Source organism: Eucyclogobius newberryi, unplaced genomic scaffold (genome assembly GCF_026437365.1).
Source record: "Eucyclogobius newberryi isolate DKJ021-1_F unplaced genomic scaffold, fEucNew1.0.hap1 SCAF_20, whole genome shotgun sequence".
Lineage (NCBI taxonomy): Eukaryota > Metazoa > Chordata > Actinopteri > Gobiiformes > Gobiidae > Eucyclogobius > Eucyclogobius newberryi.
This window is the reverse complement of record NW_027315835.1, coordinates 18,981,918-19,052,168: the sequence shown is the minus strand read 5'-3', so window position 1 is coordinate 19,052,168 and position 70,251 is coordinate 18,981,918. Positions and strand designations below refer to the sequence as shown.

Here is a 70,251-nt window from a genome sequence, read left to right as displayed (position 1 = left end):
TGCCTAAAGTGGTGTGAGGACAAGTGTGTAAAAACAGTCTGCCTAAAGTGGTGTGAGGACAAGTGTGTAAAAACAGTGTCTAAAGTGGTGTGATGACAAGTGTGTAAAAACAGTCTGTAGTGTGAAGACAAGTGTGTAAAAACAGTCTAAAGTAGTGTGAGGACAAGTGTGTAAAAACAGTCTAAAGTAGTGTGAGGACAAGTGTGTAAAAACAGTCTGCCTAAAGTAGTGTGAGGACAAGTGTGTAAAAACAGTCTGCCTAAAGTAGTGTGAGGACAAGTGTGTAAAAACAGTGTCTAAAGTGGTGTGAGACAAGTGTGTAAAAACAGTCTGTCTAAAGTAGTGTGAGGATAAGTGTGTAAAAACAGTCTGCCTAAAGTGGTGTGAGGACAAGTGTGTAAAAACAGTCTGCCTAAAGTGGTGTGAGGACAAGTGTGTAAAAACAGTGTCTAAAGTGGTGTGAGGACAATTGTGTAAAAACAGTCTGTAGTGTGAGGACAAGTGTGTAAAAACTGTCTAAAGTGGTGTGAGACAAGTGTGTAAAAACAGTCTGCCTAAAGTGGTGTGAGGACAAGTGTGTAAAAACAGTGTCTAAAGTGGTGTGAGGACAAGTGTGTAAAAACAGTCTGTAGGGTGAGGAACAGTGTGTAAAAACTGTCTAAAGTGGTGTGAGACAAGTGTGTAAAAACAGTCTGCCTAAAGTAGTGTGAGGACAAGTGTGTAAAAACAGTCTGCCTAAAGTGGTGTGAGGACAAGTGTGTAAAAACAGTGTCTAAAGTGGTGTGAGGACAAGTGTGTAAAATCAGTCTGTAGTGTGAGGACAAGTGTGTAAAAACAGTCTGTAGTGTGAGGACAAGTGTGTAAAAACAGTCTAAAGTAGTGTGAGGACAAGTGTGTAAAAACAGTCTGCCTAAAGTGGTGTGAGGAAAAGTGTGTAAAAACAGTGTCTAAAGTGGTGTGAGGACAAGTGTGTAAAAACAGTCTGTAGTGTGAGGACAAGTGTGTAAAAACAGTCTGCCTAAAGTAGTGTGAGGACAAGTGTGTAAAAACAGTCTGCCTAAAGTAGTGTGAGGACAAGTGTGTAAAAACAGTCTGCCTAAAGTAGTGTGAGGACAAGTGTGTAAAAACAGTCTGTAGTGTGAGGCCAAGTGTGTAAAAACAGTCTGCCTAAAGTAGTGTGAGGACAAGTGTGTAAAAACAGTGTCTAAAGTGATGTGAGGACAAGTGTGTAAAAACAGTCTAAAGTGGTGTGAGAACAAGTGTGTAAAAACAGTCTGCCTAAAGTGGTGTGAGGACAAGTGTGTAAAAACAGTCTGCCTAAAGTAGTGTGAGGAAAAGTGTGTAAAAACAGTGTCTAAAGTAGTGTGAGGACAAGTGTGTAAAAACAGTCTGCCTAAAGTGGTGTGAGGACAAGTGTGTAAAAACAGTCTGCCTAAAGTGGTGTGAGGACAAGTGTGTAAAAACTGTCTAAAGTGGTGTGAGGACATTTGTGTAAAAACAGTCTGTAGTGTGAGGACAAGTGTGTAAAAACTGTCTAAAGTGGTGTGAGGACAAGTGTGTAAAAACAGTCTGTAGTGTGAGGACAAGTGTGTAAAAACTGTCTAAAGTGGTGTGAAACAAGTGTGTAAAAACAGTCTGCCTAAAGTAGTGTGAGGACAAGTGTGTAAAAACAGTCTGCCTAAAGTGGTGTGAGGACAAGTGTGTAAAAACAGTCTGCCTAAAGTGGTGTGAGGACAAGTGTGTAAAAACAGTGTCTAAAGTGGTGTGATGACAAGTGTGTAAAAACAGTCTGTAGTGTGAAGACAAGTGTGTAAAAACAGTCTAAAGTAGTGTGAGGACAAGTGTGTAAAAACAGTCTAAAGTAGTGTGAGGACAAGTGTGTAAAAACAGTCTGCCTAAAGTAGTGTGAGGACAAGTGTGTAAAAAACAGTCTGCCTAAAGTAGTGTGAGGACAAGTGTGTAAAAACAGTGTCTAAAGTGGTGTGAGACAAGTGTGTAAAAACAGTCTGCCTAAAGTGGTGTGAGGAAAAGTGTGTAAAAACAGTGTCTAAAGTGGTGTGAGGACAAGTGTGTAAAAACAGTCTGTAGTGTGAGGACAAGTGTGTAAAAACAGTCTGCCTAAAGTAGTGTGAGGACAAGTGTGTAAAAACAGTCTGCCTAAAGTAGTGTGAGGACAAGTGTGTAAAAACAGTCTGCCTAAAGTAGTGTGAGGACAAGTGTGTAAAAACAGTCTGTAGTGTGAGGCCAAGTGTGTAAAAACAGTCTGCCTAAAGTAGTGTGAGGACAAGTGTGTAAAACAGTGTCTAAAGTGATGTGAGGACAAGTGTGTAAAAACAGTCTAAAGTGGTGTGAGAACAAGTGTGTAAAAACAGTCTGCCTAAAGTGGTGTGAGGACAAGTGTGTAAAAACAGTCTGCCTAAAGTAGTGTGAGGAAAAGTGTGTAAAAACAGTGTCTAAAGTAGTGTGAGGACAAGTGTGTAAAAACAGTCTGCCTAAAGTGGTGTGAGGACAAGTGTGTAAAAACAGTCTGCCTAAAGTGGTGTGAGGACAAGTGTGTAAAAACTGTCTAAAGTGGTGTGAGGACATTTGTGTAAAAACAGTCTGTAGTGTGAGGACAAGTGTGTAAAAACTGTCTAAAGTGGTGTGAGGACAAGTGTGTAAAAACAGTCTGTAGTGTGAGGACAAGTGTGTAAAAACTGTCTAAAGTGGTGTGAAACAAGTGTGTAAAAACAGTCTGCCTAAAGTAGTAGGAGGACAAGTGTGTAAAAACAGTCTGCCTAAAGTGGTGTGAGGACAAGTGTGTAAAAACAGTCTGCCTAAAGTGGTGTGAGGACAAGTGTGTAAAAACAGTGTCTAAAGTGGTGTGATGACAAGTGTGTAAAAACAGTCTGTAGTGTGAAGACAAGTGTGTAAAAACAGTCTAAAGTAGTGTGAGGACAAGTGTGTAAAAACAGTCTAAAGTAGTGTGAGGACAAGTGTGTAAAAACAGTCTGCCTAAAGTAGTGTGAGGACAAGTGTGTAAAAACAGTCTGCCTAAAGTAGTGTGAGGACAAGTGTGTAAAAACAGTGTCTAAAGTGGTGTGAGACAAGTGTGTAAAAACAGTCTGTCTAAAGTAGTGTGAGGATAAGTGTGTAAAAACAGTCTGCCTAAAGTGGTGTGAGGACAAGTGTGTAAAAACAGTCTGCCTAAAGTGGTGTGAGGACAAGTGTGTAAAAACAGTGTCTAAAGTGGTGTGAGGACAATTGTGTAAAAACAGTCTGTAGTGTGAGGACAAGTGTGTAAAAACTGTCTAAAGTGGTGTGAGACAAGTGTGTAAAAACAGTCTGCCTAAAGTGGTGTGAGGACAAGTGTGTAAAAACAGTGTCTAAAGTGGTGTGAGGACAAGTGTGTAAAAACAGTCTGTAGGGTGAGGAACAGTGTGTAAAAACTGTCTAAAGTGGTGTGAGACAAGTGTGTAAAAACAGTCTGCCTAAAGTAGTGTGAGGACAAGTGTGTAAAAACAGTCTGCCTAAAGTGGTGTGAGGACAAGTGTGTAAAAACAGTGTCTAAAGTGGTGTGAGGACAAGTGTGTAAAATCAGTCTGTAGTGTGAGGACAAGTGTGTAAAAACAGTCTGTAGTGTGAGGACAAGTGTGTAAAAACAGTCTAAAGTAGTGTGAGGACAAGTGTGTAAAAACAGTCTGCCTAAAGTGGTGTGAGGAAAAGTGTGTAAAAACAGTGTCTAAAGTGGTGTGAGGACAAGTGTGTAAAAACAGTCTGTAGTGTGAGGACAAGTGTGTAAAAACAGTCTGCCTAAAGTAGTGTGAGGACAAGTGTGTAAAAACAGTCTGCCTAAAGTAGTGTGAGGACAAGTGTGTAAAAACAGTCTGCCTAAAGTAGTGTGAGGACAAGTGTGTAAAAACAGTCTGTAGTGTGAGGCCAAGTGTGTAAAAACAGTCTGCCTAAAGTAGTGTGAGGACAAGTGTGTAAAAACAGTGTCTAAAGTGATGTGAGGACAAGTGTGTAAAAACAGTCTAAAGTGGTGTGAGAACAAGTGTGTAAAAACAGTCTGCCTAAAGTGGTGTGAGGACAAGTGTGTAAAAACAGTCTGCCTAAAGTAGTGTGAGGAAAAGTGTGTAAAAACAGTGTCTAAAGTAGTGTGAGGACAAGTGTGTAAAAACAGTCTGCCTAAAGTGGTGTGAGGACAAGTGTGTAAAAACAGTCTGCCTAAAGTGGTGTGAGGACAAGTGTGTAAAAACTGTCTAAAGTGGTGTGAGGACATTTGTGTAAAAACAGTCTGTAGTGTGAGGACAAGTGTGTAAAAACTGTCTAAAGTGGTGTGAGGACAAGTGTGTAAAAACAGTCTGTAGTGTGAGGACAAGTGTGTAAAAACTGTCTAAAGTGGTGTGAAACAAGTGTGTAAAAACAGTCTGCCTAAAGTAGTGTGAGGACAAGTGTGTAAAAACAGTCTGCCTAAAGTGGTGTGAGGACAAGTGTGTAAAAACAGTCTGCCTAAAGTGGTGTGAGGACAAGTGTGTAAAAACAGTGTCTAAAGTGGTGTGATGACAAGTGTGTAAAAACAGTCTGTAGTGTGAAGACAAGTGTGTAAAAACAGTCTAAAGTAGTGTGAGGACAAGTGTGTAAAAACAGTCTAAAGTAGTGTGAGGACAAGTGTGTAAAAACAGTCTGCCTAAAGTAGTGTGAGGACAAGTGTGTAAAAAACAGTCTGCCTAAAGTAGTGTGAGGACAAGTGTGTAAAAACAGTGTCTAAAGTGGTGTGAGACAAGTGTGTAAAAACAGTCTGCCTAAAGTGGTGTGAGGAAAAGTGTGTAAAAACAGTGTCTAAAGTGGTGTGAGGACAAGTGTGTAAAAACAGTCTGTAGTGTGAGGACAAGTGTGTAAAAACAGTCTGCCTAAAGTAGTGTGAGGACAAGTGTGTAAAAACAGTCTGCCTAAAGTAGTGTGAGGACAAGTGTGTAAAAACAGTCTGCCTAAAGTAGTGTGAGGACAAGTGTGTAAAAACAGTCTGTAGTGTGAGGCCAAGTGTGTAAAAACAGTCTGCCTAAAGTAGTGTGAGGACAAGTGTGTAAAACAGTGTCTAAAGTGATGTGAGGACAAGTGTGTAAAAACAGTCTAAAGTGGTGTGAGAACAAGTGTGTAAAAACAGTCTGCCTAAAGTGGTGTGAGGACAAGTGTGTAAAAACAGTCTGCCTAAAGTAGTGTGAGGAAAAGTGTGTAAAAACAGTGTCTAAAGTAGTGTGAGGACAAGTGTGTAAAAACAGTCTGCCTAAAGTGGTGTGAGGACAAGTGTGTAAAAACAGTCTGCCTAAAGTGGTGTGAGGACAAGTGTGTAAAAACTGTCTAAAGTGGTGTGAGGACATTTGTGTAAAAACAGTCTGTAGTGTGAGGACAAGTGTGTAAAAACTGTCTAAAGTGGTGTGAGGACAAGTGTGTAAAAACAGTCTGTAGTGTGAGGACAAGTGTGTAAAAACTGTCTAAAGTGGTGTGAAACAAGTGTGTAAAAACAGTCTGCCTAAAGTAGTAGGAGGACAAGTGTGTAAAAACAGTCTGCCTAAAGTGGTGTGAGGACAAGTGTGTAAAAACAGTCTGCCTAAAGTGGTGTGAGGACAAGTGTGTAAAAACAGTGTCTAAAGTGGTGTGATGACAAGTGTGTAAAAACAGTCTGTAGTGTGAAGACAAGTGTGTAAAAACAGTCTAAAGTAGTGTGAGGACAAGTGTGTAAAAACAGTCTAAAGTAGTGTGAGGACAAGTGTGTAAAAACAGTCTGCCTAAAGTAGTGTGAGGACAAGTGTGTAAAAACAGTCTGCCTAAAGTAGTGTGAGGACAAGTGTGTAAAAACAGTGTCTAAAGTGGTGTGAGACAAGTGTGTAAAAACAGTCTGTCTAAAGTAGTGTGAGGATAAGTGTGTAAAAACAGTCTGCCTAAAGTGGTGTGAGGACAAGTGTGTAAAAACAGTCTGCCTAAAGTGGTGTGAGGACAAGTGTGTAAAAACAGTGTCTAAAGTGGTGTGAGGACAATTGTGTAAAAACAGTCTGTAGTGTGAGGACAAGTGTGTAAAAACTGTCTAAAGTGGTGTGAGACAAGTGTGTAAAAACAGTCTGCCTAAAGTGGTGTGAGGACAAGTGTGTAAAAACAGTGTCTAAAGTGGTGTGAGGACAAGTGTGTAAAAACAGTCTGTAGGGTGAGGAACAGTGTGTAAAAACTGTCTAAAGTGGTGTGAGACAAGTGTGTAAAAACAGTCTGCCTAAAGTAGTGTGAGGACAAGTGTGTAAAAACAGTCTGCCTAAAGTGGTGTGAGGACAAGTGTGTAAAAACAGTGTCTAAAGTGGTGTGAGGACAAGTGTGTAAAATCAGTCTGTAGTGTGAGGACAAGTGTGTAAAAACAGTCTGTAGTGTGAGGACAAGTGTGTAAAAACAGTCTAAAGTAGTGTGAGGACAAGTGTGTAAAAACAGTCTGCCTAAAGTGGTGTGAGGAAAAGTGTGTAAAAACAGTGTCTAAAGTGGTGTGAGGACAAGTGTGTAAAAACAGTCTGTAGTGTGAGGACAAGTGTGTAAAAACAGTCTGCCTAAAGTAGTGTGAGGACAAGTGTGTAAAAACAGTCTGCCTAAAGTAGTGTGAGGACAAGTGTGTAAAAACAGTCTGCCTAAAGTAGTGTGAGGACAAGTGTGTAAAAACAGTCTGTAGTGTGAGGCCAAGTGTGTAAAAACAGTCTGCCTAAAGTAGTGTGAGGACAAGTGTGTAAAAACAGTGTCTAAAGTGATGTGAGGACAAGTGTGTAAAAACAGTCTAAAGTGGTGTGAGAACAAGTGTGTAAAAACAGTCTGCCTAAAGTGGTGTGAGGACAAGTGTGTAAAAACAGTCTGCCTAAAGTAGTGTGAGGAAAAGTGTGTAAAAACAGTGTCTAAAGTAGTGTGAGGACAAGTGTGTAAAAACAGTCTGCCTAAAGTGGTGTGAGGACAAGTGTGTAAAAACAGTCTGCCTAAAGTGGTGTGAGGACAAGTGTGTAAAAACTGTCTAAAGTGGTGTGAGGACATTTGTGTAAAAACAGTCTGTAGTGTGAGGACAAGTGTGTAAAAACTGTCTAAAGTGGTGTGAGGACAAGTGTGTAAAAACAGTCTGTAGTGTGAGGACAAGTGTGTAAAAACTGTCTAAAGTGGTGTGAAACAAGTGTGTAAAAACAGTCTGCCTAAAGTAGTGTGAGGACAAGTGTGTAAAAACAGTCTGCCTAAAGTGGTGTGAGGACAAGTGTGTAAAAACAGTCTGCCTAAAGTGGTGTGAGGACAAGTGTGTAAAAACAGTGTCTAAAGTGGTGTGATGACAAGTGTGTAAAAACAGTCTGTAGTGTGAAGACAAGTGTGTAAAAACAGTCTAAAGTAGTGTGAGGACAAGTGTGTAAAAACAGTCTAAAGTAGTGTGAGGACAAGTGTGTAAAAACAGTCTGCCTAAAGTAGTGTGAGGACAAGTGTGTAAAAAACAGTCTGCCTAAAGTAGTGTGAGGACAAGTGTGTAAAAACAGTGTCTAAAGTGGTGTGAGACAAGTGTGTAAAAACAGTCTGTCTAAAGTAGTGTGAGGACAAGTGTGTAAAAACAGTCTGCCTAAAGTGGTGTGAGGACAAGTGTGTAAAAACAGTCTGCCTAAAGTGGTGTGAGGACAAGTGTGTAAAAACAGTGTCTAAAGTGGTGTGAGGACAATTGTGTAAAAACAGTCTGTAGTGTGAGGACAAGTGTGTAAAAACTGTCTAAAGTGGTGTGAGACAAGTGTGTAAAAACAGTCTGCCTAAAGTGGTGTGAGGACAAGTGTGTAAAAACAGTGTCTAAAGTGGTGTGAGGACAAGTGTGTAAAAACAGTCTGTAGTGTGAGGACAAGTGTGTAAAACAGTCTGCCTAAAGTAGTGTGAGGACAAGTGTGTAAAAACAGTCTGCCTAAAGTGGTTTGAGGACAAGTGTGTAAAAACAGTGTCTAAAGTGGTGTGAGGACAAGTGTGTAAAAACAGTCTGTAGTGTGAGGACAAGTGTGTAAAAACAGTCTAAAGTAGTGTGAGGACAAGTGTGTAAAAACAGTCTGCCTAAAGTGGTGTGAGGACAAGTGTGTAAAAACAGTGTCTAAAGTGGTGTGAGGACAAGTGTGTAAAAACAGTCTGTAGTGTGAGGACAAGTGTGTAAAAACAGTCTGCCTAAAGTAGTGTGAGGACAAGTGTGTAAAAACAGTCTGCCTAAAGTGGTGTGAGGACAAGTGTGTAAAAACAGTCTAAAGTGGTGTGAGAACAAGTGTGTAAAAACAGTCTGCCTAAAGTGGTGTGAGGACAAGTGTGTAAAAACAGTGTCTAAAGTGGTGTGAGGACAAGTGTGTAAAAACAGTCTGTAGTGTGAGGAACAGTGTGTAAAAACAGTCTGTAGTGTGAGGAACAGTGTGTAAAAACTGTCTAAAGTGGTGTGAGACAAGTGTGTAAAAACAGTCTGCCTAAAGTAGTGTGAGGACAAGTGTGTAAAAACAGTCTGCCTAAAGTGGTGTGAGGACAAGTGTGTAAAAACAGTGTCTAAAGTGGTGTGAGGACAAGTGTGTAAAAACAGTCTGTAGTGTGAGGACAAGTGTGTAAAAACAGTCTGTAGTGTGAGGACAAGTGTGTAAAAACAGTCTAAAGTAGTGTGAGGACAAGTGTGTAAAAACAGTCTGCCTAAAGTGGTGTGAGGACAAGTGTGTAAAAACAGTGTCTAAAGTGGTGTGAGGACAAGTGTGTAAAAACAGTCTAAAGTGGTGTGAGAACAAGTGTGTAAAAACAGTCTGTCTAAAGTGGTGTGAGACAAGTGTGTAAAAACAGTCTGCCTAAAGTAGGGTGAGGACAAGTGTGTAAAAACAGTCTGCCTAAAGTGATGTGAGGACAAGTGTGTAAAAACAGTCTAAAGTGGTGTGATAACAAGTGTGTAAAAACAGTCTGTCTAAAGTGGTGTGAGGACAAGTGTGTAAAAACAGTCTGCCTAAAGTAGTGTGAGGACAAGTGTGTAAAAACAGTCTGCCTAAAGTGGTGTGAGGACAAGTGTGTAAAAACAGTCTGCCTAAAGTGGTGTGAGGACAAGTGTGTAAAAACAGTGTCTAAAGTGGTGTGAGGACAAGTGTGTAAAAACAGTCTGTAGTGTGAGGACAAGTGTGTAAAAACAGTCTAAAGTAGTGTGAGGACAAGTGTGTAAAAACAGTCTGCCTAAAGTGGTGTGAGGACAAGTGTGTAAAAACAGTGTCTAAAGTGGTGTGAGGACAAGTGTGTAAAAACAGTCTAAAGTGGTGTGAGAACAAGTGTGTAAAAACAGTCTGTCTAAAGTGGTGTGAGACAAGTGTGTAAAAACAGTCTGCCTAAAGTAGGGTGAGGACAAGTGTGTAAAAACAGTCTGCCTAAAGTGATGTGAGGACAAGTGTGTAAAAACAGTCTAAAGTGGTGTGAGAACAAGTGTGTAAAAACAGTCTGTCTAAAGTGGTGTGAGGACAAGTGTGTAAAAACAGTCTGCCTAAAGTAGTGTGAGGACAAGTGTGTAAAAACAGTCTGCCTAAAGTGGTGTGAGGACAAGTGTGTAAAAACAGTGTCTAAAGTGGTGTGAGGACAAGTGTGTAAAAACAGTCTGTAGTGTGAGGACAAGTGTGTAAAAACAGTCTAAAGTAGTGTGAGGACAAGTGTGTAAAAACAGTCTGCCTAAAGTGGTGTGAGGACAAGTGTGTAAAAACAGTGTCTAAAGTGGTGTGAGGACAAGTGTGTAAAAACAGTCTGCCTAAAGTGGTGTGAGGACAAGTGTGTAAAAACTGTCTAAAGTGGTGTGAGGACATTTGTGTAAAAACAGTCTGTAGTGTGAGGACAAGTGTGTAAAAACTGTCTAAAGTGGTGTGAGGACAAGTGTGTAAAAACAGTCTGTAGTGTGAGGACAAGTGTGTAAAAACTGTCTAAAGTGGTGTGAAACAAGTGTGTAAAAACAGTCTGCCTAAAGTAGTGTGAGGACAAGTGTGTAAAAACAGTCTGCCTAAAGTGGTGTGAGGACAAGTGTGTAAAAACAGTCTGCCTAAAGTGGTGTGAGGACAAGTGTGTAAAAACAGTGTCTAAAGTGGTGTGATGACAAGTGTGTAAAAACAGTCTGTAGTGTGAAGACAAGTGTGTAAAAACAGTCTAAAGTAGTGTGAGGACAAGTGTGTAAAAACAGTCTAAAGTAGTGTGAGGACAAGTGTGTAAAAACAGTCTGCCTAAAGTAGTGTGAGGACAAGTGTGTAAAAAACAGTCTGCCTAAAGTAGTGTGAGGACAAGTGTGTAAAAACAGTGTCTAAAGTGGTGTGAGACAAGTGTGTAAAAACAGTCTGTCTAAAGTAGTGTGAGGACAAGTGTGTAAAAACAGTCTGCCTAAAGTGGTGTGAGGACAAGTGTGTAAAAACAGTCTGCCTAAAGTGGTGTGAGGACAAGTGTGTAAAAACAGTGTCTAAAGTGGTGTGAGGACAATTGTGTAAAAACAGTCTGTAGTGTGAGGACAAGTGTGTAAAAACTGTCTAAAGTGGTGTGAGACAAGTGTGTAAAAACAGTCTGCCTAAAGTGGTGTGAGGACAAGTGTGTAAAAACAGTGTCTAAAGTGGTGTGAGGACAAGTGTGTAAAAACAGTCTGTAGTGTGAGGACAAGTGTGTAAAACAGTCTGCCTAAAGTAGTGTGAGGACAAGTGTGTAAAAACAGTCTGCCTAAAGTGGTTTGAGGACAAGTGTGTAAAAACAGTGTCTAAAGTGGTGTGAGGACAAGTGTGTAAAAACAGTCTGTAGTGTGAGGACAAGTGTGTAAAAACAGTCTAAAGTAGTGTGAGGACAAGTGTGTAAAAACAGTGTCTAAAGTGGTGTGAGGACAAGTGTGTAAAAACAGTCTGTAGTGTGAGGACAAGTGTGTAAAAACAGTCTGCCTAAAGTAGTGTGAGGACAAGTGTGTAAAAACAGTCTGCCTAAAGTAGTGTGAGGACAAGTGTGTAAAAACAGTCTGTCTAAAGTGGTGTGAGAACAAGTGTGTAAAAACAGTCTGCCTAAAGTGGTGTGAGGACAAGTGTGTAAAAACAGTCTGCCTAAAGTGGTGTGAGGACAAGTGTGTAAAAACAGTCTAAAGTGGTGTGAGAACAAGTGTGTAAAAACAGTCTGCCTAAAGTGGTGTGAGGACAAGTGTGTAAAAACAGTGTCTAAAGTGGTGTGAGGACAAGTGTGTAAAAACAGTCTGTAGTGTGAGGAACAGTGTGTAAAAACTGTCTAAAGTGGTGTGAGACAAGTGTGTAAAAACAGTCTGCCTAAAGTAGTGTGAGGACAAGTGTGTAAAAACAGTCTGCCTAAAGTGGTGTGAGGACAAGTGTGTAAAAACAGTCTGCCTAAAGTGGTGTGAGGACAAGTGTGTAAAAACAGTGTCTAAAGTGGTGTGAGGACAAGTGTGTAAAAACAGTCTGTAGTGTGAGGACAAGTGTGTAAAAACAGTCTAAAGTAGTGTGAGGACAAGTGTGTAAAAACAGTCTGCCTAAAGTGGTGTGAGGACAAGTGTGTAAAAACAGTGTCTAAAGTGGTGTGAGGACAAGTGTGTAAAAACAGTCTAAAGTGGTGTGAGAACAAGTGTGTAAAAACAGTCTGTCTAAAGTGGTGTGAGACAAGTGTGTAAAAACAGTCTGCCTAAAGTAGGGTGAGGACAAGTGTGTAAAAACAGTCTGCCTAAAGTGATGTGAGGACAAGTGTGTAAAAACAGTCTAAAGTGGTGTGATAACAAGTGTGTAAAAACAGTCTGTCTAAAGTGGTGTGAGGACAAGTGTGTAAAAACAGTCTGCCTAAAGTAGTGTGAGGACAAGTGTGTAAAAACAGTCTGCCTAAAGTGGTGTGAGGACAAGTGTGTAAAAACAGTCTGCCTAAAGTGGTGTGAGGACAAGTGTGTAAAAAACAGTGTCTAAAGTGGTGTGAGGACAAGTGTGTAAAAACAGTCTGTAGTGTGAGGACAAGTGTGTAAAAACAGTCTAAAGTAGTGTGAGGACAAGTGTGTAAAAACAGTCTGCCTAAAGTGGTGTGAGGACAAGTGTGTAAAAACAGTGTCTAAAGTGGTGTGAGGACAAGTGTGTAAAAACAGTCTAAAGTGGTGTGAGAACAAGTGTGTAAAAACAGTCTGTCTAAAGTGGTGTGAGACAAGTGTGTAAAAACAGTCTGCCTAAAGTAGGGTGAGGACAAGTGTGTAAAAACAGTCTGCCTAAAGTGATGTGAGGACAAGTGTGTAAAAACAGTCTAAAGTGGTGTGAGAACAAGTGTGTAAAAACAGTCTGTCTAAAGTGGTGTGAGGACAAGTGTGTAAAAACAGTCTGCCTAAAGTAGTGTGAGGACAAGTGTGTAAAAACAGTCTGCCTAAAGTGGTGTGAGGACAAGTGTGTAAAAACAGTGTCTAAAGTGGTGTGAGGACAAGTGTGTAAAAACAGTCTGTAGTGTGAGGACAAGTGTGTAAAAACAGTCTAAAGTAGTGTGAGGACAAGTGTGTAAAAACAGTCTGCCTAAAGTGGTGTGAGGACAAGTGTGTAAAAACAGTGTCTAAAGTGGTGTGAGGACAAGTGTGTAAAAACAGTCTAAAGTGGTGTGAGAACAAGTGTGTAAAAACAGTCTGTCTAAAGTGGTGTGAGACAAGTGTGTAAAAACAGTCTGCCTAAAGTAGGGTGAGGACAAGTGTGTAAAAACAGTCTGCCTAAAGTGATGTGAGGACAAGTGTGTAAAAACAGTCTAAAGTGGTGTGATAACAAGTGTGTAAAAACAGTCTGTCTAAAGTGGTGTGAGGACAAGTGTGTAAAAACAGTCTGCCTAAAGTAGTGTGAGGACAAGTGTGTAAAAACAGTCTGCCTAAAGTGGTGTGAGGACAAGTGTGTAAAAACAGTCTGCCTAAAGTGGTGTGAGGACAAGTGTGTAAAAACAGTGTCTAAAGTGGTGTGAGGACAAGTGTGTAAAAACAGTCTGTAGTGTGAGGACAAGTGTGTAAAAACAGTCTAAAGTAGTGTGAGGACAAGTGTGTAAAAACAGTCTGCCTAAAGTGGTGTGAGGACAAGTGTGTAAAAACAGTGTCTAAAGTGGTGTGAGGACAAGTGTGTAAAAACAGTCTAAAGTGGTGTGAGAACAAGTGTGTAAAAACAGTCTGTCTAAAGTGGTGTGAGACAAGTGTGTAAAAACAGTCTGCCTAAAGTAGGGTGAGGACAAGTGTGTAAAAACAGTCTGCCTAAAGTGATGTGAGGACAAGTGTGTAAAAACAGTCTAAAGTGGTGTGAGAACAAGTGTGTAAAAACAGTCTGTCTAAAGTGGTGTGAGGACAAGTGTGTAAAAACAGTCTGCCTAAAGTAGTGTGAGGACAAGTGTGTAAAAACAGTCTGCCTAAAGTGGTGTGAGGACAAGTGTGTAAAAACAGTGTCTAAAGTGGTGTGAGGACAAGTGTGTAAAAACAGTCTGTAGTGTGAGGACAAGTGTGTAAAAACAGTCTAAAGTAGTGTGAGGACAAGTGTGTAAAAACAGTCTGCCTAAAGTGGTGTGAGGACAAGTGTGTAAAAACAGTGTCTAAAGTGGTGTGAGGACAAGTGTGTAAAAACAGTCTAAAGTGGTGTGAGAACAAGTGTGTAAAAACAGTCTGTCTAAAGTGGTGTGAGACAAGTGTGTAAAAACAGTCTAAAGTAGTGTGAGGACAAGTGTGTAAAAACAGTCTAAAGTAGTGTGAGGACAAGTGTGTAAAAACAGTCTGCCTAAAGTAGTGTGAGGACAAGTGTGTAAAAAACAGTCTGCCTAAAGTAGTGTGAGGACAAGTGTGTAAAAACAGTGTCTAAAGTGGTGTGAGGACAAGTGTGTAAAAACAGTCTGCCTAAAGTGGTGTGAGGACAAGTGTGTAAAAACAGTCTGCCTAAAGTGGTGTGAGGACAAGTGTGTAAAAACAGTGTCTAAAGTGGTATGAGGACAATTGTGTAAAAACAGTCTGTAGTGTGAGGACAAGTGTGTAAAAACTGTCTAAAGTGGTGTGAGACAAGTGTGTAAAAACAGTCTGCCTAAAGTGGTGTGAGGACAAGTGTGTAAAAACAGTGTCTAAAGTGGTGTGAGGACAAGTGTGTAAAAACAGTCTGTAGTGTGAGGACAAGTGTGTAAAACAGTCTGCCTAAAGTAGTGTGAGGACAAGTGTGTAAAAACAGTCTGCCTAAAGTGGTTTGAGGACAAGTGTGTAAAAACAGTGTCTAAAGTGGTGTGAGGACAAGTGTGTAAAAACAGTCTGTAGTGTGAGGACAAGTGTGTAAAAACAGTCTAAAGTAGTGTGAGGACAAGTGTGTAAAAACAGTCTGCCTAAAGTGGTGTGAGGACAAGTGTGTAAAAACAGTGTCTAAAGTGGTGTGAGGACAAGTGTGTAAAAACAGTCTGTAGTGTGAGGACAAGTGTGTAAAAACAGTCTGCCTAAAGTAGTGTGAGGACAAGTGTGTAAAAACAGTCTGCCTAAAGTAGTGTGAGGACAAGTGTGTAAAAACAGTCTGTCTAAAGTGGTGTGAGAACAAGTGTGTAAAAACAGTCTGCCTAAAGTGGTGTGAGGACAAGTGTGTAAAAACAGTCTGCCTAAAGTGGTGTGAGGACAAGTGTGTAAAAACAGTCTAAAGTGGTGTGAGAACAAGTGTGTAAAAACAGTCTGCCTAAAGTGGTGTGAGGACAAGTGTGTAAAAACAGTGTCTAAAGTGGTGTGAGGACAAGTGTGTAAAAACAGTCTGTAGTGTGAGGAACAGTGTGTAAAAACTGTCTAAAGTGGTGTGAGACAAGTGTGTAAAAACAGTCTGCCTAAAGTAGTGTGAGGACAAGTGTGTAAAAACAGTCTGCCTAAAGTGGTGTGAGGACAAGTGTGTAAAAACAGTCTGCCTAAAGTGGTGTGAGGACAAGTGTGTAAAAACAGTGTCTAAAGTGGTGTGAGGACAAGTGTGTAAAAACAGTCTGTAGTGTGAGGACAAGTGTGTAAAAACAGTCTAAAGTAGTGTGAGGACAAGTGTGTAAAAACAGTCTGCCTAAAGTGGTGTGAGGACAAGTGTGTAAAAACAGTGTCTAAAGTGGTGTGAGGACAAGTGTGTAAAAACAGTCTAAAGTGGTGTGAGAACAAGTGTGTAAAAACAGTCTGTCTAAAGTGGTGTGAGACAAGTGTGTAAAAACAGTCTGCCTAAAGTAGGGTGAGGACAAGTGTGTAAAAACAGTCTGCCTAAAGTGATGTGAGGACAAGTGTGTAAAAACAGTCTAAAGTGGTGTGATAACAAGTGTGTAAAAACAGTCTGTCTAAAGTGGTGTGAGGACAAGTGTGTAAAAACAGTCTGCCTAAAGTAGTGTGAGGACAAGTGTGTAAAAACAGTCTGCCTAAAGTGGTGTGAGGACAAGTGTGTAAAAACAGTCTGCCTAAAGTGGTGTGAGGACAAGTGTGTAAAAACAGTGTCTAAAGTGGTGTGAGGACAAGTGTGTAAAAACAGTCTGTAGTGTGAGGACAAGTGTGTAAAAACAGTCTAAAGTAGTGTGAGGACAAGTGTGTAAAAACAGTCTGCCTAAAGTGGTGTGAGGACAAGTGTGTAAAAACAGTGTCTAAAGTGGTGTGAGGACAAGTGTGTAAAAACAGTCTAAAGTGGTGTGAGAACAAGTGTGTAAAAACAGTCTGTCTAAAGTGGTGTGAGACAAGTGTGTAAAAACAGTCTGCCTAAAGTAGGGTGAGGACAAGTGTGTAAAAACAGTCTGCCTAAAGTGATGTGAGGACAAGTGTGTAAAAACAGTCTAAAGTGGTGTGAGAACAAGTGTGTAAAAACAGTCTGTCTAAAGTGGTGTGAGGACAAGTGTGTAAAAACAGTCTGCCTAAAGTAGTGTGAGGACAAGTGTGTAAAAACAGTCTGCCTAAAGTGGTGTGAGGACAAGTGTGTAAAAACAGTGTCTAAAGTGGTGTGAGGACAAGTGTGTAAAAACAGTCTGTAGTGTGAGGACAAGTGTGTAAAAACAGTCTAAAGTAGTGTGAGGACAAGTGTGTAAAAACAGTCTGCCTAAAGTGGTGTGAGGACAAGTGTGTAAAAACAGTGTCTAAAGTGGTGTGAGGACAAGTGTGTAAAAACAGTCTAAAGTGGTGTGAGAACAAGTGTGTAAAAACAGTCTGTCTAAAGTGGTGTGAGACAAGTGTGTAAAAACAGTCTGCCTAAAGTAGGGTGAGGACAAGTGTGTAAAAACAGTCTGCCTAAAGTGGTGTGAGGACAAGTGTGTAAAAACAGTCTAAAGTGGTGTGAGAACAAGTGTGTAAAAACAGTCTGTCTAAAGTGGTGTGAGGTCAAGTGTGTAAAAACAGTCTGCCTAAAGTAGTGTGAGGACAAGTGTGTAAAAACAGTCTGCCTAAAGTGGTGTGAGGACAAGTGTGTAAAAACAGTGTCTAAAGTGGTGTGAGGACAAGTGTGTAAAATCAGTCTGTAGTGTGAGGACAAGTGTGTAAAAACAGTCTAAAGTAGTGTGAGGACAAGTGTGTAAAAACAGTCTGCCTAAAGTAGTGTGAGGAAAAGTGTGTAAAAACAGTGTCTAAAGTGGTGTGAGGACAAGTGTGTAAAAACAGTCTGTAGTGTGAGGACAAGTGTGTAAAACAGTCTGCCTAAAGTAGTGTGAGGACAAGTGTGTAAAAACAGTCTGCCTAAAGTGGTTTGAGGACAAGTGTGTAAAAACAGTGTCTAAAGTGGTGTGAGGACAAGTGTGTAAAAACAGTCTGTAGTGTGAGGACAAGTGTGTAAAAACAGTCTAAAGTAGTGTGAGGACAAGTGTGTAAAAACAGTCTGCCTAAAGTGGTGTGAGGACAAGTGTGTAAAAACAGTGTCTAAAGTGGTGTGAGGACAAGTGTGTAAAAACAGTCTGTAGTGTGAGGACAAGTGTGTAAAAACAGTCTGCCTAAAGTAGTGTGAGGACAAGTGTGTAAAAACAGTCTGCCTAAAGTAGTGTGAGGACAAGTGTGTAAAAACAGTCTGTCTAAAGTGGTGTGAGAACAAGTGTGTAAAAACAGTCTGCCTAAAGTGGTGTGAGGACAAGTGTGTAAAAACAGTCTGCCTAAAGTGGTGTGAGGACAAGTGTGTAAAAACAGTCTAAAGTGGTGTGAGAACAAGTGTGTAAAAACAGTCTGCCTAAAGTGGTGTGAGGACAAGTGTGTAAAAACAGTGTCTAAAGTGGTGTGAGGACAAGTGTGTAAAAACAGTCTGTAGTGTGAGGAACAGTGTGTAAAAACTGTCTAAAGTGGTGTGAGACAAGTGTGTAAAAACAGTCTGCCTAAAGTAGTGTGAGGACAAGTGTGTAAAAACAGTCTGCCTAAAGTGGTGTGAGGACAAGTGTGTAAAAACAGTCTGCCTAAAGTGGTGTGAGGACAAGTGTGTAAAAACAGTGTCTAAAGTGGTGTGAGGACAAGTGTGTAAAAACAGTCTGTAGTGTGAGGACAAGTGTGTAAAAACAGTCTAAAGTAGTGTGAGGACAAGTGTGTAAAAACAGTCTGCCTAAAGTGGTGTGAGGACAAGTGTGTAAAAACAGTGTCTAAAGTGGTGTGAGGACAAGTGTGTAAAAACAGTCTAAAGTGGTGTGAGAACAAGTGTGTAAAAACAGTCTGTCTAAAGTGGTGTGAGACAAGTGTGTAAAAACAGTCTGCCTAAAGTAGGGTGAGGACAAGTGTGTAAAAACAGTCTGCCTAAAGTGATGTGAGGACAAGTGTGTAAAAACAGTCTAAAGTGGTGTGATAACAAGTGTGTAAAAACAGTCTGTCTAAAGTGGTGTGAGGACAAGTGTGTAAAAACAGTCTGCCTAAAGTAGTGTGAGGACAAGTGTGTAAAAACAGTCTGCCTAAAGTGGTGTGAGGACAAGTGTGTAAAAACAGTGTCTAAAGTGGTGTGAGGACAAGTGTGTAAAAACAGTCTGTAGTGTGAGGACAAGTGTGTAAAAACAGTCTAAAGTAGTGTGAGGACAAGTGTGTAAAAACAGTCCGTCTAAAGTGGTGTGAGACAAGTGTGTAAAAACAGTCTGCCTAAAGTGGTGTGAGGACAAGTGTGTAAAAACAGTGTCTAAAGTGGTGTGAGGACAAGTGTGTAAAAACAGTCTAAAGTGGTGTGAGAACAAGTGTGTAAAAACAGTCTGTCTAAAGTGGTGTGAGACAAGTGTGTAAAAACAGTCTGCCTAAAGTAGGGTGAGGACAAGTGTGTAAAAACAGTCTGCCTAAAGTGGTGTGAGGACAAGTGTGTAAAAACAGTCTAAAGTGGTGTGAGAACAAGTGTGTAAAAACAGTCTGTCTAAAGTGGTGTGAGGACAAGTGTGTAAAAACAGTCTGCCTAAAGTAGTGTGAGGACAAGTGTGTAAAAACAGTCTGCCTAAAGTGGTGTGAGGACAAGTGTGTAAAATCAGTCTGTAGTGTGAGGACAAGTGTGTAAAAACAGTCTAAAGTAGTGTGAGGACAAGTGTGTAAAAACAGTCTGCCTAAAGTGGTGTGAGGAAAAGTGTGTAAAAACAGTGTCTAAAGTGGTGTGAGGACAAGTGTGTAAAAACAGTCTGTAGTGTGAGGACAAGTGTGTAAAACAGTCTGCCTAAAGTAGTGTGAGGACAAGTGTGTAAAAACAGTCTACCTAAAGTGGTTTGAGGACAAGTGTGTAAAAACAGTGTCTAAAGTGGTGTGAGGACAAGTGTGTAAAAACAGTCTGTAGTGTGAGGACAAGTGTGTAAAAACAGTCTAAAGTAGTGTGAGGACAAGTGTGTAAAAACAGTCTGCCTAAAGTGGTGTGAGGACAAGTGTGTAAAAACAGTGTCTAAAGTGGTGTGAGGACAAGTGTGTAAAAACAGTCTGTAGTGTGAGGACAAGTGTGTAAAAACAGTCTGCCTAAAGTAGTGTGAGGACAAGTGTGTAAAAACAGTCTGCCTAAAGTAGTGTGAGGACAAGTGTGTAAAACAGTCTGTCTAAAGTGGTGTGAGAACAAGTGTGTAAAAACAGTCTGCCTAAAGTGGTGTGAGGACAAGTGTGTAAAAACTGTGTCTAAAGTGGTGTGAGGACAAGTGTGTAAAAGCAGTCTGTAGTGTGAGGACAAGTGTGTAAAAACAGTCTAAAGTAGTGTGAGGACAAGTGTGTAAAAACAGTCTAAAGTAGTGTGAGGACAAGTGTGTAAAAACAGTCTGCCTAAAGTGGTGTGAGGACAAGTGTGTAAAAACAGTCTGCCTAAAGTAGTGTGAGGACAAGTGTGTAAAAACAGTGTCTAAAGTGATGTGAGGACAAGTGTGTAAAAACAGTCTGTAATGTGAGGACAAGTGTGTAAAAACTGTCTAAAGTGGTGTGGGACAAGTGTGTAAAAACAGTCTGCCTAAAGTAGTGTGAGGACAAGTGTGTAAAAACAGTCTGCCTAAAGTGGTGTGAGGACAAGTGTGTAAAAACAGTCTAAAGTGGTGTGAGAACAAGTGTGTAAAAACAGTCTGCCTAAAGTAGTGTGAGGACAAGTGTGTAAAAACAGTCTGCCTAAAGTGGTGTGAGGACAAGTGTGTAAAAACAGTGTCTGAAGTGGTGTGAGGACAATTGTGTAAAAACAGTCTGTAGGGTGAGGAACAGTGTGTAAAAACTGTCTAAAGTGGTGTGAGACAAGTGTGTAAAAACAGTCTGCCTAAAGTAGTGTGAGGACAAGTGTGTAAAAACAGTCTGCCTAAAGTGGTGTGAGGACAAGTGTGTAAAAACAGTGTCTAAAGTGGTGTGAGGACAAGTGTGTAAAATCAGTCTGTAGTGTGAGGACAAGTGTGTAAAAACAGTCTGTAGTGTGAGGACAAGTGTGTAAAAACAGTCTAAAGTAGTGTGAGGACAAGTGTGTAAAAACAGTCTGCCTAAAGTGGTGTGAGGAAAAGTGTGTAAAAACAGTGTCTAAAGTGGTGTGAGGACAAGTGTGTAAAAACAGTCTGTAGTGTGAGGACAAGTGTGTAAAAACAGTCTGCCTAAAGTAGTGTGAGGACAAGTGTGTAAAAACAGTCTGCCTAAAGTAGTGTGAGGACAAGTGTGTAAAAACAGTCTGCCTAAAGTAGTGTGAGGACAAGTGTGTAAAAACAGTCTGTCTAAAGTGGTGTGAGAACAAGTGTGTAAAAACAGTCTGCCTAAAGTGGTGTGAGGACAAGTGTGTAAAAACAGTCTAAAGTGGTGTGAGAACAAGTGTGTAAAAACAGTCTGCCTAAAGTGGTGTGAGAACAAGTGTGTAAAAACAGTCTGCCTAAAGTAGTGTGAGGACAAGTGTGTAAAAACAGTCTGTAGTGTGAGGCCAAGTGTGTAAAAACAGTCTGCCTAAAGTAGTGTGAGGACAAGTGTGTAAAAACAGTGTCTAAAGTGATGTGAGGACAAGTGTGTAAAAACAGTCTGTAGTGTGAGGACAAGTGTGTAAAAACAGTCTGCCTAAAGTAGTGTGAGGAAAAGTGTGTAAAAACAGTGTCTAAAGTAGTGTGAGGACAAGTGTGTAAAAACAGTCTGCCTAAAGTGGTGTGAGGACAAGTGTGTAAAAACAGTCTGCCTAAAGTGGTGTGAGGACAAGTGTGTAAAAACTGTCTAAAGTGGTGTGAGGACATTTGTGTAAAAACAGTCTGTAGTGTGAGGACAAGTGTGTAAAAACTGTCTAAAGTGGTGTGAGGACAAGTGTGTAAAAACAGTCTGTAGTGTGAGGACAAGTGTGTAAAAACGGTCTAAAGTGGTGTGAAACAAGTGTGTAAAAACAGTCTGCCTAAAGTGGTGTGAGGACAAGTGTGTAAAAACAGTCTGCCTAAAGTGGTGTGAGGACAAGTGTGTAAAAACAGTCTGCCTAAAGTGGTGTGAGGACAAGTGTGTAAAAACAGTGTCTAAAGTGGTGTGATGACAAGTGTGTAAAAACAGTCCGTAGTGTGAAGACAAGTGTGTAAAAACAGTCTGCCTAAAGTGGTGTGAGGACAAGTGTGTAAAAACAGTCTAAAGTGGTGTGAGAACAAGTGTGTAAAAACAGTCTGTCTAAAGTGGTGTGAGGACAAGTGTGTAAAAACAGTCTGCCTAAAGTAGTGTGAGGACAAGTGTGTAAAAACAGTCTGCCTAAAGTGGTGTGAGGACAAGTGTGTAAAAACAGTGTCTAAAGTGGTGTGAGGACAAGTGTGTAAAATCAGTCTGTAGTGTGAGGACAAGTGTGTAAAAACAGTCTAAAGTAGTGTGAGGACAAGTGTGTAAAAACAGTCTGCCTAAAGTGTTGTGAGGAAAAGTGTGTAAAAACAGTGTCTAAAGTGGTGTGAGGACAAGTGTGTAAAAACAGTCTGTAGTGTGAGGACAAGTGTGTAAAACAGTCTGCCTAAAGTAGTGTTAGGACAAGTGTGTAAAAACAGTCTGCCTAAAGTGGTTTGAGGACAAGTGTGTAAAAACAGTGTCTAAAGTGGTGTGAGGACAAGTGTGTAAAAACAGTCTGTAGTGTGAGGACAAGTGTGTAAAAACAGTCTAAAGTAGTGTGAGGACAAGTGTGTAAAAACAGTCTGCCTAAAGTGGTGTGAGGACAAGTGTGTAAAAACAGTGTCTAAAGTGGTGTGAGGACAAGTGTGTAAAAACAGTCTGTAGTGTGAGGACAAGTGTGTAAAAACAGTCTGCCTAAAGTAGTGTGAGGACAAGTGTGTAAAAACAGTCTGCCTAAAGTAGTGTGAGGACAAGTGTGTAAAAACAGTCTGTCTAAAGTGGTGTGAGAACAAGTGTGTAAAAACAGTCTGCCTAAAGTGGTGTGAGGACAAGTGTGTAAAAACTGTGTCTAAAGTGGTGTGAGGACAAGTGTGTAAAAGCAGTCTGTAGTGTGAGGACAAGTGTGTAAAAACAGTCTAAAGTAGTGTGAGGACAAGTGTGTAAAAACAGTCTAAAGTAGTGTGAGGACAAGTGTGTAAAAACAGTCTGCCTAAAGTGGTGTGAGGACAAGTGTGTAAAAACAGTCTGCCTAAAGTAGTGTGAGGACAAGTGTGTAAAAACAGTGTCTAAAGTGATGTGAGGACAAGTGTGTAAAAACAGTCTGTAATGTGAGGACAAGTGAGTAAAAACTGTCTAAAGTGGTGTGAGACAAGTGTGTAAAAACAGTCTGCCTAAAGTAGTGTGAGGACAAGTGTGTAAAAACAGTCTGCCTAAAGTGGTGTGAGGACAAGTGTGTAAAAACAGTCTAAAGTGGTGTGAGAACAAGTGTGTAAAAACAGTCTGCCTAAAGTAGTGTGAGGACAAGTGTGTAAAAACAGTCTGCCTAAAGTGGTGTGAGGACAAGTGTGTAAAAACAGTGTCTGAAGTGGTGTGAGGACAATTGTGTAAAAACAGTCTGTAGGGTGAGGAACAGTGTGTAAAAACTGTCTAAAGTGGTGTGAGACAAGTGTGTAAAAACAGTCTGCCTAAAGTAGTGTGAGGACAAGTGTGTAAAAACAGTCTGCCTAAAGTGGTGTGAGGACAAGTGTGTAAAAACAGTGTCTAAAGTGGTGTGAGGACAAGTGTGTAAAATCAGTCTGTAGTGTGAGGACAAGTGTGTAAAAACAGTCTGTAGTGTGAGGACAAGTGTGTAAAAACAGTCTAAAGTAGTGTGAGGACAAGTGTGTAAAAACAGTCTGCCTAAAGTGGTGTGAGGAAAAGTGTGTAAAAACAGTGTCTAAAGTGGTGTGAGGACAAGTGTGTAAAAACAGTCTGTAGTGTGAGGACAAGTGTGTAAAAACAGTCTGCCTAAAGTAGTGTGAGGACAAGTGTGTAAAAACAGTCTGCCTAAAGTAGTGTGAGGACAAGTGTGTAAAAACAGTCTGCCTAAAGTAGTGTGAGGACAAGTGTGTAAAAACAGTCTGTAGTGTGAGGCCAAGTGTGTAAAAACAGTCTGCCTAAAGTAGTGTGAGGACAAGTGTGTAAAAACAGTGTCTAAAGTGATGTGAGGACAAGTGTGTAAAAACAGTCTAAAGTGGTGTGAGAACAAGTGTGTAAAAACAGTCTGCCTAAAGTGGTGTGAGGACAAGTGTGTAAAAACAGTCTGCCTAAAGTAGTGTGAGGAAAAGTGTGTAAAAACAGTGTCTAAAGTAGTGTGAGGACAAGTGTGTAAAAACAGTCTGCCTAAAGTGGTGTGAGGACAAGTGTGTAAAAACAGTCTGCCTAAAGTGGTGTGAGGACAAGTGTGTAAAAACTGTCTAAAGTGGTGTGAGGACATTTGTGTAAAAACAGTCTGTAGTGTGAGGACAAGTGTGTAAAAACTGTCTAAAGTGGTGTGAGGACAAGTGTGTAAAAACAGTCTGTAGTGTGAGGACAAGTGTGTAAAAACTGTCTAAAGTGGTGTGAAACAAGTGTGTAAAAACAGTCTGCCTAAAGTAGTGTGAGGACAAGTGTGTAAAAACAGTCTGCCTAAAGTGGTGTGAGGACAAGTGTGTAAAAACAGTCTGCCTAAAGTGGTGTGAGGACAAGTGTGTAAAAACAGTGTCTAAAGTGGTGTGATGACAAGTGTGTAAAAACAGTCTGTAGTGTGAAGACAAGTGTGTAAAAACAGTCTAAAGTAGTGTGAGGACAAGTGTGTAAAAACAGTCTAAAGTAGTGTGAGGACAAGTGTGTAAAAACAGTCTGCCTAAAGTAGTGTGAGGACAAGTGTGTAAAAACAGTCTGCCTAAAGTAGTGTGAGGACAAGTGTGTAAAAACAGTGTCTAAAGTGGTGTGAGACAAGTGTGTAAAAACAGTCTGTCTAAAGTAGTGTGAGGACAAGTGTGTAAAAACAGTCTGCCTAAAGTGGTGTGAGGACAAGTGTGTAAAAACAGTCTGCCTAAAGTGGTGTGAGGACAAGTGTGTAAAAACAGTGTCTAAAGTGGTGTGAGGACAATTGTGTAAAAACAGTCTGTAGTGTGAGGACAAGTGTGTAAAAACTGTCTAAAGTGGTGTGAGACAAGTGTGTAAAAACAGTCTGCCTAAAGTGGTGTGAGGACAAGTGTGTAAAAACAGTGTCTAAAGTGGTGTGAGGACAAGTGTGTAAAAACAGTCTGTAGTGTGAGGACAAGTGTGTAAAAACAGTCTAAAGTAGTGTGAGGACAAGTGTGTAAAAACAGTCTGCCTAAAGTGGTGTGAGGACAAGTGTGTAAAAACAGTGTCTAAAGTTGTGTGAGGACAAGTGTGTAAAACAATCTGTAGTGTGAGGACAAGTGTGTAAAAACAGTCTAAAGTAGTGTGAGGACAAGTGTGTAAAAACAGTCTGCCTAAAGTAGTGTGAGGACAAGTGTGTAACAACAGTCTGTCTAAAGTGGTGTGAGGACAAGTGTGTAAAACAGTCTGCCTAAAGTGGTGTGAGACAAGTGTGTAAAAACAGTCTGTCTAAAGTGGTGTGAGGACAAGTGTGTAAAAACAGTCTGCCTAAAGTAGTGTGAGGACAAGTGTGTAAAAACAGTCTGTCTAAAGTGGTGTGAGGACAAGTGTGTAAAAACAGTCTGTAGTGTGAGGACAAGTGTGCAAAAACAGTCTGCCTAAAGTAGTGTGAGACAAGTGTATAAAAACAGTCTGCCTAAAGTAGTGTGAGGACAAGTGTGTAAAAACAGTGGCCTAAAGTAGTGTGAGGACAAGTGTGTAAAAACAGTCTGTCTAAAGTGGTGTGAGGACAAGTGTGTAAAAACAGTCTGCCTAAAGTAGTGTGAGGACAAGTGTGTAAAAACAGTCTGTCTAAAGTGGTGTGAGGACAAGTGTGTAAAAACAGTCTGTCTAAAGTATTGTGAGGACAAGTGTGTAAAAACAGTCTGTCTAAAGTGGTGTGAGGACAAGTGTGTAAAAACAGTCTGCCTAAAGTAGTGTGAGGACAAGTGTGTAAAAACAGTCTGTCTAAAGTGGTGTGAGGACAAGTGTGTAAAAACAGTCTGCCTAAAGTGGTGTGAGGACAAGTGTGTAAAAACAGTGTCTAAAGTGGTGTGAGGACAAGTGTGTAAAAACAGTCTGCCTAAAGTAGTGTGAAGACAAGTGTGTAAAAACAGTGTCTAAAGTGGTGTGAGACAAGTGTGTAAAAACAGTCTGTCTAAAGTGGTGTGAGGATAAGTGTGTAAAAACAGTCTGCCTAAAGTAGTGTGAGGACATGTGTGTAAAAACAGTCTGTCTAAAGTGGTGTGAGGACAAGTGTGTAAAAACAGTGTCTAAAGTGATGTGAGGACAAGTGTGTAAAAACAGTCTGTAGTGTGAGGACAAGTGTGTAAAAACAGTCCGTCTAAAGTGGTGTGAGGACAAGTGTGTAAAAACAGTCTGCCTAAAGTAGTGTGAGGACAAGTGTGTAAAAACAGTCTGTCTAAAGTGGTGTGAGACAAGTGTATAAAAACAGTCTGCCTAAAGTAGTGTGAGATCAAGTGTGTAAAAACAGTCTGTCTAAAGTGGTGTGAGGACAAGTGTGTAAAAACAGTCTGCCTAAAGTGGTGTGAGGACAAGTGTGTAAAAACAGTCTGCCTAAAGTGGTGTGAGGACAAGTGTGTAAAAACAGTCTGTCTAAAGTGGTGTGAGACAAGTGTATAAAAACAGTCTGCCTAAAGTAGTGTGAGATCAAGTGTGTAAAAACAGTCTGTCTAAAGTGGTGTGAGGACAAGTGTGTAAAAACAGTCTGCCTAAAGTGGTGTGAGGACAAGTGTGTAAAAACAGTGTCTAAAGTGGTGTGAGGACAAGTGTGTAAAAACAGTCTGCCTAAAGTAGTGTGAGGACAAGTGTGTAAAAACAGTCCGTCTAAAGTGGTGTGAGGACAAGTGTGTAAAAACAGTCTGTAGTGTGAGGACAAGTGTGTAAAAACAGTCTGCCTAAAGTAGTGTGAGGACAAGTGTGTAAAAACAGTCTGTCTAAAGTGGCGTGAGGACAAGTGTGTAAAAACAGTCTGCCTAAAGTAGTGTGAGGACAAGTGTGTAAAAACAGTCTGCCTAAAGTAGTGCGAGGACAAGTGTGTAAAAACAGTCTGTCTAAAGTGGTGTGAGGACAAGTGTGTAAAAACAGTCAGGATTAATATGTACACTACAGGTGGCACTCTGGCAGCTGAGACCGTATTCGTCTGACGTGTCCGGAGAGGACAAGATGAGTTCGGAGGAGCTCAGTGACAGGCGCTCAGATTAAGGTCGCTCTGTCCTGCTTGGATTAGTGCCTGAAGCTACATGATGCTAATGGGTTGGCAATGCCAGGCAGAGGTATGTATGAGCTGGCAGATGTCCTTTCTTCTTTTGCTCAGCGTTCTCTTTCACAAACCTCTCCATCCCATCCCAAATCAGATTTTACTCACAAATACACAGGGGATGATCTCAAAGCTTTGGTGGCAACAGCTGGTGTTATGAAATAGGAAACACCACCAATGGTCTCAACCTTTTGATCTAAATGCAGATATAAAGATGGCCTTCTTATCTGATTTTTGCCTTGTTTTACCTCTCACTTGTACAGAGCAGCTGTCACAATTCCCCGAATAAATATTTCATTCTCTACAAGGAAAATTACTTTGGGTGAACATTAAGATGTCCTTATGTGTAAAGGACACTTTTCGTTTCTCCCAAAAAGTATAGTAGTATTATTTCAGAAAACAGACAATATTTGGATCATGAAACCTATAAGTTACACCCGTAATGACTAAACTTAAACCAATTAATTCATCTTTTACTTCTAACAATTCCTCAAAAAGTGTGTCAAAATCCATGAATTCAAACACAGCAGCATAGTAGCTCCGTACCGTATATAGAATATATACACATTCTCCAATCCCGACCAGGTTGCGAGCCAAACATACGGCTGTGTACAGAGGAACAATCTAAAATTTATGATCACTCTGACTGGTAATGAACTAAAGCTGTGTTCGACCCTTAAATTAATCATTAAAATGTCAATACCGGAAAGTACTGAATGGTTGTACAGAACATTTGATGGCTCACTTAATTCCACGTGTACACTATATATATTTAAATACTTTTGCAACAAAGATTTTGCAGATTTCGGCTGCCAAGTGGACAGTGAATTGGGCAGACGGTACTGCTCTGGGGCACGCTTGGGAAAAAAGGGGAACATGAGTCCACATTTTAAGACAGTGGCTGGCCTAGTTTCAGGAACACAATCCACCCTCTCTTTCGCTCTGCTCACTACTGTGGCGCGGCCAAACAAATCATGAAAAGTTAACATCAAACTTTGATCCGAAAGGTCAGTGGATCTCCCATGGAACAGCTGACCTCTGCGCCAATGGGAGGAGCACAGCGGATGAAGGCAGGATGTCATTGCTTTTTTTTCTCAGCAATATTCTATACTCCGTGGTGCCGTGGACATCATTATTTTTTCATAATCCCCTCCCTTCGTTCCCATCCTTCACTTCCTTGCTGCCCCCTATTCTAAGGACACGGGTTTGTCAGAGTGGAAAGCCTGGTCTGTCGCTTGATATTATGGCAAACACTGAAGCAAGGGAGTGACGCAAGGTGCTTGAAACTAGACCACATTAGCTCCTGCTAAAACCGACAGGCAGGAAGGAGTGGCACTTAAGAGAGAGACGGAGAAATGGAGTATTTATGGAGTGAGAAGAGGAGTGAAAATTATTAATTCAATCCACTTTTTTGGGGAAATGTGTAATCCTTTTTTGCTCTGATGTGTTTTATAATATTGTACTTACACTATGACAATGTTGAAAATGAATATAAGACAGTGAGAGGCCATATCTAACCACTTAAGTCTAAGTGAATGTTTGTATGTTCAATAATTCTCTCGCTGGAATAGTTCCTTCTAATAAGAGACATATTATGCTTTATGTCAGTTAGCAAGACCTTTTTGACAGTGAAAAGTGACCAATCAGAAGCAGCCTTATGTGGGTGTGAAATGACCTAACATTAGATTTGACGTGCTGTATTATTTTCAGCTTTCCAAAACATTAACAAATGTGCCAATATTAGTGGGTTATTAATATGTATAATTTAGCTTCTCGCTGCGGTGGGATCAAAACAGATGAGGCAGTCAATAGTGGATACAGTCATCTACAACATCATAAGCGTTTTACTTATTAAGTGCTTCATCCTCTACTTTTAAGTGAACAAACACTGTGATTTATTTTGTGTGTATGTGTTTGTTATGTTCTGATATTAGCATGTGTTGGTTCATGGCATGTTTTGGTTTGTCAGCTGTGTGAAGATGTGACAGTTTTACTTTAAAGCAGCTTTGAGTTCTTGGATGGAGAATAGCATAACTGATTCTGATTATGGACTGTGCATTTGGTGATTTGAAGGCCAAATAAGGCAAGAAGAAGGCTGTAGTTTGGCTGCTTGGTTTGTAGTTATTGTGTCTAGTAGCCTAACTTGGCTAATTTGACACTTGATGTCTCCGCAGTGCCAAAGCAGCACTACTTTCCTGTAGCTTTTAACCACTTCAGGCTCTGTTTGTCTCATTTTTCTTCATGTTTGGGCTCCATCTTCCTCACGTTCACTGTGTGCATGGTCAAAAGTCTGTCACTTCCTGGATTTGGTCCAAAGTCCACACTGCTCCGCCTCTTCTTCCCAGACCAAATGACCAGTCTGAAAGACCGGACCAAAGGGCGCATGTGTGTAAGAACCCTGAGACTTTTTTCAAATAATCACAACTAAGTATAGGGATGTGGGTGGGCATAGGGGGAAGGTGAAAACAGGGATTTTCTGAGCCTCAGTTTCAAGGCAAAACATGATTACACAAGCATGCATGAATCAATCTCGATACAACTTTGAGTAAACTAATGAGTAAACACCATTGTAACAAGGTTAAAAGCTCATTAACATGTTTTTTTGTTGTTGCCAGTTTGTTATTCTGCCAGTAAGTGTGAAACTTAAAGTATGCAAAGTTTTATGCAATTTAATGAGACAAGCTTGTTTGTCAGAAATAAAAATATTCTTGTCACTGAACACGCTAACGCTGAGGTGAAACCAAATTAGTTGGTATGCTTATTTAGGATTCACTGTAGCCTTTTGTCCATGCCTCTAATCAAGTGTCCCAACCTTTGACGTGCAGCTCCATTGAACCGCAGCCTGCTGAGGATAACAGCCTAAAGTTTATGTGAGGATGCAGATATTTAGAGCATGTCCAGTTTAAAAGATGGGGACAGCTGGAGAGAGAGATTGAGTGGACAAAAAATGTTGATCATTTGTAAATCTCCTTGCCCCCTTGCCCTATCCTGATCTGCTCATCCAAATCTTTCCCTCCAGTAAAAAAAAACCCTACTGCCCCCTTCCCCCCTCACGGCGCACTGCAAAAAGATTTCCCAGGAGAAGCTCGGATCCACCACCTCCGCCCTCTCTCCCCCCCTCTTCTGTCAGTCATTCTTTCTCTTTTCTCTTTCCTCTGCCATGGTATCACTCGTTCCCAGTGCCGCTGGTGTGTGAAGAGCACCGGGGGAGAAAACTTCCACCGTGGGGCCTCTTAAGTATTCAAGGTCACCGCTCCACAATGTGCATGTGCGGCGGCGCGTGGGCTATTTCACAAGCCATGTGATGTTTTGTAATATTGGACACGCAGCCCTGATAATCTGATAGTGGCATACTGCAGGGAGATTGTGAAATGGGATGACCTTTGAGTCCAAAAACAAAAAGTGTGTTTACATTCTTCTACTTTGCTGCTTTAACTACATCAGTCTTTTTAACTGCTGCGGGTGGAAGTGTACGGCAGTGTCTCACAATGGCATGTTATCGCACGACGCTGGTGATTGAAGCAACTTTATATCTTTAAAATCTCAACAGGAAGTGTGACAGGAGGGTGTCTTTGGCTACTGCACACAGAAATGTACAGACTTGGTTACAAGTAATGTCACTATTATTATTCTTTACACAGTACTGGTAATGATTTCATTAAAATACAAACAGAAGTAAAGGTATGCACTTCCACCAAGGTACTGGCTTTTCATGGGTTTCTGCCACATTTGTTGTCACCGCCATTTTGAAGACATCACAACATGCTGTTGCTTCTCCATAAAATGTAAAATGAAAAAGGTTAATACTTCAAGGACACACAAGCTCTGGGTTTTGATCCTTATTTACAGCAGTGAGTCGCTGACACTTAAAAGTAGTGAAACATCTGCTCCTCCACGTCCACAAACCCTCTGCACCGGACAAGCCCTCAAAGCTTTCAAAAGCACGGACTTTGTGTGTGGGTGAGTGACTGACCCTAAAATATATACAACCCGGACATTTGGAAATGAGGAATTAGGCTTGTTAAAATTGTCTGCAAGTATTCTGAGGTTTGACAGCAAAGCCACGAAATAACATGTGAAGTAACTCAAGCCAGTTGCTAGGTACCTGAAACAAACAGCTCAGCGCTCATTCTGGACTGATTTTTGTAAAGCCACTGGTCCATATCTGGTGACATGTAACAGAAGAGGAATCCTTTGTTTTGAGACTTTTTTGTGTGACAACGAGTGTGTGACGTCACTTTGGACCCGTGAATAATCTTGCGATAAGTTATGATAGAAAACACAGTCGTGTTCCAGGCAGTGTGACCAAAAGGTACCTTGCACCTTTGTGACACAGACACCATATACAACGGAATCTATATGAGCAAAGTCCAAAGTTGTATAAAATGGTGCCAACATTCTACATGCAAGTGCAACATACCAACAAGATTATACTTTTATTATTTCTTTAATGTGTTTTAGTGTTAGTTCCGCTTTGGACCAGGTCACCCTTGAAACAGGTTTCAAAATCAATGTTTATTTTTTAACCTGGTTAAAAAAAGCTTAATAAATAAACAAATTCCTCTATATATTAATAGGACTTGCCACCAGAGCGGGTAACAATAGTGCTGCCCTGAGGCTCAGAGGGTTGGGCTGCAGCACCACACACTCTTGCATTTCCTTGCACACCGTCCTAGACACCCCAATATATTGAGGGGGGAAAACAAGTTACCATTTTTGAGCTAAAGTTGATGCGTCTTACTGAACAATAACACACTGTAACCAGTTTAAGACTACATTTCTGTCCTTCATCAAGTATCACCGGAAGGCCAAGCTAATGTGCTGCACTGACAACACCCCCTATCCATCAAATATGATAGAAGAGATAGAGGACTCACTCATACTTATTTCGACACACATTGTGAATGACAGTGATGTACGGTTTGCAGCCATCAGCCAGCCTAACATTGATCAGCACGGGCTGCCAACCGACCGCCAAAATCAATCATGTCTATTGATCCGGCACATAGGAAGAATGCGTGTGTTTATCAGAGGGTTGTTGTTGTGGGCTATAAAGAATATGATATTACTGAAAGGTTCAAATTAGTTGAAAATCAATGCTGATTTACAGAGTTGGGAGGAAAACACAAGCTGGTTCTCTGCTTACTCAATAAAACAGCAGGAGCTCTGAAGGCCTTCGGTGTAAAAGATGCCGGTTACACAGAACAAGGCGAGGCCAAGGCCAGCAAAGAGACTCAGCATTCAGGCCCAGAATGCTCAAATGAAAGATGCAGTAGGTGCTATATCACTAGTTTAAAGTGTATTGGTTGGCAAGTGTAATTACAAAAAGGCACGAAAGGTCATTTACTGGTTGAGAAAAATTGTGCAATACTGACTTAACCATGCAATACTGTTAACACGTGCAATACTGACTTAACCGTACAATACTGTTAACACGTGCAATACTGACTTAACCGTACAATACTGTTAACACGTGCAATACTGACTTAACCATACAATACTGTTAACACGTGCAATACTGACTTAACCATACAATACTGTTAACACGTGCAATACTGACTTAACCATGCAATACTGTTAACACATGCAATACTGACTTAACCATACAATACTGTTAACACGTGCAATACTGACTTAACCATGCAATACTGTTAACACATGCAATACTGACTTAACCATGCAATACTGTTAACACGTGCAATACTGACTTAACCATGCAATACTGTTAACATGTGCAATACTGACTTAACCATACAATACTGTTAACACGTGCAATACTGACTTAACCATGCAATACTGTTAACACGTGCAATACTGACTTAACCATACAATACTGTTAACACGTGCAATACTGACTTAACCATGCAATACTCTTAACATGTGCAATACTGACTTAACCATACAATACTGTTAACACGTGCAATACTGACTTAACCATACAATACTGTTAACACGTGCAATACTGACTTAACCATGCAATACTGTTAACACGTGCAATACTGACTTAACCATGCAATACTGTTAACACGTGCAATACTGACTTAACCATGCAATACTGTTAACACGTGCAATACTGACTTAACCATGCAATACTGTTAACACGTGCAATACTGACTTAACCATACAATACTGTTAACACGTGCAATACTGACTTAACCATGCAATACTGTTAACACGTGCAATACTGACTTAACCATGCAATACTGTTAACACGTGCAATACTGACTTAACCATGCAATACTGTTAACACGTGCAATACTGACTTAACCATGCAATACTGTTAACACGTGCAATACTGACTTAACCATGCAATACTGTTAACACGTGCAATACTGACTTAACCATGTGCAATACCGTCATATTCATGTGCAATTACTGTCGTATTCACACGCAATAATGTCACATTCATGTGCATGTAACTGATGTAAATTGTGTTTATTTTACCATTATTATTAGTATTATTTTGTCTTACGCTAGCTTTTTTTTATTTTATTTTATCTTTATTTTTCCCCTCCATTCCTTATTAAGAAATGAGAGGTTCTGTCTATAGGAGTTTTTGTTTATAAGAGTTTTTGAGATCTTCTATTAAGAGTGTTTTTTAAACTTCCTATAAGTTATCTGTCCTTTTCCTCTGTATCTACTTGCGTTGCAACAATGGAATTTACCCATGTGTGGACAATAAAAGAATATATTATCTTATCTTATGATTACTGTAATATTTTAATGAACAGTATATTGTGTTACTTAACTTACTCCCACAGACAACTACAACCATGTATATATATATATATATATATATATATATATATATATATATATATATATATATATATATACATATATATATATATATATATATATATGATAATATACAGTAATAGTAAGCCCTGGTTGAGTAGCAGTGTAAGTATATACAAATGATGGCATGCCAGTGGAATGAAGCGCTCTCCTGTTCCTCTTATCTGTCTGGGGGAGGAGAAGGAGAAGAAAGCAGAGCGTCACACTGGGACCAAAACATAAAAATCAGATGTAGGAAAAAGAAGACGAGGAAACTAATGCCAGACGTGGGAGAGAAGAACACACTTGGAACAAGACTAGCCTGGCTTTTACGGTTTTAGAACACTGTCCTGCATTCTTTCTTTCAACCACAAAATAGCCAGGCACTTTTAGACCATGTGCACGCTCCAGAACCTGCACTGTGGCAGAGTACATGCACAGGCACATTACACATGAAAGGATGTAGGGCGCAGGCTCAGGGAGGGGGCAGTGTGTGTCTTTTTATCAGGTGAAGGAGAAGCGGGAGGAGGTTTTTGGAGGGGGCAGTGGGTGTAAGATTTATCTGCTGCCGTCGGAAAACTTTGACCCTAGAGTTGTAAATCTGTCAAAGGAGTCTAGCCAGCTCAACAGGAAACACGAAGAGGAAAGAGAAGAGGGGGGCATGTGTGTGGGGCAAAAGGGGGCGCACCCATTTTGCCTGGACCATTTCAAAAGAGGCACTTCTACCACATATATGTGTATGTGTGTGTATTTGTGTGTGAGTGGTTGGTAGGATGGTGGATTGGTGGGGGTCCCCTCCATGTTTACAATCCTGTAACTGATCTCTCACAGCCGGCGAATCCCCTCCAGCTTCACCAGCGCCACTCTTCCACAACAGCCCCCCGAAAGAGAAAAAAGAAACGCACACGCTGAAAGTATGCAGGAAATTGCTGTTTTGATATATGAATGTTTCAAATGTCTGTACTTGTAGCGTGTGTCATCAGAGCTCACAATGATCCTGTTACAAAACCTATGAAACTGATATGCTGCTCTTGTGGAAGCGGACAAAATATTAAATAAGCTTGAGAAGACAACAGAGGGGGGAAAAACCTCTTGAATCGAACAAGACACAGACATAGAATAGATATTTACACGGCACAGAAATGCATGCATATTTTTGCTGATACAAAAGTGCAATAGAACCATGAGAACCTTCGCTTTTTTATGCCCAATGAACCATACGAGGGGAAACATTCAAAAAAACAAGACAATCTGTGTTCCCAGATTCAAATATGACTCTTACTGACAATAACAATTGTAATGTTGATTTACTGTTGATGGCCAACAAGCAGGTTCTCAAGCAGATTATCCAATCAGAATGCAGGATGAGCCTCACACGAGTCTTTCGTTTGTGTGATCAGTTTCATTGCTGAAATCACGTTGTTTAAAACCGATGCATCGTCTCTCTGATGTGAATGGTCCCTACTCTGCACCGGCACCAATCAGGACGCAGCCTCTGCAGCTCTGTGAGGGAATTCTGGATGTTCTGAGCTGAACCTGAGACATGGCCTGTCCAGAAAATGAGGAAAAAAAATCTTCTATCTGCAGGTTAAGGCTCTGGCAACACAGGTTCAGCTGTGATTGTAATTCCTTTTTTAAAACATTAAGAGTTCTGGCTATATACAGCTCCTTTAAATGTCCTACATGAATAAAAAACTGATTTACAGCTATGCTCAAATGTGCAAAAGTTATATTCTATTTCTTACGTAAAGGTATCAAGCTAAATTGTTCTATAAATGTATATGGCAGAATACAAATACACAGAGAGCAAAGAGTTGATGCTTATCACAGAGGCACTTAAAACAGCTCTTCAAAATGTAATTTAAAGCTTACAGTTTTTCTTTTGATTTTGCGTTGGCATTGAATAAAAATAGTCTTCGAGTGAGTTATCTTATCTATAAATGAAAACCTTACTTGTGCTTCTATTTTGCAAAGGAGTTTCTAACTTGTCAGGGACGTCCTATTGTGCGCCCAATTAACACCAGGGAGACAGGGCGATTTGATACACGTTTTGGGGACTCCATCACCATCCATTAGCGCTCTCTGGGAAAGCCCACACTTTGGCATGGGATGGCACGCTGTCACACACTACCTTGGGAACAGCTCAATTAACCATCTGGCCCATCGGAGAAGCGAACCCAATCAGCCCACTTGCAGAGGCACAATACATCAAGATGACAGGATGGTTTGGCAACACACTTACGGGACACATTTTCCTTTGCGTTTCGTTTTTTTACCCCCCTTTATTTTACAAATCACTCTTCTCAGGCTCATAGAGAAAATTAGATCACCCTATTGTTCACCGCACCATCTCTTTAACCTAAATCCCACAAGGAGACAAAGACCAGCCATTGTGTCATCAAGTTCATTCACAAATGACTGAGGTGAGTGGTTTGACGCTGCTTTACCAATGTGTAGGGGTGTATGAGTGCTAACAAACTTGGAGCAAGCATGCGAGGCGACACTTCTATTTTGGTGCATAGAATGTGTGTAAATGCCAAAGCAAGAGGCCAAACCAGGGCAGAGTGTGTCTGAAGCCCACGCAGACACTGAACGCCCTGCGCACCCTGTAGCAAGGAACACACTGCTCTCACATTACTGTGGGTGATGGGTCTTTTTTTCTCAAGCTTTCGTTGAGTGAAAGAGAGAACGAGAAGTGTGAAACCCCAGTCACGCAATGCTATTCATTTTGGGATGTGTGTGTTTTTGGGGCCATGACGAAAAAGACAAGGGTGTGTGGTTTTGCATACTGAAGGTTACTATGACACATGTGGCAGGAAGCAACAGTCCATGGCACAGCCTCTGATGCCTCTGATGCAATCTGGTGATAAATCTCTGTTCAAATCATAGACAGCAAAGAGCAAATCTTGTTATAGGGTTTACATTATGTTTGTATAATAGTATAGATTATTATATTGCCGTTATGCAGGTGGTAGGCACAAGGGGCATCAGAGGCAACGTTTAGGGAACTTGTTGTGGTAACCGATACATGTGTAGTTTTAAAGAATGGGAAGTGAAAGCTGTGGGCTCCAGCTGTTCATGTCTAGAAGGCCTCGTCTACGCCAACACAGAGAGAAAGGAAGTCAACAGCAAACTTTTCCCATGTGCCACTCACATATCAAAATGTTACCATCAGATTTTTGTTTTTTACAGACGTGCAATACAGATTTAGAATTTTTGGGGGAAATATATAAAAATAAATGATAAAATATACAAAATGTTCACCCTGGTAGTGTCATTGAAGCATAAGCAGAGTGGCAGATATTTTTATTAGACAGGATAGTTTCAGTGTGAAATGGGAATGACAGAAGGGAGGACATTAATACAATTTTTATTTGGATTTGAACTCAGATGGAGTCCGCCACCTTAACCACTCGACCACCAGGCAGCACAGGAAGCCACACTTTACAACAGCATCAGTCTAAAGAGGACACAACAGCACAGTGTTTCATGCTGACGATTATTTCACAGTCATTTAAAAGCATCACTGAAGTAAAGAAAACATTTTAGTTGATGTGTCTAATTGTGATTGGCATACAAATGTGATTATGTGAACAAAGCCCCGTCATCGTCAAACCAAAAGGAAGACCTCAGATTGAAAGACAAATAAAGCTAGCGTTCCTGTTGCAGCCCATGCTTTAGCAGATGCCGTGTGCTGGTGTTGGACTGGGTCACTAACATAAACGGCCCTGTTCAAATAAACCCTGCGTTATAACACATGTCCACGCAGTGTAAACCATTGTCCTGCTGCTCACACGCATAAAAGCCCACAATGATCAATTTTCTGTTCTGATTTGAGATCTTTTTAATTTTATATTCTGTAGAGACATTCCGCAAACAGTGAAAAATACATTACATTTTCAATGAGATTCCAATTAAACAGCCCAACGCTTGTCCAGCTGTTGGTTCTGAGCATATACTTTAAGTCTTTAGGTGGGCTTATGGAGGACTGCGGTTGTTCTGTGGTTTCTCTGAGGTGTGCAGGACATGAAAAAAAGTCTACAGCCTACTCATATTTTTCTGATCACTGTGGAGCAGTTGAGAAAAGTGGAGGTGAAAGTTGCTTTTGGCACAGTCCCAAAAACCCACAATCCACCTCCCCAGTGTTCCTCTCCCCTTCTCCCAGACTCCAGCTTTAAGCCCCGTGCTCCAGTATGAAATCAGCATTGGGCTTGCAGGAAATGAGAGATTTCTACATGAGATAGAGAAGGGTGGGAGGAGGAGGAGACTGAAGAATAACAGCAGAAATGCAGCATACTTTTGACTTTTGGCATCTGATTGTCCACTCACGCTTGTCCTAATCACGTTGCTTTACTTTATCTTCTCGTCGGCTTGTCTGTCCGTCTTTGGCCCGTCACAAACATCTGTGTGTTCACTGCATGCAGCTGCAGCCTGTTCTACAGAGTGAGCTTGAAGCAGTCGCTTATGAAAGGCTGGAGGCTTGTTGTTCTTTCCTGGCGCTGTGATACGCAGCCTAAGCCAAGAAAGTGGACAAGCAGGGAGCTATTTCAGCGAAGTCTTGTTTTTGTTGTTCCATGCTCAAAGACAACATGACCTCACGTGACCCGCCTCAGCTCCTCATGCCTGCAACACAGCAAACCAACAAGGCCTGCATCAAACATGTGCTGCACTCAGATCTGAACAGTCAGTGAATTCTGTCACTGACCTGCAGTATTCCTACAGTGGCCAGTGTATGTTTGCCTTATACACAGTTTGTTATAAACAGCTTTAGCCCATGAACCTAAATATACATTAAAATACTACAACCTTTCGTACCCCAGCGCGCAGGTAACTACTGTTAATGCAAATGGTTAACGCATGTTTTCATCTTTCAACTCTATTTTTCCTGGCATTTAAATCCACTAATGAAAAATGCTGTAAATATAATAACAGCGATGCTTGATTGTTGAAAACCGACTTGTTTCTAAGCTATGTTTGAGGTTTGTTTGTGAAACATCTCTCACATGGAAGAATTGAATATATCCACACAAGTGCACTTATAATAAGTGTGTGGGCAGAAGCAGATAAGCAGGACAGACACTCAAACACACACTGGGGTGGGGTAGCGATGAGGGGCGCAGTTAATGGCTTTTAAATTTCCACTGACTGAGTGACTTACAACTGTAGAGGAGCACAGCTGTTCCTGATTTGGGGAACAAAGAGGGGGAACAGCAGTGATCTGAGAGACTGGACCGGGCTGCTCTAATTTAATGGGCCAAAATCTCCCAGGAATGACACTAGTGTGTATCAGCTTGTGTGTGTTTCCAGTGCTGTTCGAGCCTGTGTATCCATAGCCATCTTTCACTTATGATTTTGCGTGTGTGCACAAACGAAAATGTGCGTGGGAGGCTGGGATACAGCAACAGGATACGTCTGCCGCTCCGGCCGTAGATTATGGCCGCAGAGCAAGCGAGAGCAGACTTACAACTCTAAAGAGCGGAGGGATGGTGAAGGTCAAGTCTTTGGGGAATAAACTAGAGAGATGGAGTGAAGAGGGAACGCTCAGATGCTAGAGATTTAATGCCAAGAAAGGGAAAAGTAGATTAAGGCCAGAGCTCATCTAAGCATGTCAATAGGGGTTGAGAAATCTCACATCGGGCCAGGTGGAAAAAGAAATTCAACTTTGCTTTGATCACAGATTTTTTCCACTGCAGGCGGACAACAACGGGTCCTGCTTGAGAACTTTTATTGTAGTCCATCCCTTGAAATATTGCTTCTTGCCCCCCTTCACGCACACACTACAAACCCCGGCTCCTTGTGTTGCCTTAGGTTCCTGCCATTGGTGAACGCCGGCCTTTTCCCCCGCAGACGCCCTGCTTTGCTTGGTTGCATGCTCAGCTATTGTGCCACCCCAAGCAGGAGTTGGGTGTCAACTGCTCATGGGTGGGGCAGCGTCGGGTGGTAGACTGTAGGAAAAGAGAAATGAGTGTGTATGACAGATATGTGACAAGAAGGAAACAACAACTATAGAGCTTAAAGGAGAAAAGGTTGCGATAAATAAATAATTCAGGCTCACAAGAAACCGTAAGAATGTTATTTCTTACTAAGTTTTTTTTAAAGCTGAGATGCTAAGTCATCCTTAAAGCAGTGTAAGGCAGCAGGCAAACCCAGAGACCCCCCTCTGCGTTCCTCTTCTCCCTCTTGAGTGATCGGGCTGACATACATATGGAACACTGATCTTGGTAGCACTCAAAAGGCACTGGGGGAGGGGAAAACAAGCAAATAACACACTGAACCATCCATCTCCATTCATGAACACACTAGTTAGACACATTACATATGCACGGTCAGTGACACAGATTAAGAGGTGTTCTGGGTGTTGCACTGATGCTTACCTAAAATCCCACTCGCTGCAAATGCTTACCTAAAATGCCCACTCACTGCAAAGTGCACTGCTCCTGTACATTTTGTCCTTGTTGCAGTTTTGCACTGAGCTTTTCAAGTGTCTCCCTGGAGGAGCGTGTCCCTGGAGGTATCTCTCAGGGACTCAGAGGTCTGTCACACTAATAGATTTTACCTTTCCTCATTTTCTCCCACTGTCAACCTATTTCTCTTCTTCCACACAAAATGATATTTTTACACCAGGGAGTGTCACCCCAGTTACAGGATTATAGAGAACATTGTACAAAATAAACTGACATAAATTGTACACTTTTGAGTTATCATCGGATGACAGCTAAATAACACAAATAAAAATCGTTAAAAAAGTTACTTACAGGACAGGGGCCATGGAGCTAACACGAGCCGTCCACATGTCACCGCCTAAGGTAAGAAACAAACTAAACATGCAGCAAATTTGCAATTGATCAAACTTGTAAATTACCATAAACGCTGTTGGAAATATAACATTAGGTTAAGGGACATGATTTGGTCTGTAGGCTTAGCTCCGCCTTCATGAAGACAGGTGTCACTGACAGCTTCTGTATGATTGGACCTTAAGCAAGGATGTTTTTAGTTTGGTAGAAATGCTATAGTAATAATTACAGGATACGATTAGTGCTATATTGAGGTACATTGATTACAGGCCAATTGTTTAAGCCTGATCATTGATGAAGTTATTTTGTATCTTTTTGTGGAGACCGAGTTTAAACTGGAAATAGATTCACTTCATTGGGTAATCGCAAAGTTGGTGGGGAAATTCATGCAACATCAAAGCATTTCAGTTTCAGGAATGGAGAATCGGGAATTATTTACTTCTTTAAACCCTGTTCTTGTTCCTTTTTTGTATGCACGCTGCACCACAACAACTGAGTAGATTTGAGTTGGAGGAATACATTATATATTCAGCATCTAAGCTTGCCAAAGTCCTGAAGCTGGAGTTTTACAGGTTGACTTTGAGCTGCCTGTTCCAGACTGTGTTGAAATGTCCTCTGAATTTACCTAACATCACCTCTCTCTCTCTCTCTCTCTCTCTCTCTCTCTCTCTCTCTCTCTCTCTCTCTCTCTCTCTCTCTCTCTCTCTCTCTCTCTCTCTCCCTCTCTGTCTCCCTCTCCTCCCCTTTCCCCTGCCCTGTCTTGCTCATCCCACATGTCACATCACATTTCCCAGGCTGCCTCAGGAAAAGGGCAGAGGCCTCATGGATTGATGTGGGTCACTTACAAGAGCACGGCCGGGACAAGGACAGGCTCAAGCAAACAGTATGCGCACACGCTCACACAAAGGTGAAACAGAAAGGTGAAGTGACACAGTGAATGTGAAATGTCCTTCAACTGTCACCCGCTGTCAACTGGAATAAGGGTAAGGTCCATGTAAGCTGCACATAAACCTCCAAATATAAATTTTCTTGGGAGGAAAAGGTGCGCACACAAAGGTCTCCCTTGTATGTCAGTTTTACATTGACACCACTGTGTTAACAATTCTGGATTACATATTTAGGAGGCCTTTTCAATGTCATCAACTACTCAGTGACCTGGACACAAGGTGGGCAATGTCTCCGCCTAATGGCAGCCGTGGGTAACGACTCTGCTATGTGTGGAGAATATATGAGATAAATAACCAGTGATATTGAGCGCATTCATCATCCGCTGACAGTAAATTCGCACAAGAAAATTGACATTCGCTCATAAACATCTATCATCGGAGTGTGTATTCGGAATGTGAGGCAGATGCAATAGAGCAGAAGGGAGCTACATTATGCTACATTACTTTTATGTTTTATTGCAGTGGTGCTCACTTTCTCTCTATCATTTTTGTATGTCTTCCTCTAACTTCCTGAATCATTTCCAGTCTGCAAGTGTTGCCTTTTAGTATATGTCCAGTTGAACAATCTTCTCTTTCATAATTGGTTAATAGGGGGCATGGAGGTGCAGTGTATAGAGGGGAATCCCAGGAGCTACCTAGGCCTGCTTCATGCCCACTGGACTGGAAGGAAGCCAAAAAGTCGCTCACACCCCCACACATTATCCACAAGACTGGGGAAGATCCAAGATGGATGCCTTCAGGGCTCAACAGCTGTGTAACTTATACTATTGTAATTCTGGAGCAGAGGAGGTTTGCATCCCCGCTGAATGGCTCTGGGTAATGTTCAGTTTGCACCCAACACTGTCAATGATACAAATAAATATTACCCTGATATATTGTTATTTGAAGGCTTCATGTTGCAGCCTCCCCAAGGCCAGGGAAATAACTGAAGAAAGAATGATGCAGAAAATACAAAAAAATAAGAGAATATAATATAACGGACGATATAGCAAGTAATTTGTTGGTTAGTTTGTCTTTGAGGAATATCCAGGAATTGATCATTAGGAATAACAAAACCAAAATAAAGTATGGACGACAATGTTTTATGTACACCTGAAAATATGTGTGCACTGTGCTATACAATATTTATATGTAACATTTTCTTTTAATATTGTCTCGCCCTGTCATTATGCGTGCTGACCTAATACTATGAAGCTTTTAGAGGTCAGGGTTCAAACTGTGAAAGCTGCAAATGTCAAATGCCTCTTCACCTACTGCGAATGTCACGTTGGTTTATCTTTAGGGAAGTCAACCATCTGCAACAGAAAATACCGGAAGTACTAAGGGGAATTAGGGTGAATAACTGGGCTGTTAAGTACTCCAAAATACTGCCTTACGTAGCATTTGGACATTGCGTAACACATTTCACAGTACGTCATTCACTCATGCATGTTTGGACCATCGGGCGAGGGTTTTTAAGTAGAGCTGGGATACAACATGGAAGTAGAGAAGAGCTTATGGTCCTTGTCTCCGAGCAGAAGACGGAGAATGACTGAGGGAGGCAGCCAATGGGGTGGAAGAGAGGTAGTAGCTGGTGATGCTGGTGTAATGTGTATGTGAGACGGTGGGTGGGCGAAAGCGTGGTCCATGCTGGTATTTCTGGGCTGTCACATCGCGTTAGTGTGCATCCAAGCTCGACTGCTGAGCACACCACTCTGGACAGCCCTGCAACACGCCCGGGCTGCGCGCTCCCACACACATTTGAATTCACAAGGACGCACAGGGCCTACACTTGAGTGGCCACATATACGCTGTAATGTCCCACGAGGCCTGCAAGGACATCCAAAAACAAGTGAGCACCAAAGGAGCTCTGACATAAACCAGGGGAGAGACCTCAACCTCTAAACTTGACCCCCCCCACCCCACCCAACCAAGCAGACGCCCCTTTAGGCCTGTTCATAACTCCACACCTGGCATCACTAAAAATGTACTTTTATTCATATGGTCGTTTTCGCCCACAGAGAGCATGTTCTAAGCTTTGTTTGCTTTTCAGTTTCTTTTCCATTTACAAATTGATGCAGTCAGGTCAAATAAATGCGCTTTAGCTCACATGTTCGCCGAAACAGATGGCGGGAATAGTGGGTGCCAGTGCCATGTCATGCATATAAATTGCAATACAAATCTAAAGACAAGCAAGACAAGGGATTATATGGGCTAATGATCTCAATCAAATAATAGTGCTGCAAATAAATTCAATATCCCAGACCTAATCTTTTCCCTTTCGTGAAAATAAAACATGAAAATAATGTGTTTAAAATCAAGATGAAATAGTGCCTGGCTTTGAAATGTGTGCAGTTCTTATTGGCTTCAGGGCAAAAGTCTTTCCAGATGTGAAAAAAGATCTCTGCAGCTGTTATCAACACATTAAACATTACAGACACATTATCAAACTGAGTAAAAGAGAGCAGCCAAAAAAACTAAAAATAAAACACAACTTAAGACATACAAGAGCACAGTGTTTAAATTGTTCTTTCTTCTGGCAGACAAAATCTCACTCATGACCATAACACAGAAGGTCAGAGGTCAATGCTGTTGGACTAGTCTGATGAATGTATTCGATCAGGAGTGTCCAAACTTTTTTATTGAAAGCTGCATATTGCAACATACACACAGTGGAGGGCCACAGATCAACGGGTTCAGACTCAGACCCTTGATATCAGGACAGTCTCACACCAAAATATTAGTTATAAAGGTGACAATGGTAGAGGATTTTAAGTAAAAAAGTACTTCACGATAATATGGAATTGGTCCACATTAGTGCCTGAGGGCCAGACTGGACTTGTATTAGATCAATATCTTTAAATAATGCTAAGGAAGAAATTCTCTTTCAAATTAGAGACCTGGACTAAATATTCCAATGTAAGTGGCTTATTTTTGGAGTTTAACTTCCTGATCATAGACAACGTTTGAGGACTTTTGACCCGGTTATGATGGTCCAGCAGCAGCTATGGCGACGTTCTGAAGGACACTTCGATAGTTGCTCAGGTCTGTGGTGGTGGTTGGAGATGCTGCAGTTGTTGTGCCGCAGTTTGACACCTTACACTCAATCTGCCCCAGGGCAGCTGAACGATAAAGGCGCGTCCCTAATTAATAGGTCTGCACTATTTGCTTTAAAGGTGAACATTTTGCAATAAAAAAGAATCCATCCATCCATTGTTTTCCGCTTATCCGAGCTCAGGTCGCGGAGGCAGCAATCTGGACCAGGCCCAGTCTGTCTTCTCCACTTGTACTTCAGCTCTTCCGAGAGGGTCCCCAGCTGTCCCCAACCACCCTCCTGGTGTGACATGCCCAGAACAACTCTGTGTTCGGGAAGCATCCGGAACAGATGCTCAAGTCACCTCAGCTGGCTCCATGTGAAGGATCAGTGGCTCTACTCTAAGCTCCCAGCCACACTGCGCAGGAAACTAATTTCCCAAACTGGTATCTGTAATCTTGTCCTTTATGTCTTGACCCATAGGTGAGAGCAGGAACGTAGTCTCGATAAATTGAGAGCTTTGCCTTTTGACACAGTTCCTTCTTCACCACAACAGTCCGATACAGAGTTCGCATCACTGCAGACGCTGCACCGATCCGCCTGTCAATCTCACACTCCATCCTTCCCTCACTCGTGACTAAGACCCCGAGATACTTGAACTCCTCCACTTTAGAAAAGGACTCCTCACCCCGCATGGATGGGGCAAGCTGCCATTTTTCCGTGCAAGAACAAAAAAAAATAGAAATGGAAATGGAAATTGAAATTATCATCTATCATCCGCGGAGTGGCGATGATGGCTCTCGCCTCCCGCGCGACCGCCTTCCCGCACGACCGCCTTCCCGCCTGTCCATCTTTTCTGCTGCGTTTTGCGGCATACCAAACGTTTGCGATTCAAATAGTAGTTTGTCCTGACAAATTGCAAGATTGTGCTGAACGCAGACCTGAGCAGGGAGAAAGAGAGAGAGCCTCGGTGACCCGTGACTTTTCATTGATGTTCAGGGGTCAAAAATACCCGAGTTGTGGCAGAAAGAATAAAGTCTAAAGAATAATAATTCTAATGCGGCACGAGAGGAAATGTCCCATCAAAATAAAAGCGGAAGAGGAAGTGAAGGCATTCATTGCGCCTCTGCTGGCCAATTGTGAAAATACACAATATCTGCAATGCACTTTTTTCATGGCATCTCGAGGAGAATATAAACCATGAGTTTCAAACAAATCAGACAATGTTGAGTTTTTCACACAATGGGTAGGGGGCGCTATAGAGTAAATTTGTTACATGGTATTAATTTCCAATCAGTCCATAAAAATGCATTAGTGAGTGAAATATGAGCTCCGCAGATCATTTCCAATAGGCGTGACTTGTCCTTGAAGAAAATTAAGCCTTTTTTGAGGGCGTGTTACACGGAAACCGTAAAGAATATCAACATTATTTTGAATATTTATTAAATTTCAATGTCTTTAGATGCAAAGGGTGTTGTTTTGAGCTCGATCGGACAAAAACCTAGGACAAGTATTAAGATTTTGAAAAAAAAAAAGTCAAGCGTGGCAGTGCCACTTTGATTCGACATGGCTGACTTCCTGTTTATCATAGAGCGATGCTGCCAGGTGCGTTTTACTCGTCAAAGGTCAGAGGTCAAAGGTAGCTCTATCACTGTCCCTAGTTTTTTGAACTAGTCGGCACTGTTGCGACGGGCGTTCTCACAACCGATCGCGTCTATGTCCCCATGTGTGACATTCATCAATGTTCAGGGCGTCAAAAATGCCCGAGTTGTGGCAAAATTACCATGCAAGAACTATAATAATAAGAACCATGGCAAGAACAATGTCTCGATCCATTCCATTCTGGAAGGCTCGAGCCAAATAGAAATAGAAATTAAATATTCAAGATGACACTGTAAGTACCCTTATACAGTACATCTTCTTATTTTAGTTTGTAGTATAATTTTAGGAGCCATTCTCAACATATAAACAAAAACTCTACTTGTTTACTCCATCAAAGTTAGCTGGGCAACCAGTGTGCCGGAAATAACCCCCAAACTGATAAACAGAGAATTGGTATTAGCGCGCTGTGTGTTGTGTGGTGTGGGAATGACTTTGCATTGACTGAATGCGCCTCTGTGAATGCGACAGGGAACACAGGTACAGCGCTGGGACCCCCTGAAGTGTCTCATTCAAACTGAAGATGCTGAGAAAGATGTTAGCGCTTCCATCTCCTGCAAAAACAAATTGTGACCTACATTTCTCCACATCTGCCTTCCTTCCCACATACAAAAATAACCTCTATACATTGAAAGGCAGAAGAGACAAAAGAGAAGAGACGAAAAAGATACTGCACTTTGACGTTAATCCTCGTTGACTTCCTTGTTCCATTGAGGAGCTCGGGCATTACATAAAACACATCTTAAATTCAACTGTGTGCACTTCAAAGGTTTTATGCACAGCTCGATCTGCATATGGGACGTGTCCAGGGAACAGCGGGGGCCCATGCGGATCAAAAATAGACTTCCAGGGAGATGCCGCTTGAATTGTAAAGAAATGACTGATCTTATTTCAAAATAAGAAGCTGTTGTGTGAGCCACTGATGTTATCAAAGCAATAAATATGAATGCAAATGTTGAGGATGCCAGATCTCACATCAAAACTATATACACGTATTATTACTTACCTTGACAACAATTCTACTAGATGTATCAAAAATAGAACGAGAAAAAGGAGGAAATTGTGTTATAACAGATGAAGAATGGGAACATTATGCACACCTTAAATGAAAAGCACAAAATGTCATGTTTAGAAAGAACATTTTCTTTTTTCTACATGCTTTACCAGGCAAGACAGCCGAGTGTAGAATGAGGATGAGAGAAGGGCGGACATGAAGCAAATTGTCAGAGCCAGGGTTTGAACTGACAACACTGCGGCTGTTGCTCATCTGTGCTGCCGCCTTAACCACTCCACCACCGGGCAGCATATGTCTGGAAGGAATTCTGATAATAATAATAATAATTGTATTCTGTTAGACCCTGTCAGAGAAGGACAGAGACAAAAATAGCTGTCAAGGACTCGACTGAAATAATTGGACATTTACAAAATGAAACAAATGTACTTGAAATGGGCAAATTCACAAGGCTTTTTTATTTTTTCAATGTGTTTTGTGGGCTGCTCTGTTTCTTTTTTCTTGTTTCTTTGTCTTTTTGCTCAGTAGTCTTGTAATGTTTGTTTTATAGCAGACAATTTTAAAAAAGAGAGAGAGAATGCCCAGTCTCATCTCAGAAGCTAAGCAGGGATGGACATGATTAGTACTGGATAAGAGACTGCTGTATAATTAACAATATAATAGATCCATGGTCCTTAGTCACGTGTCCCTGTTTGCCTCCATTGTTGTATGAACAGGCTTCTACTTCTATTCCAAGTTTTTCTTAGTCAAATGTGTCCCCCTGCTGGTAGTATATAATATTGTCAGACACTTGTTTCACTCATTGAAATCTTTTAAAATATCAATCAGTCAATGTCTTTCCTCTATGGAAATACTTCTAGTTTAATTAGACAGAAGTATATGTGTATTTATTCAGAAACAGTTGTATAAGCAAGTGACACTGGAATTTACACAAGATAAGGTCACAGTTCATTTTTGACATATAGAAATACATGGGACAAAACATATCAATAAAAATAAATGCTAAAGTGTTTCAAATAATCAATAAAACAGGCCACAAAGATTTAAATTAAACCTTGAAGATGATCAATATTGAAATCTCAATTGAAGCCAAATTATTATCCTAAATTTGTGCTTATGAAAGACAAAGTAGCATAAATCAGACATGTTCACATTCCTGGCTGGACTTCTCTTGATGTTGAAATAAACGGGAGGTTTGAAAACAATTTGGACTGAAATGAAAGAGTTTTTTCCTCCTTGATTGATTTTGTGGCAAACAGTAATGACTCATCTGAACAAACAATGTCGGTCTCATCAAAGCCTTTCTGTGCAACTTCCTGTTCTAAAATGAACGAAAGTCAGACCATTCTGAGAAGCAATTTACCCAAATATTTACCCAAACATACATAGAAAAACAATGTTTTTCAAAAGGTTGCATAAAACAAATCATACAGTCAAACCATTATCATCAGTGTACAGGTTTTACCACAAGAACATTTGTAGAAGCTGTAGCAGACGTTACACTGTGAGCGTTCTAGTGCTCACCAACCTGCCATGCCTATGCTTGTGTCCTTGATTAGTGACCTTTCTAGGGGTTTTTGTCCTCAGAGCTCCCCCCTTCGTCCTCAAACTGTTCTGGACGTTCACTTGAAGCTTCTCCCCTTCGTCCTCCTGCTTAAAACCTTGCAGATTTTGACAGTCACAGGCTTGACAGGCTTGCTCTTGATCCTGGCTCGTACAAAACCACTTTATTGAGTTGTAGAGCAGTTCTGCACAGCTAGAAATCGCCGCCACAAGCCCCACAATGAAGTAGAAACACAAGAAGATTGTCTTTTCAGCAGGGCGTGATGTGAAGCAGTCTACAGTGTAAGGACATGGGAAGCGACTGCATGGAAACTGGGATTCAACTTTGAAACCGTACAGCAACCTCTGTGCCACCAAAAAGCCAACCTCAGCAACAATTCGGAAAGCTACATTCACCAAGTAGAACCTCCTTACCCTGATCTCTTCTCTGTAGTCAAGGCAACTGCTCTGACTGTCCTTTGATCTACTGCTCTTCTTCTTGTGATGGTGCATAGCATACATAAGAAAGAGCAAAGAAGGGGTGGCAATCAGAACAATGTGGAAAACCCAAAATCTGTAGAGGGAAATGGGGAAGGCCATGTCATAGCACACTTGCTTGCATCCAGGTTGAAGAGTGTTGCAGGCAAATTCTTCTTGTTCATCTTCGAATAAGTCACTAGCCACAGTTCCAAGGATCAAAATGCGAAAAACCAGCATGAGTAACAGCCAAAAGCGACCCAGCATAGGGGAGTGGGCTTGGAGGCTGTCAAAAAGCCCCCCTAGGAAACCCCATTCACCCATTATGGTTCAGTTAAACCTTCCAGACGACCAAAAAGTACCAAAAAGTCTTTGAACGTCACCAAAGTAGAGAAGCTGTAGTCACAGTGTCACCTGAAATGAACAATAATATTATATTTTTTTACAACTACAATTTGAGAAGTAGAAGTAACCTGTATAATCTTACCTTTTAAAATAATGTGTACTTCCAAGTTGAGTCTCATACAATCTGCTCCTACGTGCTACAGATGCAGGACTGGTTGTACAACTACGCACAAAACAGATTGAAGATAAGCAACTCAAAATGACAAAAAACAGACAAGCTGCTGGATTTATTCCTTATAAATATAGATCTACTTACAATTCCTTTCATATTGTGAGCTTGGTGATTCCACTTGCAGGGTCAGTTTACTCCTAATAAGCGTGTGTTTGAGTTCTTACCCTCAGCTCTAATTGAGTGGGCGGTAAGACTAGGAAATGCCTGTGACATTCTAATCTAGACCAATCAAGAAGCCCAGACACAGCTCATGTTTACTCAAGAATGGCAAACGTCTTGATGAACTTTCAAAGTTTCCGGAACGGCAGGAAAGATCTGAGACGAGGGACGAAACTGTGAACGTGTTTCATACAGGGTTTAAATTTGTCTCATTGGAGTAAAAAAAAGAATAAAAAAAATAGATTGGTCACCAGGAAATCTACTCTACAGTGAATTCAGAATGTTTTATGTGCATTACTCTCTTCATTTTATTATAGTGTAGCTGAATATTTCATCTAATAGAAGTTGAATTCTTTATCAATGACCTACAATAGAGAATTAAAGGTGCACTATGTAACTTTTTAGATGGAAGGCCGACATAAAAAGTCCTCCCTCGTAAAAAACATGTTTACAAAAGCTCCAACGCAAAGGATAAACTGTGATAAAAAATGGCAAACTTTATTAAATGAAAAGCCATACAAATATTTACAAAAGAAACCATTGAACAGGACAAAACAATTGAACATTTATGACTTTAAAACTACAACGAATCTTCACATGGAAATATTTACAATTCTATTTTTTAAAGGCTGTCTATTTATGCAACACATTCAAGTAGAGTAAAAGTATATTTTAAAGACAATAGAACAAATATTGAAGAACTGGTCTTCTTTCTACACGAGTGGATTTATTCATCGTCGGAGTCTGAATCCAGGATATAATTAGCTTTTTTAGCGCGAGAGGATTTGGCTCGAACTGATGCTTCGGCTTCGACTGACAGGTTAAAACTGTCATCATCATCATCATCATCAACCCACTTCTTTGCTTTCTGGGGGGAAAAAAAAGTAAGCAAATATGTTAATTTGAAAGAACTGATGAACGGCAATGAGATGTTGGGATGGCTCACCTTGTTCCCAGCTGCAGGTTTAGCTTTGAGCCGCGACATCAGGTTGTCCGATTCGCTGCCAGAGTCGTCGCTCTCCACTTTCTTACGTTTGAGGACGGCCTTGGCTTTTGCAGCGGGAACTTTCTCTTCTGCTTCAGAGTCGCTGGAGTCGAATGAAGGCACTTTCTTCTGAACAGCTGCGGATTTAGCTTTGGGCTTGGAGAGGGCGTCGAAGATGGAGGGCTGAGTTGCATCTAGGAAGAAAACAAAGATTGTGACTGGAGACTACCTCGGCTGCTATGAAGAATGCCAGTGCGCAGACACATTTAGGAAAGAGTCCATTACATCAGTCATTACAGTTTTTACAATTACCTCCTAGTGTCTTTTTCTTCTTCGGTGCAGCAGCTTTCTTGGCCCCAGCAGGCTTCTTTGCAGCGGCTGCTTTTGTTTTAGGTGGAGCCGCTTGTTTTTTTGGAGCTTCTTGACTGTCAGAAGATGCTGCAGCAAAACGTACATCAAATAAATGTGTATATAGTACATTTGTAAGCATTAGGCATTAGCAACACAAACAACTAAGCAAGTACTGGTCGAGCAATACAAATAGGATTAAATACGTACAACTCGTTTTTTCTTGTGTGGTCTTAGTCGTCTTGCCTTTTACAGGTTTCTTGCTGTCAAATCGGACCAGAATATTATGAGCAACATTCATGCAACGATTTTTCATACATTTGTAGTGTAGTACTCACACGATGGGTTTGGGTACGGGAGAGTCCATGTCGCTTATGCCTACACTCTGGTCTGGTGCAAAGCTGTCGTCGTCATCATCACTAATGACCGCTTTTTTTTTGCTTTTGCTTTTCTTTCCCCAATCGTCAAACTCATCCTCACTGTCCTCGTTGCTGGACAGGCTGTACTTTACTGCAGCTTATGAAACAAAAACAAAACGCATTAGCCTGGTTTGATTTTAGATGGCGCTAGGTGCAGATTTGCTAACAGGAAATTGCGAGACATTGTTGTTCCAAATATTTAGAGTCTGATAGCATCTGAAGGAAGCAGACGAAATCCTTGAACACCAAAACAGGCCAAATGAGTTACCTTTTGTTTTGCGTTCAACCCGCTCTCTTGGGGCGACTGGCTCTTCGGTGTCCGTGACCTCCACATTAGATTCTTCCTCGTCATCTGACCATTTGTTCCTCTGTGGTTTCTTTACTGCAGGTTTGAACGAAAGGGTGGTCTGTTTCCCAGTTTTTGATGGTGCTAAAAAAAAGAAAGAAAAGAAGACCACATCAGCTGCTTTCAAACATCTAAGATACATTTATGTTTTCCATCACTTACGCTTATCTTTCTTAGTCGTGGCCTTCTTGGCTAGTCGTGCTACAAGTCCCATCTCCTCCACAGGTTCTTCGTCTTCCACCTTTACCTTTTTTGGGGCCCTTGTTTTCTTAGTGGGGGGTGCAGAAGTGTCACCGTCTGCTTCCGCTGGTCCTTCATCGTCGCCGAATTCCATTTTCATCACTATATCTTCACTCTAAAAGGACAAAAATACAGCTCAGTAAAAGTACTTTATGCTGGGTTAAAAGTGTGATGGTACAAACCTTGACTTTCTTGCCCCCTGCTTTCTTTTTGTTAGCTTCAGCCTTCATGGTGCTGGTGACCCGGGGAACCACACGTCGACCTTGTGGCGTAGGAAGAGTCTCCTTTTTTACTTTCATCACTTTTCCTTTTGCTCCCTTTGCAGGCGCAGCACTTTCCTCCTTCTCTTTGGCTTCAATGCGCTAAAACATTGCATTCAAAATGTAAAAGTAGAAAGGTAAGATTGAACAGTTCTAAAATATTACACTCATTCTGCAAGATTGATTATTACCTCTAGTTCCTCAGAGAATGCCGCAAGGTCCGCCTTCCATAGATCAGATGGAGATTTCTTCTTCAGGGTGTTAAGCTCGGTGAGCTAAATAATAAATATTATATACATGAACACAGATATTGAAGTAAATAAATCAACAATGAGATTAACCCAAGTGACATACCTTGGCATCCCTTTGTTTGATAAGCTCATCTTTCTTCTCTTTGGACAGGTACCACATGGGCATAGACAGAAGGTAGTTGTAGTCTGGCCCGGAGTCATCTTTTTCCTCATCTTCCCCAACTTCCTCCAGCTCTTCATCATTCTGTTATGAACACATTTATTTTACTATTCAAACTCATTTCAATAATAACGTATTAGACAGCTAAAAATGATCTACCTTTTCTTGTGCTTGTTTCCAGGCTTTAACTGGGTCTGAATCATAGCCCATTTCCTGAAGCATACGGATCAACTCCTTCTTCGGCTTGTTTTCTACACGCAAATAGAAACAAATTAACTTTATGTCGATATCACTTTCCCTTACACACCGGGCTCTGCTCTGTACTAACCGATGACCAAAGTCCCTTGGATCTTCTCCAGGATGAAGCGGGCCTGGTTGCTGAGCCTTGCGTTCTCAGCTCCCAGCATGCCAGTCATCCAGTCTTTCCTCAGCTGATAGTACTTAATTCTCAACTCAAAGAAGTCCTTCATTATTTCCTGCACGGTCTCGTATTTCTTCAGACTGCCCACATGGTCAAACAGTACCTAAAACACAAGCGATTGTCACGTACGCTCACCTTGTAAATAAAGATATTCCCCATAGTATTGAAGATTACCATGGAGTTACAGGTGAGGCTGTTTTGTAGCTTGAAGACTTTGTGAAGTCCTGCAGCTTCGGCCTCCCTCAACTTCTCTGGGGCCATCTTCACCACAAAGCGCACCGTAGTGTCTGTGTGGTAGTCCTTGTAGTCTGTGATCAGAGGGGGGACCTTTTCTGTGCCATTCAACATCGGCTCCAGTACGTTCTCCTTGTAGGTCTGAAACGGGGAGCATGTACAAAATTGTAAAAAATAAAACCAATTTACCAATATTCTAAAGGTGAATTAATGACTACAAACCTGTGTCCATATTTTGACGGGTAATTCAGAGATCTCAACGGTCTCAGAGTCAATAATGGAGACTTCTCCGCTGTTCAAGAAGCTGTTGTCCATGACTTGATCTATCGTGCCCCTGAAGCCTTTGTAGCTTGGAAGCTGTGAAACAAAAACAATTTAATTTGGTCCATATTAAAACCGAGGAAATAGTCAAAGGTTAGTGTATGGACCATGTGCTGAGGCTCCTCTCCATCGAGCATACGGTGGATGTTGCTGATGATCTCTCTGACGTTGTAGTTGGGGATTCTACTGGCCCAGCCTGTGCCAATACCGTCCGCCCCATTTATCAGCACTGTAGGGATGATGGGAATGTACCACTCGGGCTCAACGCGCTGGTTATCATCGTAGTTGTACTTCAGCAAGTTGTCGTCCATTTGAGGGAAAACAAGTCGAGCCAGGGAACTTTTGGATTTAAAAAAAAAAAAAAAAAAACTATCAGCACCACTGCATATACCGGTGTATACAAAATGGGTTTACTTCAGATTCCATACCTGAGCATAGTGAAAATATATCGAGGGCTGGCAGAGTCCTTGCCACCGTGCAGCCGAGTACCAAACTGACCAAGAGGCTGCAGGAGATTCAAGTTGTTGCTGCCCACAAAGTTTTGAGCCAACCCAACAATAGTCATCATCAAAGAAACCTAAAAAAAAATAGTCCAAAGTGTCACCGATGTTGATGGTGCAACACATATTTATGACCATTTTAACAGTTCAAAGAAAGTCACCTCTCCGTGATGGTAGGCCGACATCTCAGCCACGGAACCGGCCAACTGTGCCACCTTGACCTCACGTTTGTCATTCCTCTTAAAGCAACAGAACATCACCTTCCTCTGGCCAGGTTTAAGGCCTGTTATATACATATCCAAGTAAGTACAAAGTAACTGTTGACAATTGTGTTGGTAGAGGAACTATTTGCTCACCATCCACAAGGCAAGGGATAGATCTTTCATTGTCAGAGTTGGAGAAAAGGACCAGTTCCTTGTTGACAAAGTCGTTGTAAGAAAGAGATTTTGTGGCCTGGCCATAAAGGAAGTCCTATTAAAAAGCATTAAAAGTTAATAATCATTGGATTATAGAACAAATAAACATTAAAAAAATCTCTTAATACCTCTGGCAAATTGTGCTCCCGGCGCTGCCGCCTGTCAACCATGAACTTTGTAAGCCATTCTTTACGCTCATCAATTTTCTTCTTGCTAAAGGCCTAACAAAATACAAAATAGCCATTAAAACTGCCATTATTTACACTTGAATTAATGTTTAATTTAAGATTGTAGCTGAAAACCTACAAGGGTAATTGCTTCATCATCCTCAGGTCCAGAATATTTAAATGGAATGCGATGTCTCTGCATATCAGAGAAGTATTCCTTGGCCTCCTGTGATGTGCTTGTACCCAAACCTACATCAGGTCAAATTAAATATTAGGATAAGAAAGGCAGACACACATGTGGGACCATGACATTGTTCTGGCCATAAGATGCTTACTTTGGTAGAATACTACCACACAGGGGTTTATAACAAACCTTTGTAGTATTTGATTTTCCAAGATTTGATGTTTGCCTGGCTGTCTTTCCATTTGGTGAATTCTGGAATACTGTAAAAGGACAGCTGCGTTTTCTTACAAGATGCCTGAAGAAAAAAAGAAAAAATCTATTAGTGAGTTGTGAAGGAGAGATTTTGTGCCACCAGATGGCAGACTTTACAAAGGAATCGTTTGGCGAGTTACTGGCAATCACAACCCTGCCAGAACCCAGAAAGAAAGAAATGATAGCATTCCTCAGCATTTAGACAATAGCTTGCCTTGATAATGGGAGTGATGAACTCTTCCAGAAAGTTGTGTTGCAGGAGTGAAGGCCAGTTGTGGTGAATGAAGTTGATGAGTAAGCCTTTAATGTGGGAACCATCCAGATCCTGTTGCATCAAAAAAGTATTGAGTTGAGTTAGTGTACTTACACAAACACACATTACATTTACACCAGAGGCAAAAATTATACCTGATCTGTCATGATCATGAGCTTGCCGTAACGCAAGGACTTTAGTGATTCTGGGTCACTGTAGTTTTTCTTGTACTGGAGTCCTAGAATCTTAATGAGATTGTTGATCTCAGCATTCTCCATGATCTAAAATACAGCATCACAGATAAAATATACATTTGGTTAAAAAATAATTGTACCATTGTATATTAAAAATAAGAGACCAACCTGTTTATGAGTGGCTTCTCGAACATTGAGCATTTTTCCTCGTAGGGGAAAGACACCATAGCGATCTCTGCCAATTACACCTAGACCAGACACAGCCAGTGTTTTGGCTGAGTCTCCCTCAGTGAGGATAAGAGTACAAGCAACAGAGTTCCTTCCTCCTACACGAAATAAACCAAAGTCATAAGATGCAGCAGAAAAAGCTTTGATGAAATTTGAGAGGCATCTAAATTACCGGCATCGTTGGCATCATCCAGTTTTGGGACACCTTTGATTTTTGTGTGTTTGACAGCAGAGCATTTCTTGTTGAGCTGCGTCTGAGCCTTGAATTTCACCCAGTTCATAACACTTTCTACAATGCCACAAGTGTTAGCCTATGGAATCACAATTGGTGAGGTTAGCTTAGTGAATGGTCTAATTTGAAGACAATCAAAAGGGATTTTTCCTTGGTACCTGTTTAATAAACTTTTCAGAGAGGGAGCAGGTGGAGCCAAAGCTTTTCTGCTGCAGAGTCATGTTCTCTTTGGTCTGAGAGTCAAAGGTTGGATTCTCAATCAGACAATTCACAAAGATCCAAATGTGGTTCTTCACCTGAAAACCAATAACAAGAGGCACATCGAGTTACACAAGTTTGAAAGAATTTGGGAATTTAAAATATAATAGAAATACATGAGATAAGAACAAATAGAAATATCAAATAAAAAATCCAATAATCTGTGATACAATAATGCAGAAACCAACTTAAAGCAATTTAATGTTATTTCAAAAGTTAGGGCTCCTGTATAAGTAGTAAAAAAAAAACAAAAAACACACACACACACAAAACAATGTTGATCAGAAAATTAAAAGTACCTGAAAAGGCTTGACCGTAACCCCAGCTTTGTTTTTCTTCTTTACAACATCTATGAGTTTAGAAGTGACCTGGTCAGCAACATGGTCAACATGCCTTCCACCCTGGACGGAAACAAAACAAGTGTTATGCGTCTTCATTATGACAGAATGGGCCTGGGACAAAGGCCAAACAAGCTCTTAGCATTGAAGGAAGGCGAAGAGCCATTTATTTTATCTAATTGAAGAGGCACAGTTAAAACAAGGCTTACTATAAAGACTTGACTGGCAGGTGAGAGATGTGTAACAAAAATACTTTAAACAAAGGTATAAAGTAATCTGCCTGAACTAAAGTATTTACAGGCATATTCTACCACATTTCTGATGCTTTGTTAAATTAAGTTCTGAATATAGTTAGAGATAATGCAAAAAATAAATCATGTATTTATTTTTGTCAATATCCCCATCTCCTCAGCAAAGTATATGTCAAAAGACAAAGTTGTGTAATCCATTAATTTAGTATGAACCAACCACTGCTTAAGAGAAATAATGAATGAATCCCTTAATAAATTACCTTTGTTGTAGCAATGCTGTTGACAAAGCTGACTTGTTGGAAACCCTTTTCACTCATGGTGAGGCAGACCTCCCAACGACCATTGACAACCTCATGAATTACTTTAAGGGGCTGCCCCACCTCATCCACTTTGTCCTTCAAATACAGGTCCACATAACTGCGGAAATCCACAATCTAAGAAAGAAAAGGGTTTGTTCTTAAATCTGTATGTTAAACATGAGTTATGTTATGTTATATTTACAGACTACTACAGGTCAGACAGTTTGTACAACATTAGCATTGATTAAAGCAATACATGAATACTTACTGGCAGTCGATTCCCATTAAGGAACACGCGGACTCCTTTAGCGGCGCCGGCAATATCATAAGCCCTGCGAGTCATCAGAGCAACAGTGTCCTTGTCCAGAAGGGTCATCTTGAACTTTTGCAAATCTGGTTTGAAAGTGATGCAAGTGTGATCTTGTCCACTGAAGGGTTTGATGTTGATATCCCCGGCCCTGCCCATGTTGTCATACCAGGTCTAAAAAATTTTTTAATAAAAAATAGCTCAAATGTCACTTCTATTAGCACTTTAAGAAGCCAGTAGTGAAATATGTCCTCACCTGCTTAAAGGTCTTCCCTGATTCTTTACAGGCGGTCTCCACAGTGAACTTGGTGCTAAAGATGTTGCAGAGCTTAGCGCCATATCCGTTACGTCCACCTAAATTACAAAGCGAATTAAAGTATTCAAGTCTATGTAAATGTGTTGGTCAAAAGGGGAAAATAGACAGTCTGACCTGTGACTTTCTTCTGCTCATCATCATAGTTGCTGGAGGTGAGAAGCTGCCCAAAAATGAGAGCAGGCACATACACTTTTTCAACTTTATGCTCCACGACAGGTATACCCTTTCCATTATTCCATACGCTGATAGTGTTGTTTTCACTAGAAGAAAAAAGGAATTATTTTGTAGTTTACGCAAAAGTACATTAAAGTACATGTTTAAAGTTTCATTTACACGTCAATGTTGACTTTGATACAGGTCATGGTTGGATCCCTCTGCTTGTTGTCAGCAGCATTTACTATAAGACAAATTAAATGTACTCAGGGTGATGGCTTTATTAAAGGAGGGCATTTACACACGCATACTCACCAAGAATTTCATCATAGATTTTGTAAAGACCAGGGACAAATGTTACATCGCGACTGTTCAATCCCACATCCTCATCATACACCCACATATGCTGTAAAGGATAGGTGTAAATGATTAGGAATAAATGATAGTTCCAGATAAAATCTAACTTTAGTCCAGAGATTGGTGAGAGCCATGTCCTACCTGTGTAACAGGCTCCACAGAGCCAATGTAGGAGTCTGGTCTGAGCAAAATGTGCTCCAGCTGAGTTTTTTTCTGATAGATCCTCTCCACAGACAAGCGTTTTGGATCTTTCTTTGTCTTTTCCAATGGCTTGTTTTCAATCAGGGACTGCATGAAACAGGATTTAGTTATATTTGCACTCTTTAGATTACATTTTATTGTCACTATACAATGAAACAAAGCCTTTTCATGAATCAGAATGCGTCACTTTGATCGGTTGAGGGGTTGAGTTGATTTAACGTTAGCATTTACGATAAGCAACAACGTTAGCTCGGTAAACTCGCTAAACATTTGCACGGTTAAGAAGAAAAAGAAGGCACTCTTACCTTAAGTGGGTCTGCCATGTTTTTTGTGTACCGAGAACGCTGTCTAATGAAATTCAAAAGTGGATGTATATTTAGAGTTTAAGGATTCCTGCCTAAGACTAGATTTGCACAGATCAAAGCAGATGTGAGCAAACTGGCCGCGAACAAAAGTCTCCCCAGAAAAGTTCGAAACGATCAGGGCATCGCTCGCGCCAACCCCGAGGACCAATCAGATGAAACCCGCTTTGATGATTTAACCAATAGAAACGCTGTTTTTCTTATTGTGAAGACGAAAACGTATCAGTGAAGGCAACAGTGGCCAAAGCCCGCCTACACAAAGCCCGGGGACCAATCAGAAACGATTAAACATTATTTTGCTTCCTGAATGAATCTTAATAGCTTCCCCCCCCCCCTTTTTCTTTTTTTTAAACAAATAAATTAAATGCAGATCCCTAGAGTAGTACTCGAACATATTTTATTTCAATATAAAGCCTTTCCAAACTCCCAAAAACTCATAACCATCGGCTATTGATCTTGTTTAGTTAACAGAGCTGGGGTTAAATGCAAAGTAGGGTACTTTTCTATTAATTGCTTATAACTAGGCCTAATAGCTATACATTGATTACACTATGTTTTTGTATCATTGCCGATTAAGACCCAACTACTAATAACGGTTGGCTATTTTATTTGATGAGCTATATAGCCTTTTGCTGACCTTGAAACTCCTGGACACTATAAAAGCAACTCTTAGTAGACAGCTACCTTTTCTCTACTCATTTATTAATGACCCACAATGCTGTGGGCCATAGGTGCAGCACATGGATCTATTAGATGCGTCACTGTTAGGCAGAGGAAAGGATGGACAGATGATGTTGATGCAGCCTGACACTGTTCACTTCACCTGTGTGTCAAACCAGGACATATTTTAAACCAGGACATATTTTAAACCAGGACATGTTTTAAACCAGGACATGTTTTAAACCAGGACATGTTTTAAACCAGGACATGTTTTAAAAGGCTGATCAAATGATGTAAGGTGTCCTGCTCCAAGAGGTCAAAAAGGCCAAATGGAACCTAAATTAATGTTGACGTTATGTTAGACATTGAGACACAAATTTGAACTTTTAAGGAAGATATTGTACCTATCTGTCTATATGTTCTCATGCAAACACATATTTAGATGCTTGTGAATTGATAATAGAGGCAAATATGTATATATATATATATATATATATATATATATATATATATATATATATATATATATATATATATATTTATTTTTATCCCAGTGCATGCATTTTCTTGAATCGTGTTTTGATGGTCAGCTCTCCTGCTGTGTCCACATGACCTTTAAGGCTAGCTCTCCTCCCTGCTGACATTGTGAATATGTCGGAAAGACTCTGCAAAGGACAAAGAATTATTAATTGCTTGGAAAGGGCAGTAGAACCATTCCCATCTATCCTGTTGCTAAAGAAACATAACATTTAACCTGCTCAAAAAAATTCTAATAGCTACAGACAGGCTATATGCAAAGGTAATGGCTATGATTTCAGCTACACAATTAAATGTTAGCAAATGTCACAACTGTAAGCTATTAGTTAGTTCTATTCATCAGCTGGTTTCTCAATGAAAATATCTGGGAATGTAAAATAATTTATAGGCAAACAAGGCACAATGTGTTAATACAATTCTTTATTCAAGTCTGAGGAATAAGAGTCTTAATGTTAAGCTATTCAAGCATATACTGAACTGCAGCCCTTTCACATACTTTGTATTGGCTAAGTGACGTGGGACATCAAAGGATAAGGAAGACTTTCTACACACCATCAAAAAGCAAGGAAATAATAAATAAATGATAAAGACGGCAACATTATGCTCTCAAAAGCGACGCAGGACTTTGATCTTAGCAGAGACAGTGCCGTGGACAAGAGTCAAATCGAATGTATTTTCTCCACTTCCATCTTTACATTTTGCAATATACTTTTTTGTACAAGCACTTTTGAGAGAGAATTGAGTGTCAAGGAGAAAGTTTGGAAATGTGTCTAGTTAAGCTCACTTTTATTTATGGACCCAACTTTAACTAATTGGGTCTGTTTTAGTACTAAAAAATAAAAACCTGCAGCACTTAAGTCTCGTCTATCAGCCCTAATGCTTGCCTGACAATATTGCGCTGCTAAATCTGCCAACCATAGTGCAGCTTTTGAAGTAATCAGATAAAGCTAGGAATAGATTGCCTGCCAGTACTTTCTCCTCCATCGATGAAAAGTGTAATCCTGTTTTCCGCTCTTTTCCTGTCATATGCTTCTCCACATATCTGATTGTATGGTAATTGCTGCATTATGGCTCCTATAAGAGCTCAAGATTTGTGTGAACTTGGACATCCTGGGCGTATACACACATTGGCCTTTATGTGATCTTACAAAAATAAAACACAGTCAAATCAGTTTAGGTTCAGTTCAAAAATGTTAGGCAGGACTCCTCGTCAATTCAATTAGTGCCATTTGTAGGTGCGAAAACGTTGCATGCATTTACTTTGCTATAGACAATAAAACATGATGCTGATCCTTCGACAGGCAGTGTGGCGCAGCGATTGATTTTAATTCCGTTAATATACGCCTGGGTGCTTGGCAGGAGTCCTCCACACCCAGAGCCCAGAAGGCGTGCACTGTTTTCATGTTGGATTAGACTGGCGGTTCTTATCAGCTGGCAGCAGGCAGGAAAAAGGGCCTGGAGACGGGCAGAGGTCCTGAAGCAGACAACAACAAGTATACTGATCAAACACGATTACAGAGGGCTCCGGACTGCAGTGCACGGGCTTAGCTCCGGCACTTAAAGCATGCAGTCACTTAGGTAATTAGCAACAGGTCGTCAGTAACAGGAATGAGGTAATTCAGAAAAGCAAAGCAAAGATGGAAAAGAATGTCAAAAGAAAAAGAGAAAAGCACACAAGCTGCCATGTAATGAGATGAGATGTCAGTGGTTGCATGCTGGCAGTCTTTCATAAGTCACATGTTGCTTACTTCATGTTTGTTTTATTATATAGACAGTTTATGCACAATGAGGATGGACTTTATTAATAAGACTCACTCAGATGTGTTTAAAGGTGCTCTGTACATTTGTCTGCTGGAGCACCGCCTGCTTGTATCCATGAATGCTACTGCTTTGCTTGATGTTCCACATACACATTTAACTTATTTATGTCTCCAAGCAGGTGACACCACCAGGTCAAGTTACAGGTCAGATCTCTGGAGAGGTGACCCCGCTTACAGTAAGAATGCATGTTTTAAAAGAGTTTGTTTGTTAGTTCATTTGTTTGTTTGTCTGTAAGCTCCTCCACCAGAAAAGTGACATAGTATATCTTTAAAAGAACATAAATAGTTCATATATGTAACTGTCTTTTGGAGTAACGGTTTTCAGAATAAAACTAAGCACATCAAAAGTAAGATAGATATAAATAAATAATGGGAAAAAATCAATGGTGCGGTTGTTGGTAACGTGAAGAGGGACGTGAGAGAGAGGTCAGGCAGAGGACAAAGGGGGTCTGGTTATTTGAGTGGCACCAAACGCACGCACTGATGCCGTTTCTTTCTGCGCGTAAAAAACATTGCGCGCTTCGGTCCCCGCGGTGCCATCTTAAACTTTGCTTGCGCATAAATGTTTGATGTGCGCAGCGTTACCGGGGCTCATACCACAGCCAGTCTCTGTGCCTTACCCTCGCCGCATCACTTCTCCTTGTCAGTCGCAACAGGATTAATCCTTTTTCTTGGTTGCGTTGGAAACCACAAAAAGCTGCGCGCATTGGCCGCTGTGGCACGGCACGGCGCGGCTCTCTCCTCCAGCTCCTCCAGGACGAGCCCGGTGAATAAGTTTGATGGGTTATAAGAGAGAGAGGGCAGCGGATGGAGGCAAAGCAGCTCACTCTACAATAGAGATGTTATAAGTTCATGGTGTAAATGGTTTTGTTCACACGGAGACGGATCTCATGATGGAACGGAGACGAGAAGCACCAAACACGTGAGTGCACCAGACCCTTATCCTATGTTTTCTATAGCTTTGTAGCTTTATCTGTTGTGAATAGATTGGAAATAATGCAGCCTGTTCCAAGGCATCAGACAAACTTAAGCAGGGTATCGTTTCCAAAGAGAATCGTCTTATATCTTGTCCTTTCAGAGTATTTTTCCACTCTCTTTAATGTTTAAAATGTAACTCAGGAAATTCTCTGTTTAAGTTACAGATCTACTACACATCTAATGAAGTTATGAATGTGCATAAAGGCCTACATCATTATGATAGGACGCTTTAAGTTAGGGACGTATATTATTAAAACTCAGGACGACTTAAGTTAGGATTGCCTTTAGTACAATTCAGTTCTATCTCGACACAGTTCAAGAAAATATAATGTTTTTACTTGGGCTGGACCCTGAGGAACAGAGAAGTAATGGAGACACTGGCTAAGGAAAAGGGCTGAGCGCACTGATATGATTACTGCTGCATTAAAGCATCTTTAGGTTTCATCCACCGGGGATATAACTCAATAAACAACTTCAGAAGCTATGAAATGTTGGGGCTGGTTAATTTAATTGTTTTAATTTAGATCGCCTTCATTTGATAGTGGAGAAAATAGAGTTGACCAAAAGCTGTAATGAGGATGATGGCTTCCTTTTGCCATTGATGACAAATCAAGAAATGTTATGATTGAGAGACATAACCGTAAAGCGGGATAAACCCTAACCCCTTTTTTTTAAATGAATCACGCACACGCTGCAATAAATAAAGAGTAGATATTGTTCTTGGTGTTGCACTATTTTAGGAAGGCCTACTGTTTACCATTAATGGATTTTTGTGGTTCAAGCTTTAGATCCAACAGATTTTCCTTTTTTGCTATATACATATTTTTTTAATTTGGTAAATAAGATACAATGTCATTTTAATTATTTTTTTCTCCCCAACCTCCTCAGAGCAACTCTTCTCCATTTTCCATATCAATATCTATATCTAAATACACATAAGTAAGCACGCATACCTACCTATAAATATAAAGGCCTACACATACAATAGCTGTGTGTACATACCAATAGTCTGTGCATTTGGGTTTTAACACTGATTGCTAATTATTATTATTATTATGATGTCTCATTTTGAAAAGGATTCAGATCTTCTGTACTCTCCAAATGTGTTTCACTCTACAACTAGTGAACTCTATAACACTATTATACTGTATTTGTGGATCTTGTTGTCAATTAGATTCCAATCTGTCCAGCATCTCCTGTGCAGCTCTCCTTGCTGTCTTCTCAGTGTTACACAATGTTCTATGAGTTGTTAATGTAATCTAACTCCGCTCTGAAAAAAAAAGTCCACCACTTTCTTCTGTCTTTCACCGACATTGTTCGTGTTCTTCTCCCTTGAATCCGCTGAAAAATACCTGTCAGGCGGTCTGTAGTTTTACTTGCTTGCACCCATTGACTCAAAATGAAATTAGCTGGAAGCTTGGCCTTTGATGCGCTTCAATAGCAGCTGCAGTACAATAGTTGTAGAATGACAGACTTAATGTTAGCTTCCCTCCTGTTGAAACGCTCTCCATCGGACCAAGCAGCTCATTTTTGGGGTTGTCTGGCAGCCGTGTCCGAGTTGTAACACAACAAGCATTATTAGTCATGTCCTGTTTGACAAATCATTAGCCCCCCTTTCTTTAACATGCATCGCCATTACACTCCGGCCTCTACCCCCAACGTCATGTGATACTGGCACTTACTTAGAGATCGGTTTCATTTTTTAATCTTGGTAAGTGGACCTTGCACAGCCCAGGGTAATTTTGGACGGAATCAAGGAGTCCTGTTAACCTGTGTGGTTCCTTTACTTGTGTTATTGTTTGTTAAAACCTCATTAACTGCTGATGCGGAGCAATGTATACCTTTGGAGCGTTAATGAGTTACCAATTAAATGTGTTGAAATGGTTTATTGCAAACTAAAAATATAACTACATTTCCTCATATTCAGCAAATTGAGGTGTGGCAGACTATGAAGGGCAGAGCACCAGTGTTACAGACAATAATGGTGGTTTTGCTGAGGAATCTCTGGGTGAAGAAGTATGTCTCGTTCTAATAGTTGTGCACTGAAATAGCGTTGCACTGCAGGGATGTCAATTATAAAGAATAACACTGACACCAAAGGCTCTTCCAGCTTGTTTACTGTGCTGCTGCTGCGGGACGTTTGATCCTACGACTTATGCACAGACATTGAACTACAGTCGTTTCTCGCCACAAACGATGAAACGGTGAATCAAGCATGAAAGTATTCCCAAGCCGGCTGCAGATACAGTTCTCCTGTGTTATGTAATACTGTTGTTTCTATAGAAAACCCAATGTACTGAATGAATTTACGCTAGATGGTGTACTTTGAGCTTTCCCCCAGTTCAAACGACTGTGTATTCTTACTGTATTTCAGAGAGAAAAGCTACTGGGGAGGCTGATGTGAGCTGCACACAGGGGTCCTGGTTGGAGCATGCCCGTGGTGCGTCATGGCCTTGCTGGCGGACTGGCTCCTGCGCCATTCAGTGGTCATGTGCTTGCTGCTCCACAGTTTGGTGCTAATGACCTTCTGCTTTCACCACGCTGCCACCAGTTGCTCCAAGAACTGCTACTGCACGGAGAGTGACACCAACGGCATAACTGTGCGCTGTAGCAAACTGCAGATAACTGAGATCCCTCAAGATCTCCCCAATGACACCAGACACATTTTTCTGGACTATAATTCTTTAAAGAAAATACCAATGAATGCGTTTGCTGCTCTGCCACATTTAGTTGAACTGGATCTATCACACAATGAGTTAACACAGATTGAACCAGGGGCTTTCAATGGACTGGGATCATTACAGTTTCTGGATCTTTCAGCCAACAAGTTAGAGCACTTTAAGGCCGAGCCCTATGAGGGCTTGAGGGCTCGTGCCAACCTCACCAACAATCCCTGGCATTGTGACTGTAACTTGCAGATGGCCTTGCTGCGTGTTGACCTGGAGCCTGCCTCTCTCACAGGCATTGTGTGCCACACTGCTGAGCCAGAGGAGATAGGAGTCCAAGGGCTCGCCTTCCTCCTAGCACCAGACATCGACCTCTGTGTTTATGTGAGGAGGACTACAGATGTCGCCATGTTGGTGGTCATGTTTGGCTGGTTCACTATGGTCATCTCCTACCTGGTCTATTATGTCAGAGCTAATCAGGAGGATGCACGCAGACACTTGGAATATCTAAAGTCTTTGCCCAACAGACCGGGCCAGTCTGAAGAGTCCTCCACCATTAGCACTGTGGTATAGCACCTTCAAGATCATTGTGTATTGATACTCAAATCCAAAGTGGGAGACCAACTATCTATCAGCTGGGATGGAAAACAAGGCAGATGCAACCCAGAGCCAATGAATGATTCATGTGTCAGAGGCCTATTAAGTCTAGTGTGGCTTCAGCAGATGGCCTCGTGCCTGCGTCAAAGGAGTAAAAGCAGCAGGACGTCTTGGTGTACTCCAAATTTGGAAATATAAATGGGATATACCCAGCGGTGCATGTGCTTTACCCTCTTCTCCCTTATTCACACATGCTTTTGAAACAGTTGTGTGAAACTGCCGTCACAAACCATTATTATCAGACTGTGGAAGTATGCTCAGTTACAAGTACACAGTATTTAATAATCTACAAATTATAATCAGTAAAATGTTTACCATGACTCGTGTGAGTTTCCTCTTCTTGGTGCCATTGCAGATGTTTATATAAATAATAACAGGTATAATATTTGATCACTGACCACAATGTTTCTGACAGCGTAGTGGTATTTGTGTAGATTATACTCACTCATATTGTACTCACAATATCACCAACACTAAACATGGATGACAATCAAACAATGGGAAGATAAACTAGTTAATTAACTCTCTCTATATATATACATATTCAATTTGGGAGAAAAAAATAAAATCATAAAAATAAAATAAATAAAATAAAAAAATACATATAAAATGTTTAGTTTATTAGGCCCGAGCGCCACAAGCTGGCGAGAGGCCTATTAATCTCGTAAGGCCGTGCGAAGCACGGCTGCGAAAGTGCGCACGTAGTGCGCACGAAATCGAGCGCGAAGCGCTCGCCCACTTCCAAACACTCACTAACGCACTCCTCCACTCATGCACGCCCCGTGCATACTAATTAGTTGTAGGAAAATGGAACATTACCGTTGTAAACGGGCGAAGCCCGTGCAAAAGTTCGCACTAAACGAGCACTTTACATTGAGATGACGACCGCGAAGCGGTCGTCATCCCCATATAAAGCACTCATTTGCGCTAAGTAGCTCACGAATACGTTCCCCATCTCTTGCATGTTCCGTGCATATAAGCATGTAATGCAAAAATTGAACATTATTACTGTATAGAGGGCCAAAAACACAAAGTGGGCGGAGCCCACTCAAAATTATCGAAAGTACCCGTCAGTGACCAGGGACCCACACCATGAGGTAGGAAAGCGCGAGCGCTTTCCGAAAATGTATAGTTTATGATATTTGAAAAATGGGAAACATTGTTTTCGCATCGGAATATTATTCTTTCTTTCTTTCTTCTTCTCGGGACCAACCCCCCTATTTTTCACCCAGTGAACATTGACGAAAAGTCACAAAAATTTGCACACCTCTAAAAATCGTGCCTCTCTACATTCTGGCTATTTCCCTTTTCTAAAATAAAAAAAATTGGCGCGTCAGCGCCCCCAAATGTACCAAAAATGCATTGAGAGATGGGAAATGACCCAAAAAAAATCTGATCGTAGAATCATGAAATTTGGCGCAGAGGTAGATGGTGACAAGAGAAGTAAAAAATATTATTACGGCAACGCCGTCCGCCCAACCAAATGTCGGCCATATTGCTTCAAAAATGGCTAAACATGACTTCGGAGTTTTTCCAAACGTCGTACTTTTACGAACTCCTCCCAGGGCGTTGGCCCTAAAAAGCTGAAATTTGGTGAAAATGCTACTGAGGAGTGGGACATCAAAAGTTATCCAAATTACATTGATACCTCTCACGGTCTCTGTGCGGCGAAGCCGCAAACTGTAGCTAGAATTTCAGAAATCTCCCATATTTAAAATTTCTGCCGTTTGCCCAGATAAAGTCCGAATTGCGTCAAATTAGAATCAGTTGTTAAACTCTTTGCCCTAAACCTACTTGAAGTGAAATAAATTCATTTGGCGCCACAGCGCCCCCTACAGATTTTATATGGAGGTTAAATGTTTAGTTTTGCGAAATTATATGAAATTTGACACACAACTCAATTTTAGCATCCCCATCAAAAAAGTCAATGACTCATGTCATAATTGTTATGGCGTTGCCGTAACGATGACCGAAACCTTTCATGTTATTCCAATGGGGAAATCGCCAGAACATGTTTACACTTTAGACTTTCACAAACTCCTCCCAGGGCGTCAGCCCTATTAACCTGAAATTTGGTGAGACTCATCTTCAAGACCATCAAAAGTTATCCACATTTTCATTCAAAGAGTCACGGTGTCTGTGTGGCAAAGCCACACATTTTGCCAAGAATTCAAAATAAAATTGCTTTTTGATGGTAAAACAAAGGGGAGAAGATGTGACAGCGTCACAGATTCAGCAGTAGGCGTAATAAAAGGACAATTGGGGCGCGTTAGCGCCCCCTCCTCTTGCGGCGTGGCGGCGGTGTGGCGGCGGCGTGGCGGCGGCGTGGCGGCGGCGTGGCGAGGGCCGATCATTGCCGCTTGCGGCTATATTTTTGTATTATTATTATTATTTTGTTTTTCCCAAATTAAATAAGTAAGTTTAAGCGTAAAATAAAATAATTCTGATTCTGGATAGGCAATATAAATTGTGCCAATGTAAGTTTTGTTCTCAATAAACTAGATGATTTTATTTTAACTTGGAGTTGAAGCCTTTATATAGCTGTGTGGACAGAGATGTGTGCAGTGCCAGAAGAGACGGAAAGAGAGACAATCTGCAGCCTTCCAAGGTTATCATCAAGCACCATCAGCCATTTATTTATTATCATGTAAAATGTATGGTTTGGTCAAAGTAGGATTTTTTTTAAAGTAATCTTTGCAATCGCATTTGCTGGATCAGACAGACTATCTCCACAGTTTAAAATATCTATATTTTATTAATAATATGTATAATAACATTTTTAGCTTAATTTAACTACCCTGCCATTTAAATGAGAACATTTGCCTATGCGGTCACTCCAATGCGATGGAACATTTATACTTTTAGTACTTGGTTGGTGTATCTCTTTATTTCAGCCAACAAAATGGAAGGTGCATTTGCAGCTGCTTTGAAACAAATATCATTGAAAGCAGGGAGCAAAATGTGAGACAATTGAATCAGACTGAGATCACTCTGGCAGAATTTTGTCTTTTCCTGTTGGTGAGGTAAGAATAAGTCTGCGCCCTGCTGAATAATGAAATCTGATGTTTCAAGATGTGGAAAAAGGGTATCCCTGTGTCAGATACAAATGTCTCATGAGCAAGGCCGGCCTGCTAAATAATGCATGAAAACACTTGAGAGAAAAGTCTGGGAATGCACCTGTCATGTTTGTTTGACCCACTTCTTATTTTGGGAATGAATGACACAGGATCACACACACTGCAGGATTTTAATTTATTTTTATTTTCTGACTCTAGCAGATCATTATAACATTTCTTTCTTTCTTTCTTTTTGCCTTGTCTGTCTTTTCAAGTTCTGTTCTGTTATCAACAAAAACAGTTGCAGTTCTGTGTGGATATCCAGAACTACTTTTGCTACGTTTGGTTGTATTTATGTACATATACTTTCCAATTCAGATATTTTAAAAGTACTTGAACCCCTGTGGATCATGATGCAACCCTCTCAAGCAGCATTCTAATCCAGAATCCATGCTTTTCAAATTGAGCTGCTTTAACGAAGAGCGCACAAAGTAAGTTTCATCCCTCGTATTTGACTGCTGCTTGCCACACAAACAAAAACAGACAAACAAACAAACAAACAAACAAACAAACATTAAAACGGGTCGCAAACGAGACCAATGCTGCTCTTTCAGCTCGTGTACGTTTCCTTTGTCCATCTGGATGTACGACAGGTGTGTGTGCATGGCCAAAGCGGGGGTATTCTGGAAACCCAACACCCCGGTTCCCAAGCGCGCACAAATGTCGCTGAGGTTAATTTAAATTTCTGAGCAGCTCGGTTTGCCCTGCCCGCTACCCTAGACACGTTACACTGGTGTGAGCATTACAAGTGCGGGGTAATGGGACACAAAGTGGAGGATAAGGTGACGCATCCAATCCCACAGAGCGGCGCGCACACTGGGTTAGGTTGCAGGTGAAACTGTTTCCTGGCTCCTCGACGCACAGGGGCCATTTCTCCATAAAAGAAAAGATAACACTAGATAAAGAACTCCAAGACTAAAAGACATATCACACATTTTCAACGTAAGCCGAAGAATAAATGACAAAGTCGTCTCAAATCCTCTATTTTAAGGCTAAATGTAAGATTGTACATGTCTTGCAGCGCCCTCTGCTGGTTGGTGTTAAAGGAGGACAACGTAACGTAAGTATATGTGCCACACAAATTAGCCTCATTAAAAAAAAGGCTTATACGTATAATTGTGTAGAAAAGACGTGTTTTAACAGAACAGGGTGCATTAATGAATCAGCCAGATGGTCCATTACAGCACCCATAGCTGGCTCTATCACATTTCTTGCCCAGTATTCCAAAAATACTTGAAGCATTCTTTTATGTCACGTTTAATTATTTGGTGCCTGGTCCAAAGTGTGTAGAAGTGTGTTTGCAATACACGGAACTCTTTCAATTAAAAAAACAACAAATGTGATTCATACACTGCATTCAAACTGGATGTGAGACTGGGCAAAGCTAAACATTTGGATTGTGTCTAAATTATTTGGAGTATACATCCTTTTAAACATATTAATTTAAAATATGAATGATAAATATTTGTGGAGTTGATAGCATTTACCTT

At 40.9% G+C, this 70,251-nt stretch overlaps 3 protein-coding genes across 3 annotated transcripts; 1 reads left to right on the top strand and 2 right to left on the bottom strand.

Annotated features, from left to right (window-relative positions):
* Positions 1–47,789: 47,789 nt before the first annotated feature.
* On the bottom strand, positions 47,790–48,713 carry LOC140369026 (gap junction delta-3 protein-like). The gene has a single exon (XM_072456231.1). The coding sequence runs from the start codon at positions 48,660–48,662 to the stop codon at positions 47,817–47,819; it is 846 nt and encodes a 281-aa protein (XP_072312332.1). The 5' UTR covers positions 48,663–48,713; the 3' UTR covers positions 47,790–47,816.
* A 936-nt stretch (positions 48,714–49,649) lies between these two features.
* On the bottom strand, positions 49,650–58,398 carry top2a (DNA topoisomerase II alpha). The gene is made up of 35 exons (XM_072456064.1): positions 58,271–58,398; positions 57,906–58,052; positions 57,723–57,813; positions 57,588–57,651; positions 57,369–57,514; positions 57,195–57,292; positions 56,900–57,112; positions 56,593–56,766; positions 56,043–56,144; positions 55,644–55,781; positions 55,426–55,564; positions 55,194–55,351; positions 54,987–55,112; positions 54,793–54,903; positions 54,516–54,621; positions 54,282–54,391; positions 54,104–54,196; positions 53,916–54,030; positions 53,721–53,842; positions 53,488–53,636; positions 53,167–53,398; positions 52,961–53,095; positions 52,679–52,879; positions 52,412–52,607; positions 52,243–52,334; positions 52,027–52,167; positions 51,864–51,947; positions 51,595–51,774; positions 51,335–51,527; positions 51,095–51,256; positions 50,746–50,923; positions 50,618–50,670; positions 50,372–50,497; positions 50,021–50,253; positions 49,650–49,942 (listed from the first exon to the last, which is right to left on the bottom strand). Exons 1-35 carry the CDS (start codon positions 58,286–58,288, stop codon positions 49,802–49,804), a joined length of 4,767 nt encoding a protein of 1,588 aa, XP_072312165.1. The 5' UTR covers positions 58,289–58,398; the 3' UTR covers positions 49,650–49,801.
* A 3,707-nt stretch (positions 58,399–62,105) lies between these two features.
* lrrc3ca (leucine rich repeat containing 3Ca) lies at positions 62,106–66,033 on the top strand. Its single transcript, XM_072456686.1, has 2 exons — positions 62,106–62,266; positions 64,697–66,033. The coding sequence occupies exon 2, from the start codon at positions 64,770–64,772 to the stop codon at positions 65,559–65,561; it is 792 nt and encodes a 263-aa protein (XP_072312787.1). The 5' UTR covers positions 62,106–62,266; positions 64,697–64,769; the 3' UTR covers positions 65,562–66,033.
* The last annotated feature ends 4,218 nt before the right edge of the window (positions 66,034–70,251 follow it).

Coding starts and splice junctions, on each gene's coding strand:
- LOC140369026 (XM_072456231.1), bottom strand. CDS start 48,662: ATGGGTGAATGGGGTTTCCTAGGGGGGCTTTTTGACAGCCTCCAAGCC.
- top2a (XM_072456064.1), bottom strand. Junction 54,622..54,792: donor TCATCACTCCCATTATCAAG/GCAAGCTATTGT, acceptor TTTTTTCTTCAG/GCATCTTGTAAGAAAACGCA. Junction 49,943..50,020: donor AACCTGCAGCTGGGAACAAG/GTGAGCCATCCC, acceptor TTTTCCCCCCAG/AAAGCAAAGAAGTGGGTTGA.
- lrrc3ca (XM_072456686.1), top strand. CDS start 64,770: ATGGCCTTGCTGGCGGACTGGCTCCTGCGCCATTCAGTGGTCATGTGC.